The sequence below is a fragment of the Zingiber officinale genome, chromosome 6B (assembly GCF_018446385.1).
Source record: "Zingiber officinale cultivar Zhangliang chromosome 6B, Zo_v1.1, whole genome shotgun sequence".
Lineage (NCBI taxonomy): Eukaryota > Viridiplantae > Streptophyta > Magnoliopsida > Zingiberales > Zingiberaceae > Zingiber > Zingiber officinale.
The window spans coordinates 57,171,407-57,243,495 of NC_055996.1; the positions used below are offsets into that span (position 1 = coordinate 57,171,407).

The 72,089-nt window shown below is 36.4% G+C and overlaps 3 protein-coding genes and 1 long non-coding RNA gene across 13 annotated transcripts; all 4 read right to left on the bottom strand.

The window, feature by feature from the left end:
* Positions 1 to 12,070: 12,070 nt before the first annotated feature.
* LOC121990207 lies at positions 12,071 to 12,892 on the bottom strand. The gene is made up of 4 exons (XR_006114502.1): positions 12,808 to 12,892; positions 12,519 to 12,610; positions 12,281 to 12,389; positions 12,071 to 12,102 (listed from the first exon to the last, which is right to left on the bottom strand). It is a non-coding gene; the product is annotated as an uncharacterized LOC121990207 (long non-coding RNA).
* A 5,656-nt stretch (positions 12,893 to 18,548) lies between these two features.
* On the bottom strand, positions 18,549 to 20,959 carry LOC121990995. Its single transcript, XM_042545030.1, has 3 exons — positions 19,680 to 20,959; positions 18,935 to 19,324; positions 18,549 to 18,834 (listed from the first exon to the last, which is right to left on the bottom strand). The coding sequence occupies exons 1-3, from the start codon at positions 20,957 to 20,959 to the stop codon at positions 18,549 to 18,551; spliced, it is 1,956 nt and encodes a 651-aa protein (XP_042400964.1).
* Positions 20,960 to 36,337: 15,378 nt separating this feature from the next.
* On the bottom strand, positions 36,338 to 39,455 carry LOC121992474 (alpha-humulene synthase-like). Its single transcript, XM_042546885.1, has 7 exons — positions 39,286 to 39,455; positions 38,856 to 39,099; positions 38,299 to 38,671; positions 37,882 to 38,100; positions 37,282 to 37,417; positions 36,944 to 37,192; positions 36,338 to 36,860 (listed from the first exon to the last, which is right to left on the bottom strand). The coding sequence occupies exons 1-7, from the start codon at positions 39,412 to 39,414 to the stop codon at positions 36,564 to 36,566; spliced, it is 1,647 nt and encodes a 548-aa protein (XP_042402819.1). The 5' UTR covers positions 39,415 to 39,455; the 3' UTR covers positions 36,338 to 36,563.
* A 9,204-nt stretch (positions 39,456 to 48,659) lies between these two features.
* Positions 48,660 to 52,159, bottom strand: LOC121992475 (probable LRR receptor-like serine/threonine-protein kinase At1g05700). 10 transcript variants are annotated; one of them, XM_042546894.1, is made up of 6 exons: positions 51,850 to 52,159; positions 50,810 to 50,948; positions 50,644 to 50,715; positions 50,401 to 50,452; positions 50,223 to 50,303; positions 48,660 to 48,911 (listed from the first exon to the last, which is right to left on the bottom strand). In XM_042546894.1, exons 1-5 carry the CDS (start codon positions 51,926 to 51,928, stop codon positions 50,301 to 50,303), a joined length of 345 nt encoding a protein of 114 aa, XP_042402828.1. In that variant the 5' UTR covers positions 51,929 to 52,159; the 3' UTR covers positions 48,660 to 48,911; positions 50,223 to 50,300. The 10 variants fall into 10 exon arrangements, 9 of the variants coding, with proteins under 9 accessions (XP_042402828.1, XP_042402824.1, XP_042402821.1 ...); XM_042546890.1 differs by adding an exon at positions 49,423 to 49,471 and having other exon boundaries at positions 50,223 to 50,452; XM_042546887.1 differs by adding an exon at positions 49,423 to 50,055 and having other exon boundaries at positions 50,223 to 50,452.
* Positions 52,160 to 72,089: the final 19,930 nt, after the last annotated feature.

A 72,089-nucleotide genomic window follows, 5' to 3' on the forward strand; every position in this document is an offset into this window, starting at 1 on the left:
AAGAGAGGAGGGGTCGACGTCTAGTGGCTTAAGGCACGGGCGAGAGGAGAAGAAGGAAAGGCCGTGAGAAGATTAGGGCATGGCACGGTTTCGGCGGAGAAACGGCAGGGAATGAAGAAAAATAAAGAAAGGAAATAGAAAAGAAAAAAATAAAAGAAAAGGAAAAAGGAAAATGCAACTTTTCCTCATTTAAATGGGATAGCCTAAACAGGCTTTTCCGAACCCCATTTTTGTCTCGGTTAACTCGTCCATACGAGATCCGAAAAAATTCCCGAAAAATTTCTAAAAATTCCGAAAAATTCCCTTATCATTATTCGCCATTTCCCGGTATTTTACATTCTCCCCCACTAATAAAAATTTGGTCCCCAAATTTCGTTATCTACCATCAGCAAATACTAACAACAGGCAAAGAGAATAAATGCTGAACGGTAAATTAAATCATATACCCCAAGTGAAAAGATGGGAATATCGAGCTCGGATAGTATCCTCGAGCTCCCAAGTAGCCTCCTCGCCCGAATGATGCTGCCATCCAACTTTAACCAGCCGGATAGTCTTGTTCCGCAACTGACGCTCCTTCCGGTCCAAAATCCGTACCGGAATCTCCTCATAAGTGACTTCAGGCTGAACGGGAACTGAGATATCTGTCAGCATTTGTGTCATGTCAAGTACGTATCTCCTCAGCATAGATACGTGGAATACGTCATGAACTCCTGCCTGGGACGGTGGTAGTGCCAACCGGTAAGCTACCGCCCCAATCCTTTCCAAGATCTAGAAATGTCCAATGTATCGCGGAGCTAGCTTACCTCTGAAGCCAAATCTCTTCACTCCTTTCGTGGGTGAAACTCACAGAAATACATGTCGCCAATAGAGAACTCCAAAGGTCTGAGTCTCCGATCAACATAACTCCTCTGGCGGTCCTGCGCCTCTGACATCCTCTATCGATAGTACGGACAAACCCTGCCTCCTGCTGAGCTCTATGAGGTCCCAACAGCTGGGCCTCCCCAATCTCATCCCAGAGGGTGGGTGTCCGACAGGGCCTACCATACAATGCTTCAAAACAGTGTCATCTGGATAATCGAATGAAAGTTGTTGTTGTAAGCGAACTCTACAAATGGCAAATAGTCCTCCCAACTGTTTTCAAAATCCAATACACAAGACCTCAATAAATCCTCTAGAGTCTGAATGGTCCGCTCTGACTGTCCATCTGTCCGCGGATGGAAAACTGTACTGAAACGGAGCTAAGTACCCAAGACCTGCTGCAGACTCTGCCAGAAACGTGACGAAAACCGTGGATCTCTATCCGAAATGATACTCAACGGAACACCATGTAATCTGATAATCTCCTGGCAATACACATCTATCAATCGATCCAGGGAATTAGTCTTCCAGATCGCTATGAAATGAACGGATTTGATTAATCGATCAACGATTACCCAAATCGCGTCATAGCCTCGTCGTGTCATAGGCAAACCCACCACAAAGTCCATGGTAATGTGTTCCCATTTCCACTCAGGAATAGGAATCCGCTAAAATAATCCGACAGTTATCTGGTGCTCTACCATCACCTGCTGACAGACAAGACATCTAGCTACAAATTCCACGATGTCTTTCTTCATACCGTTCCACCATAGGAACGCCTCAAATCTCGATACATGCAGGTCCTGCTGGATGAATCGCAAATCGAGAACGATGAGCCTCTTGAAGTAGCTCTGACAAAACCGGGTGAGACTAAGGTACGCACAATCTGCCTTGGAAGTATATAATACCCGCTTCATCTCGAGGATACTTAGTCTGCTGCCCGGAATCTATCTGACTGCAAACAAACTACAAATACTGCTCAACAGCCTAGGGCTCTCGGATCCTCGTCCTGATCGACGATTGAGCAACCATGGTAACCAGAATACCCTGCTTTGTCTGTCCTTACCCCTCAAGGCCCAACTCGGAAAAACCTTGAATCAAGTCTGTGACCACAACTCGGTGGCAAGTTAAAGTCCCTCTGGACTTCCCGCTAAGTGCATCTGCAACCACATTAGCTCTCTCCGGGTGATAACTAATGGTACAATCATAATCCTTCAGGAACTCCATCCATCTCGTCTGTCAGAGATTAAGTTCCTTCTAAATAAACCGATATTTGAGCTAAATAAACAGATATTTGAGACTCTTATGGTCATTAAGAATCTCAAATGTAATACCATATAAATAATGTCGCCTAATCTTCATGGCAAAAATAATGGCGACTAGCTCCAGATCATGTACAGGGTAGTTCTTCTCATGCTCCTTCAACCGACGAGAAACATAAGAGACTACTCTATCGTGCTGCATCAGAACAGCGCTCAACCCCTGAATAGATGCGTCGGTGTAGAGGACATATCCGTCCTCTCCAGAAGGTAAAACCAAAATCGGAGCCGACACTAGTCTCCGCTTCAGCTCCTAGAAGCTGGTCTTGCAATCCTCAGTCCAAGTGAACTTTACGCCTTTCCTGGTCAGGCGGTAAGTAGCATAGCAATCCGTGAGAAACCCTCAACGTATCTCCGGAAATATCGAGCCAAACAAAGGAAGTTGCGAGCCTCTTCTATAGACTCCGTCTACTCCCAACGGTAACAACCTCGATCTCCTGTGGAACCACGGTATACTCCTACTGGTCACCATGTGTCCCACAAAATCTCACAGAAGACAATCCCAAAACGCACTACTGAACTTCGCATATAGATGTTCCCATCAAAACATCTCTAGAACTATGCAAAATGGTGTGCGTGACTCACCGCGGATCCAAAATAGATCACAACATCGTCAACAAGATAATAGAAACCGATCCAAACATCCTGGAAATACTAAAATCATCAAATCTCTGAAAACATCTAAGGCTCCGCAATCTCTAATGGTAACACCAAGACACATAATGTCTGTATGACAGGCATTCCTAACCATAAGATCTCCGACAACAAATCAGGAATCTGATCACCAACGATATAAATCATCTAAGAATAGATCCTCCAGTGTGAGAGCAACACTCCATCACAAGAAATACCACATATGTGGGAGCAACGCTCTACCATAAGAAATCCTCAATATGTAGGAGTAACACTCCACTATAAATAATCCGTAACATGTATCTACAATAAATATGAGAGCAATGCTCTACTACAAGCAATCCGCAATATGTGGGAGCAACGCTCCACCACAGAACAATCCCTAAAATATGTGGGAGCTACGCTCTACCACAACAATCCAGAATATGTGGGAGCTACGCTCTACCACAAACGATCCATAACATGTGGGAGCTACGCTCTACCACAACAATACATAAGTGCCCAAAGCACCTAACTATCTAGCTAAAGACCGCACGAGATCTCTCTACCACAGATCACTGTGGGTAGCCTAGGGTATAACCACCCAGTAAGCAAATCAAACCCATAGTCAACTCTATCATCCTCCTAGTGGGTCGGTCACCCACTAATGGAAGAATTAGTTGACAGGGTAAAACAACCAATATCATAATGTAGACATTTAATACCATACATCTGACACACGTGCACACACAACATATGTATGATCGCCAAAATCCTCCAATTAGTACACACCAAAAATACTCACATCATAGGTATAAATCACTGTGATACCTCCAACAATGTATACCGAACCCGTGTGCACATATCATCGTAGGTAAAATCAACAATACCCTCAAACAACACTCACATGACAAATATACACATATGCCAAGAGTATAATCAACATATACTTCCAATAAGGCATACTAAACCCAAGCGCACTCACAAATCACACATAATCAACAAGATACCTCAGATACCACACCAAACACATATGTACATATCACAACACTGATGTAGTCGACAAGATACTTCCAACATGACACTCACACCCATGTGCACATACCACGACACAGATTTAAATCGATAAGATACCTCCAATATGTCAATCAGGCACGTACAGCTAACTATAAATAGCTATAATCCACAAGGAACCTACAATAACCATATCTAGATGGGAATACCCACACTATTTACAAATGAACTATCCATCATAGAACTCCTTCAACTCATAACAATCATATGTACACTTCATATATATGCATAATCAACATATTTAATCCAATCTACCACACAAACCCTATGCCACCTTCTAAGTTATCCAATTAGGTACATACAGTCCAAAATTAAAGTACTCATGGAATAGGATACATCGATCCTCTATCGACTGACCAAGTCGTCATTAGTATATGACTAATTCAATCCTTTCCCACGTCAGTATAAGCTAGGTACTCGATGTGCTCAAGATATCCAACTAAGCACAAATAACCCAAGATTCAAACATCTAAAAGTAAAGTAGGTCAATCCCCTACTGATCGGATCAACAAAACTAATCGGTCATCTACTAACTAATCAAGAATAAATAAAGCCTCTACAAGCATCTAAGGTAAATCGATCACGACTACCCAAGTCAACAAACATCAATCTATCTTCTACTGACCGATCTAACAAGAGTAAATCAATTATCTACGGATGAAATTAACTAAGATAACCTGGTATACTACTGGCTAGGTCAACATAAAGATATAGATATTATCCACTACCCAGCTAATAAAAGCAGAGGCTGGTATGTGCCTCAATCTTCTTACCAACTAATCGTAACAGAAGCTAAAGCTACTAAGGGTATGATATGTAAAATCACCAAAGCCTATAATCCTTAATCTCTATTAAGGTCAATCAAGATCAGTGGTTTACCTAACACACAAAATATATGCTATATCAACTAAACAGGTACTAATAAAGAATACTAATACATGTCATAAACGGTAATAGTGAACAGGGCATATACTAACCAAAAAGGTAGGATAATATATACCAACATACCTCCTACAGCTTGGAGATGTCCTGCCGCTGTCAGGTCCCAAAATCTGAAAAGTCACATCGAGAAGACCAAAACACGAAATCCGAAACACAAAGAGAATAAAACTCGTAAGTCGATCTCTGATATCAAATAAATTGGTATCAGATAAATCTCAAAATCCAGAACACATAGCAAATTTCGTATACCTGCTCTGATACCACTAAATTGTTACGCCCCAGAGGAGTCTCTGTCCGAAGAAATTTCGGCAGCACCTCTCCTGTACCGGTGACAATCTGAATCATTTCTACAGACATAATATACATCAGCCACAGGCGGCTGGAATATACACACAACCACGCAGTTATATATATATCATCAGTCCACACGGCTGGAACAAAACCAACACAACGAAAATGACAGAAACCCAATACTAACCAAAGCACAAAAACTGCTAGCCGGCTAGGCTTACACAACCAACAACAAATACAAAATTCCACATAACAACATCAACACTCCAAAAATAAAACCGGAGTACAGAGCTAAACAAACTGAAACATAAAACAAACAAAACATACGTGAAACTGATAAGTCTTCTGATGTGACGTGGGGACCAGCAGACAGGATGCTCCAAGCGACACCATAAACAACCTGGTACCTGAAAAAGATAGTGTCAACGGGGGTGAGTTCAACAACTCAGCGAATACCAATGGACATGAGTAGTAAGATATATCTAACAGCAACAAACATGGAATACAGCTTCCTAATCATATATATAGGGAATATGCAAAACTGAAAGGTAACTGAGGAAGCTGTACTCACCAGGAACTCCTATCCAGACAAAAGGGTCGTCAAACCGAAAGTGTCAATAATCCTGTATGCAGGTCAAAGGTATGCGTCAAAGGTATGCATCCAACCAAAATGCAGCAACCAAATGCAGCAAACACAATCACAATAATATAAATACATCAATGCATATGATGCTAATGATGCGTCCTGGTCACCCCTGACGCCAGTCAGTCCTCTCACACACAAATGGCGAGACCGAGTGGGTAGGGCTATGACAACCGTGCACTCTGTCGTCACTGCTCCTGATGAGTGACCGAGTGGACGGGATGTTGTCTCCTCTCCTGTGACCCCAAATCATAAATGGGGAGCTCAATGCTCTCCTCCGGTACACGATGACGGGAGGTATCTCTGCCGGCTACCACACTGCACCCACGGAGCCAAACAGAGTCCATCGTCTGCCACCTCACTGCTACACTAAATGCCAGCGGAGCCAAACTGAGCCACATGACCAACGGAGCTAAACAGTAGAACCGCCACACACCTTCCCGATATACCACTAAACCATGAGTGGGGTGTGTGCAGTACAATGGCGATGGGCTCAACCATAGTGGAGCCGACAATCCCAGCATGCAATCATGATACATGTCACTATGCATAACAAAAACTGATCAACATAACCATATCCATATATACAAAATGGGTACTGTAAAAGCGATGGTCACATACCAAAAATCTAGAGTACACAGGTCAGATAAAATATCAAAAAAAACCTATGTCCTGAACATAATAAGTATGGAATATCCTGATCAGTATAGAAAAATCCATATATACATAATATGGGTACCACAGTATCAGTAGGTCAATCCACGGATCTAGGACATACAGGTCCTCTATGGTATAGCAACCTAGATCCTAAACATATCTCCTTCCATAACATATGTACCAACAATATGCACATATCAAGAATCAAGGTCTAGGTACACGAATCATATATGATATACAAATAGAGGTACACAAGCCAGTCATGGCATAAAACCTAAGTATCAGATAATCTCGATACACATGACTGAAACCAAAAGTCCAGAACCTAGTCCTAACCTCAGTAAAACATGATATGTCACTTATTCTAGAAACTAAGATACTCATGGTAATATAGTACTCATGGCAATAAATCACATGATATAAGCACGGATACGTCACAGGCGATAAACCTAACATGCTATGGATATCAAACAGTGACATACCAAAGACAAACATGTTCATTGCTTGTAGTTATAAAATACTATGCATATCCAAAGACAATATCATAAAAGATAAGTCAAGAGGTACCCGCCTTTAACTGTAGATCCAATCCAGTCAAATCCAACGTCGAGATGCTCGTCTCGCGTCAACGTCCTAAAACCAGATGAATTGTTATTGACCCACAATTGAAGAAATGAAACTGTATGCTGCTGGAAACTCAGCCAAAACCATAGTAAACCCGCTGCACCTCCTTTGAATCCTCAGCTGATGATACGCTGCTGGAGAAGGTTGCTGCCGGAAAAGATGACTTGTACGAACTCTAGCAGCAATCCTCGACCCCATAAGAATTGCCACAACTAACCATCTGCAACCCAACACCCCTAGATCAAAATCAACGCTTCCATAACTGAACATAGAATCAAATCCTCAACCCTTACCTTCAAGAATCGCTGCTAGGGCACGGAAGGAAAGGTGGCAGTTGTGCTGCCAAATCACAGCAGAGGGCTAGGGCATGACCTCCGCGATAGAGGGTCTCTGCAGCTCTGGCGATAGCCGACAATGTCGTCAATCGGAGAAGAACCGGAGATCGGTAGAGGGGAGAGGCTCGGTTGTGCCAGGTGGTGTCGGCGGTACTCGGCGACTACGGAACAGGCGCTATGGCAAAAGAAAAATGTCGCGAAGAGGAGATCGGAGGTGCCTACAGTCGGGAGTCAGTGTCGGCGCAAGAAGAGAAGAAAAGAGACTCGGTCGGCAATCACTCGAGCGTTGCCGGCGCTAGGGCACAAAGATGGGGCGCCGGCAAGGCACAGTGGCGTCGTTGGCGGCAGTGGGCGTCGCTGGCGCAAATAGGAAGAAAGGTTCGGCTCGGGGAGGAAGTATGAGAAGAGAGGAGGGGTCGACGTCTAGTGGCTTAAGGCACGGGCGAGAGGAGAAGAAGGAAAGGCCGTGAGAAGATTAGGGCATGGCACGATTTCGGCGGAGAAACGGCAGGGAATGAAGAAAAATAAAGAAAGGAAATAGAAAAGAAAAAAATAAAAGAAAAGGAAAAAGGAAAAAGGAAAATGCAACTTTTCCTCATTTAAATGGGATAGCCTAAACAGGCTTTTCCGAACCCCATTTTTGTCCCGGTTAACTCGTCCATACGAGCTCCGAAAAAATTCCCAAAAAATTTCTAAAAATTCCAGAAAATTCCCTTATCATTATTCGCCATTTCCCGGTATTTTACATCAACAAGCCTTGCTTTGAAGGTTTCCACCTTCCCGTCTGTCCCTCTTTTTCTTTTGTAGACGTATTTACACCCAATGACTTTTACACTATTTGGTGATTCTACAAGCTCCCAGACTTACATAGATTCTATTTCTATATTCATTACTCTTTGCCAAGATGTTGCATATTTATCTTGGAGTGCTTCGTCATATGTCCGGGGATCAGATTCATGTTCACCAGGGATCAAGTCTAAAGACTCTCTCAAAACATGATTCTTTCAGGTTGCCTAACAACCCTCCCACTACGATGAGGCATCGTCTATAATTATGCATCATTTGTGACATGTGTTGCAGTTTCTTGTGGTATCTCATCTTGTACTGCTGGTACTAGATTATACGTGTCCTTTATTATTTTCTTTGCGAACAATTTTACTCATGAGCTTGTGGTTTATAACATAGTCCTTTTCTAAAAATCAGACATTGGTTCCAACAATGACCTTCTGATCTTTAGGACCACCTTTCGTTTATCTAGGATAACCCACAACCATGTGAACTTCTTTACGTGATCAGTGTCTCCCTTCAGCACATGTGTTGGACTACCCCAAATCCGAATATGCTTCAGACTAGGCTTACGCCCATTCCATAATTCTATTGGAGTAGAGGGTACTGACTTAGAAGGTACTATGTTCATTGTCATTTCTAGAGTATATCCCTTCAACGAATTTGGAAATTCTTAATAACTCATTATTGATCTAACCATTTCCATAAGAGTCCTATACCTTCGTTTTACCACACCATTCTATTGGGGTGTACCAAGTGCAGTCAGTTGGGATTGAATCCCGACTTCTGATAAGTGACTCCTAAATTCTCCTAAGAGGTACTCGCCACTACGATCAGACCGTAGTGTCTTGATATTTTTACCATGACATTTCTCCACATCAGCCAAGTACTCTTTGAACTTATCAAAGCACTCAGACTTGCGGCGTGTCAAGTAAATGTACCTGTATGTCGAATAGTCAGAATATTCAAAACCACCTCTTGCCTGGATAGTCATAGGTCCACACAAATAAGAATGAACCAATTTCAACACATTTTTGGCTCTATACCCCTTAGTCTTAAAAAGCCTCTTGGTCATTTTCCCTTCCAAGCAAGACTCGTAGGTTGGAAAGTTTTCCACTACCAATGAACCCAAACGTTCATCGGTTATTATCATTTGAATCCTACTTAAGTTAATATGACTTAGCCTTAAATGCCAAAGATATGATTGGTTCATTTCCGAAAGTTGCTTTCTCTTATAGTTAGAAGATGTGTTATTAATTTCTATTTGTTGCATCGTGGGAGTTATATAAATTGTCAACCAATGTACCAAAATAGATAACTTTCCTATTTTTCTTGATAACAACTTTGTTATCAAAATAGATAGAATATCAAGTTCTTTGAATAGTTTAGAAATTGAAATCAAGTTCTTTCTAAAACTAGGTACGTAAAGACAATTTCAAAATCCATGTTTTATTCCTATCAGAGGATAAACATCTCTCATTGCAACATCTGCTACTTTTTCAGCAGTGCCCATGTAGACGGTGATTTCTCCATCATATAGTTGTTGGGTTTCCTGGAACCCCTGCAATGAATTACAGACATGATCAATGGCTCCCGTATCTACATACCAGGTACCGATAGATAACACCACTAAACATGTTTCAATAACTAATGAATAAAGTACACCTTTATTGTTCTCAGTTCTGAGAGGACAGTCCACCTTAGTGTCTAAGTTTTGTTTCTAATAATTATAATTGTGACTACTAAGTCTATTCTATAGTATAATAGCTAGGGGATTGACAAACGTTTGAAATCCTAAGAATCATAAAAATATTTGGTCAAGACCAGCACCTCAAAATCCCTGTGAATTTTGTATGCCACGTGAGTGTGGACGTATACAAATTCAAACTTTAAGAGGAGATTTTATCCATTAATTTTATTATCTCGTCAACCTAACTTTATGACAAATAAAATTAACAATTGGTCTATTTTTGATCAAATATTTGGTCAAAACTTTGAATTTAAAATAATATTGATTCCTCAAAACAATATCATTTAAATTCACCAACACCTCAAACACCGTGAATTTTGTATGCCACGTTAGTGTGGACATATACAAATTCAGACATTTGTAAGAGGAGGGTCTTACCCATTAATTATCTTGTCAACCTAACTTTATGACAAATAAAATTACCTCAAACACCGTGAATTTTATATGCCACGTTAGTGTGGACGTATACAAATTCAAACATTTGTAAGAGGGATTTTACCCATTAATTTTATTATCTTATCAACCTAGTTTTATGACAAATTAATAGTTGGTTTTCCTTCGGTCACACATATAATAGCAATGACTCCGTTGGGGAGGATACTATTAAATGTGTCTAAGTGTATACCATTACTTGATACTAAGTCCATTAAATAGAATTGTGCACCTTCAGTTGGAGAAGATCACACACATCCTAAATAATTTCCTATATTCATCCAATAAGGAAGTTTGATCTAGTGATCTGCAAACAAACTCATCCGTTGTGGAGGGAGACACTCAGAGCCAACACGTAAGTTTGTTGCATCACTTACAAACCAGTAATGGAGACCATGAAATTTATTTACTAATTCCTCTCCCACTTAGTTATTTAAGGTGAGGAATTTTAACCATGCAAGCACACATCACATACATACATCATAGTAAATAAAAGCAATAAATATGGAAATTAATTTTCCAACTATTATGGCTTCTTCCATCACTATACTTCGTGTGCCGCCAACCCTAGCAGTCGTCAACTCTGGCCGCCAGTCCTAGGGCTCATTTCGTCGTGTCCATCGAGCTTCCTTTTCCGCTGCGCCTCTGGTCCTCCAATAGTACCACGCCTTGTAAGGATACGATCCGCGACAAAAATAGAATTTTACATATATCGATCCTATATTCCACAAGGGAATGTACATAAAATCTAGATCGAAACAAAAATGTAAAATCCTAAAACTAATATAGCTCCTGCTGTATTTAATAAATACAATCATGCACACACATAAAATGCCCTTGACATGTCCAAGGGTCCAATCACACACAATCACATTAAGCCATAATAGTTGGAGCCTGCAACTACAGAGTTAGCATATCCTACTATTATCCTGCCTAAAATATGTATGACATGTGCATAATTACACTGAAAACCAAACACAGAGGCAAACCCTAGCTCTGATACCAATTGTTGGTTACTACTCGGAATATCGTACTGGTTCCCCTATACAAAAATTTTGTACAAGTCCTGAACCATTCCTAACAACCTATTGTGTTCTTTAGAAATTAAATTTGGAATCACAAACAGAACTTAACATTATTGATTCCAAATTTAACTTATCTGTTCTTAGAGGTTTAGACTTGGATCGCAAACGATGCTTAACATTATTGATCCAAATCCACCCATCACTACAACAAAAATGACTTTTCGCAGCACGCAAATTCACTTTTCGCAGCGCGCATTGCGCGCTGCACAATTAAAAGCTGTTGAAAGTCATAAATTATCCACGGCGTGCTTTTGCGCACTACGAAAAGTATTTTCTACAGCGCACAAAGCACCCCGCGGATACTATTATCCGCGGCGTGCTTTGTGCACTGCAGAAAATACTATCCGCACTGTGCAAACGTATGCTGTTGATGGTCTTAACTATATTAAAAAAAATAATTTGACAAAAATAATAAATTAAAATTTTACAACAAATTTAGTGCAAATCAAATCCATTCAAAATTAATAAAAGTCATAGCTTTTCATTATACCACAAAAACTCAAAACATCTAAAACAATATATGAAATCTCTAACAAACTAGCAATTACATAACAACAATTCAACTTACAATCCAAACAAATTAGTATAATATGTATCAATCACGCAATACTATAAATTTAGACAACCATGCGACCATGCTTCCTATTGCATCATCGAGAAATTGCATTTCATCATTTGGTCGAATTAGGTCCACCTGAAATTGAACACATGTACCAACTCACAAGTAAAAAACAGCTTGAACACATGTACAAGGAGGTATAGAAAAAACATTTTAGGCTGTATAAATAGAGATCTTAAGTATAAATTCTTATGAAAAACAAGATCAGTGGAATAAAATACTAAAGAAATCTAAAATGAGGGGACATGCTTACTATTTTCTCTCCAACAGCTTGAGTACTAGGCTCCCCATTTTTTTTTCTTGTGACCTTCAATCCAAACTTGCGATCTTGTAATTTTTGTATCTACCAGACTTGTCTTTTCCTTAAATATAGAAATATATACAAAATCATTACAGCATAATTCAAAAGATACATATATCATTACTTATTATTTAAATTATAAAAAATGAAAAATAATTACCATAATGCGAGTCAAACGAGCATAACCTACCTGAATGGAGAAGCCTCAAATCTTGTTAAGGCACTACCACAACAAATCTACTGATATTTTAAGCTGGAAAATCTAAATTGGATACGCTTCAGCTGTTACTGATAAGAATTAAATCCACGTAATTATTTAACAAAGAACATACAAGAAACTAAGACGGGAAAGTGAAACTATTCGACCAGAAGGAACAACAACTACATAATATCTTTCCGATCTTGTAGCAGCAAATCAAACTCGGAAAAGCAAGTAGCATGGAAGTTCCATCTTAGATATGCTCGTTGAGAAGAACTACCTTAGCACAAATCATGGAGCTTTCTAGATATGTAGCAAGCCAACAGAGACCAAGCCAACACTCAGACGCCATCACAATGCAAGACCAAACATTACTGTGCGGAAAAGAATTAGTGTTATCAATTCAACAGTACATTAAAGACATGAATCTAGTGGCAGGCTTATATATAACATGCTTGTGAATATAAGTAAATACCTCTTCGTTCAAAACACCATTTGAAGATTATCTAGGTCTGTGTATGCCATCTTAGGGTCCTCTGCCATTTTAGTATCAAATAGAGGAGTAGCCAGCTTGGGAGGGTTCTAAACAAAGGTGAATCACTCATTAAGACGAAAAATCTCCAAAACAATCAAACATGAAAGTTAACTTTTTGATTACCAAGAAAGAAAATCACATATAAAAAATTGATTCCTACATCATTATATTTTAAACAAATAAATATCATGTATTATTCAAAACTTGTAATTACAAAACTTGAAAAAACCTACCATTATATTTAATAGGTAGAGGTAATTGACAAAGTTTTTCCTTGGTATTATGCCCTTCCATCATGTAATTGCCACAAAGTTAATTTTTTTTATGGATAACATCATATAAATATGATCATTCTTTGGTATGTGCCCAATAGATTTGCTATTGTTATAAGAGAGATAGTTCAATAAACTAGATTGCAAATGAATCATAGAGATTGCAGGAACCTAAGTTGAAAGAAAACGTTTAATATGTCATCAAGATAATATACATACTAAACCTAGAACTCTATCATAGAACAAAACAAAAAAGAAATTAAAAAAAAAAGAAGAAGAAGAACTCTTATCCTAATTGTTAGAAAAAGAGGTAGAAACATGGGAGAATTAGGATATACACTAACCTAAGAGGAGATGAACAACGGCTTCGGTGTGTTGCAGGACAGGGTAAAAAATATGATCAAGCAGTGGTGGGCGGCGTGAGAAAGAATGCGACGGTGTGCAGTGTGAGAAAGAAATGGGACGGCCTGCAGTGTGAGAAAGAAATGCGATGGCATGCTGGCTTGAGAAAGAACTTCAGCAATGTGCGAAAACTAGATGTGCAGCGTGAGAAGTTTTTCGGCACCGTAGGGAAAAGTGCGGAGGGTGTGACAAGTGCGGACGAGGGTTTGGATTTTTGCTAAGACTAATTATTAATAGATTAAACTAATTATTAATGGATTAATAATGCCATTTATTAGAAATGTCAAGATAAAGGATCTAACATGATATTTTATTTTATTTTTTGTTATTTTTAGATAAATGTCATTATAATATTATGACACTTAGAAATAAGTGTCATTAAGATAATGTCACAATAGATCAATTTGCCTGTAGTGGGAGAGGAAGCGGTGATGGCTTCTGCGGCCACTACAACAAATATAGCTTTTTGCGGCGCGCAAATATGCTATCCACGGCGTGCATTGCGTCCTATACAATGATAAGCTGTTGAAAGTCTAAAGATATCCACGGCGTGCAATACACGCTGCAATTGACGTAATCGCGGCGTGCAATGTATGTCGTTGTTAGTGTCATCAATGGCGTACAATAAACGCTGCAATTGAAGAATTCGCGGCGGACAATGCATGCTGTTGTTAGGGTAATCAATGGCGTGCAATAAACGCTGCAATTTAATTATTCGCGGCGTGCAATTCATGCTGTCATTAGTGTTATCAATTTGCAATTGAAGTATTCACGGCATGCAATGCAAGCTGTTGTTAGGATTATCAACGACATGCAATGCACGCCGCAATAGATAGTATTCACGGCATGCAATGCATGCTGCCGTTAGAGTTATCAACAACATGCAATAATATACACAAAACGCAGAAACATAATGTGCAAAAAACATAAAATGTCGACACACAAAATGCAAAAACAAACACAACTTGCAGAAACATAAAATGCACCACACTTAACATAACATGGCAAGAGTTCACTTAGTAACATGATTTAGATCCAACAAAAATGTATGACTTTCAAATAAGTAGAATCTATCTCACTCACACAAAACTACAAGTTTAGACAGCCATGCTACTGTGCTTCCTAATGCATCGTCGAGATAAAACATTTCATCATTTGGTCGTATCAAGTCTACCTTCTCCACCAGAACTTTATCAACCCAAACCTTCCAACAAGATCCTCCAAGAGGAATGTGATGCACTTTTGCTTTTGGATCTGTGGTTGCAACTCAACCTTCTGCAACAACTCCCTCACCACACCAATGAAGTAACCTACATTTATGATTATCATGGACAACTTCACTGTTCACATTCTTCAGCTTTGCCTGCATATAGTTAAACAATATAAAATTATTAATATGACATGATGCTTAAACAATGAACTTTTGGATTATAAGGCATACAATTTGAATATAATTACCTGAAATTGTTTTGCACCATTGATATCAATATCATTCCCAATACCGCTACTAATGCCACCACTAGCAACCTAATTTGACACACAAATTATGTCAAGTAATGTCATCATGTAATTAAATTCAATAATTTAACTATACATACTTAACTTATTTTATCTAATGATGGTTAATTTACTAACCTGTTCTTCATCATTTCGTTGCCTCATACTTTGGAGAAACATGGACCTCATTTCTTGCATTTCTTGTTGAAAGTTATTCATCATACTTTGAAGTTGCTTAATAGTTTCATTTTGTTGAATGCAAGCTCAAGTTTTTGATGGTGTAATTCCAAAGCCCAACCCACGCACTCTACCTCGAGCTTCCTTGCCAAATACAATGCTAATTGTGTCATCGGCAATGCTAGTTGTATTTAAAGATTCAGGTGGACATTCTTCTATTTTTCTCTATCAAATAGAACAAACAGATAATTTTTTAGTAAATAACAAATTTTTCTAACGTTTTACAAAATTCAAAGAGATAGTTTTATTACCATTTTCTCTCCAACAGCTTCACTACTAGGTTGCCCATTTTTTTTCTTGTGAGCCTCAATCCAAACTTTTGATCTTGTAATTGGTGTATCTGCAGGACTTTTTTTCCCTTAAGTATGGAACATATAGAATATATAAAAACTCATTAGAAAAGAAATTGAAAAGATGTATCATTGCTTAAATAAGAAAACTTTAAAACAAACTATCCATAAAGTTGTATAGAGAAAATATTTACCATCATGTTGGCCAAACGGGCATAACCTCTCCGGCTCATTGTATGATTATGGTCTTGTTTTACCCTCATTTCTCTAAATTTGGCGCTCTTCTCCTGAGAATTAAAAGATAAGCAACAAGGAAAAATACAACCATGAGCAGTAACAATCTAAAAAAAAATTCATAGTAAGGATAACAATTCAAGATAAAATTGTGTAGGGTTGTAAGCTTGTTGAGTTGGTAGTTTTATATTGTTCAAGTTTATTTGCTAATACACCCGGACAAATATGCAAACTATAAACCATGCTTGCAGTATATGAATGGTGATTTGGTGGAAAACAACGTAGAGATTAGATTGTCACACATATCATTCACATGTCTTATATATTCAAGTAAATGCACTGTGCACTAAAGATGGCCCTGCTCCCACTCACACCTTCCATGACAACTATGGTAAATTCCACTATGCTCACATTAATCTACTCAAGTTAACAAGGTGGAAATGCAGTAATGAGACAGCATCCTTATATAGGCTTTAGATAAAAAGTGAATGGAAATGCACTCCAAAATTTGAGTCCTCACTAACAGATCAAAGAAACAATAATTTTTTAAAAACAAAAACTTACTGATGTGGTATGAGATAGCTTCTAAATGGGACAAAATCAACATTACTACAAATGGGACAAAATCAAAATGGGGCTAATTTGGATTACAATACAGTAGTCAGGTATGAGATAGCTTCTAAATGAGACAAAATCAAATTCGTAACATAATTACTACAAATGGAAGAGAGGTTAGAATATATAGTTAATCAACATTACTACAAATGATTAAAGTGAGTGAGCATATGATACTACTTACTGATTTTGGTCCATAACAGTGAATTAATACTTACTTGAAAGGAAAGTGGCAGTGTCTTATTTACAAAAATATCCCACTGATTTTGGTCCATAAATTCGGGCTTCAAAAGGCTAAGATCTCGTGAAGCTGCTTGGCCAGTATTAACTTCTCGTATAGTATCTGCAGCCTGGACTTTCTATCACGCCACAACTTACCTAACTTTTGAAAAATTGTTTTCTTTTCCCACTCCTCAACATTAAAATGTAGCTGTAAAATATAAAGCATGAATATATGACTAAATTTTGTTATAGAATTGAAAAATAATAATTCAGTGATACATGACATTACCTGCAGACAACTCCACATTTTACTTTTCAAATCTTCATCTACGTCATTCCATCCATCCAATGTATATGGAACAAATTCTTTTACCATACAACTAAGAAATGATGCATACTTCACCGAATTATCTCCAATTGGTTGTCCGAACTCATTACGCTCTAGCACTTTGGGATTTTGTTGGCCACTAACCAACATCAACTTTGATGGACCTCGTCCCTTTTTCCCATCAATTTTACTGTCATCAACCGATTCTTTACCATGCAAAGGTTGTGAAGAATCAGAGGCAGTGTTAGAGTCCATTCTCGATAGTTGATTAACAATTTTTTCCTACAAAATAGCATAAAGAGATGTTGAAATGCATAAGTGTACTTATTAAAATAAACCAAGAATTAAAAAAGGATTACAATATATCACCTGAGCTTCAACTATAGATTCTCTACTGCATTTTTTGCCCATTTTTTTCATCATTTGAATGCTAAATAATGACCTGATAAAATATGTAATATGACATGATGCACCACTGAAATATTGTAAACTAGAACAAAAATATATTGCAAAAGTAAATAAAGAGTAGTGGAGTTTGAAAAAAACATTTATTTGTTGAAATAAATAACTATAAATCTACATCTGAAAAGTTCAGTCATGGGATATCAATAACATCAATTCCCTCACACTCATTTCTGGAATATGGTTCTTTCTCAGTAATGTTAATCTCAAGTCTGGACACATCAAGAGGTTTTGATGATGTATATGCATCCTCTTCAAGCAAATCCATGTTATCAATACCTCGAGGTGGCGCTTTTAGCAACACATACCAATTTGATTCATCATTTTCCCTATAATAGAAAACTTGCTTTGCTTGTGAGGCTAAAATGAAAGGATCATTTTCAAAAGTCCTTAGTCCTTGGTGTAAGTTGACAAGTGTAAAACCATCATCCATTTTGATACCAGTTCCAGGATTAGCCCAATCACACCTAAAAACAGGTACTTTGAAAAAATAATAGTCTAGTAACACAATATCTCGTATAACCCCATAGCACGATAGTCTTACTACTGTATGTGAATCAGTAGAACTAGATTGCCAAATAGTATCAGCTTCAACTGAAACACCACTATCTTGTGTCGACCTTCCAACATCAATTGTGTGGAACCGATGTCCATTTATAATATAACCTGTATACGATATAACATGCTTTCTTGGACCATGTGCTAGCCATTGAATCCGATCTGAAGAGTTATCAAGAACATGTTTTGATAACCATTGAGCAAATGTTTCCATATGTCGTTTTTGTAGCAGTGTTTCATTACTTGAGAAACGACGATCTGTTTGTTTAAGCTCCTCAATGTGCATCTTATTTAAAATCATTGAAAAATGATTGTTAAAATATATGAATCATGCAATACACCAAGAATATTAGGGTTGCAATTTAATACTCACTGTATGTAAGGATCAATTTCTGCAGTATTGAACAACACATATCGATGTGCTGCTTGTAACAAATGTTCTTCTAAAATAGTTTCTTTTCCTTGAGAAATGGGGCGACCTTCCACTACTCCATTTTCCAAATCATCATTCCGATTAGATCGGAGACCAATACAAGCAACTTTTTTTATATAAGCACTACAAAATCGCATTCGTTCTTCTGCAAGGTAACACTCAGCTATGCAACCCTCTGGCCTTGCTCGGTTCTTCACATAGCCTTTAAGCATTTTCATAAATCTAAATAATGAAAAATCACATGAAATAAATGTTGATAGAAAAATCTAAGTTGTTGTATGATATTATTAAAGTAGTAAAAAGATAGATTATTATTTATTACCTTTCAAATGGATACATCCAGCGGAATTGAACTGGCCCACACAGGCGAGCCTCTCTTGCTAAATGAATTTTCAAATGAACAGAGATGGTAAAGAAAGCTGGTGGAAAGTACCTCTCCAACATGCATAAAGTTTCAGCAATATTCTCTTCGAGTTGTTCTAGACGGTTCCTATCTAACACTCTTTGACATAACTCATTGTAAAATGCACAAAGCAAAAATATAGCATTACGTGGACCTTTTGGTAAAAGACTTCTCAATGCTACTGAAAGCAATTGTTGCATAAGAACATGACAATCATGAGATTTCAACCCAATAAGCTTTCGTTCTTCTAAAGAAACACAGTTACCAATATTTGAGCTATAACCATCAGGTAACTTTATTTTCTTCAACCTAGAACAAAATACGTCCATTTCTTTTTTAGACAATGTGTAAGGTGCAGCCGGCAAGTGATACATGTTTTCTCCTTTTTCTTGAGGATGTAATTCTTTTCTAATATTTAAGTGCCTCAAATCTTTGCGAGCGTTAACACCATCTTTTGATTTTTTCTTTAAGTTTAACATTGTACCTATGATATTCTCGCAAACATTCTTTTCAACATGCATAACATCTAAGTTATGACGTAGCAGGAGCCCCTACAAGTTTAACCATCAACACATTTCATATATTAGTTCAAGATTCAAAATAAATTGTGCATAAAATATAAAAAATTTATAAAATACAATTAATAGAGTGCAAAATAACTTACACTCCAGTATGGCAAATTGAAAAATATTGACTTCTTCTTCCACATTTGAACTGGTTTTTGAACTTTTTTGAACCATCACGCTCCTTCCTCTTTTTCTTTGTATTATTGATATCTTTACCCAATTTTTTTTTACCCCAGTCATTTTCAATGTCTTTCAATACATTAAGAATTTCTAATCCATTCAGAGGCCTAGGTTTTCCTTTTGTCTCTTTATTCCCATCAAACCACTTCTTCTTCTGACGGAATGGATGATTAGGAGCAAGAAATCTCCTATGCCCTAAATATGCAAACTTTCTACTATACTTAAGCCACATAGAAGATATGCCTTCACCACATATTGGGCAACCAAATTTCCCTTTTGTGGCACATCCAGCTAAGTTTCCATAAGCTGGAAAATCATTGATTGCCCACTTCAAAATAGCCTTCATATTGAACACTGACTTGCTAAATGCATCATACGTCTCCACACCAATGTCCCATAACTCCTTCAAATCCTCCACTAGGGGTTCCAAGTATACATCTATATCATTTCCTGGTTGCTTCGGGCCTGGAATCAATAATGTCAACATAAGATTTTCCTTCGCCATGCACATCAACGGAGGAAGGTTGTAATTTACCAAAATAACTGGCCAACAACTATATCTAGAACTAAGATCACCAAAAGGGTTGAATCCATCTGTTGCAAGACCAAGCCGGAGATTTCTAGGATCTGATGCAAAAGCTGGCCACTTATGATTTATCGTATCCCAAGCTATTGAATCAACTAGATGACGCATCATATGATCATGACTTTTATGGTTGGAATGCCAAATCAAGTCTTCGGCCTTTTGTTCTGATTTAAACATCCTTTTCAATCTTGGTATCACAGGAAAATACCGTAGCACCTTTTCAGGAACTCCTTTACAAACTTTGGTGGTGACTTTGTCTACCTTCCATCTTGAAGAACCACACTTTGGACATGAGTCCAAATCTTTAAGCTCCTTTCTAAATAGACAACAGTCATTTGGGCATGCATGAATCTTCTCATATCCTAAATCAAATGGTTTTAACAACTTTCTCATTGAGTAAACATCCTTTGGAAGTGTGTTTTTTTCTGGAAGCATGTCACCTAAGATCTTAAGGAGCTCATTGAAACTATTGTCTGTGTGACCATTTGTAGACTTATAATTGTATAATGTAACGATTGCTGACAACTTCGTGTAAGTTGTACAACTAGGTAAAAGAGGAGTTTCTGCATCTACTAATAAATCAGCAAATTCATAATCTCTTGCCTCAGACATAGTGTGGTCAACCCTTTCATCAGAGGCAAAGACATCTTTATATAAGTTATATTCCTCTCTAGTTTCATCCTCCTCTTCCTGAATTCCTCTTGAACTACTTTGACCTTGAAAATTTGGAGTATAAGTTTCACCATGGAAGACCCAAATTGTGTAAGAAGGATTGAACCCGTTAATAATTAAGTGATCATACACTTGGTCAAATTTCATATACTTCTTATTTTTGCAATGTTTGCAAGGACATAAGATTACTTCACGTGTTTTGGCATAGTTCCTAGCTTGTGTAAGAAATTTTTGAACCCCTTCTTCATACTCGGGTACAAGCCTTGAAGGAAGATGGATCCATTCCTTATCCATTTTGAAAACAATGGTCCTTGATACTAATAAAATAATCTAAAAAAAAAAATAAAAGAAAATTATCCTATTTTTATAAATAATTTTAGTGTTACAATATTTAATCCATCAAATTTTAGGAAACGATGGACTTATAAAAAACAATGATATACAACAGAACAAAAAAATTATATCTGAGTATTATCAGCTTACATATTTTGCTCAACTCAAAAACATAAATAAAAATATCAGCAACCTAGTAAATTCTACTGATGTCTTCGTTCTACATGTATGAAGTAAGGCGAACTAGAATTGACAATTCATGTTTAATAATCACAACCAAGCCTTATGAATATTAACTACTAGGCAATATGAGGGTATTACAATATCAATTCACGAATAGTAAGTAATATGCAACAAGTAGTATTTTTTTGTTGAATTATAGGTAGTCAGTAAATAGAAGTGAGGTAAAAAATTATAGTTTCCATGACTCCCTAGCACAAACCATCAACTAACCAGAACCAAAACATCTCTAGAAGCAAAGAAACCTCAAACGCAGAGTTTCCGGAGGCGTATTGAAATTTATTACCAACTTAGAAAGCAATTAATTTCCTAAGAAAGCTTGAAAATATTACATGCTTATCTAAAGAAAAAAATCACCAGGTTCCCAAATTTATTATACAATCACACACAAAGAACTAAAATGATAACATGCACGAGGAAAAACATGTTTTCAGACCACAGATGAAAAACCAAGGAGGGACTAGAATTTTGTTTGGATCAAAGAGATTCATTACTTACCTACTTTGCAAGGCTGCAGGCACGATCTTAATTCGCTGCTTGGAACATGCTCACAAGAGAATATGCATATTGAATTGTGAAGAAACAATTCCAAAAGCAATAGGCTTTAACTGCATATAGAGATCAAAGGATTAGACTAAGATAACTAAATCAAAAAATGATGGTGAATATTAAAAATCCTAACAACATATCACTTCTCTGCATTCCTTTATCCTCCTCTGTAGGAGATTCCAAAAATGAATAAGAAACACAAACAAAAAATCAGAAATAGAACAATTTCAAAAAGCGTAGTGAATGAAAGAAGATTCATTGAATGAGTTGACGGGGGCTGGAGGTTACGCGCTAACTCCCACACTACCATTACGCCCTTACTCTCTTAAAGGCTTCAGACGGCTCGGCTGGTCTACTTCCTGCTTGAAGTCAAGTGAAGATGTGGCATCAGAGTCCTTCCTACCTATAGTGTGCGTGTGTGGGTCTATCTTCTACTAGTAGAAGCTTATTCAAGCTTGCTTGTAAGCCCTTCTAGAATAAGATTCATGTCCACATCTCTTCCTCCAAGATCCCCTAATGGAACACTGCCCTACTCTCGATGTACTACTTATTCACCTTCCTGGGATCACAGCTTTTTTGACTTCTAAAAAAAACAAATATGATCTTTGGGTGGACACAGTGCCATTGGAAAAGTTGGTATCTTCATGGATTGAGGGGAGAAAACAGTAGCGATAGATCGAATAGTGGCAGAAACACAATTTGATAGATGAAGGTTCTGTGAGTTGCGTACCTGGAAGGAAGCAGAGGCTTGTCAACGACGGGGAGGAAGTAGGTGTTCGCTGAAGAGGGCTTCGACTGGACGAGCGAGTGGCTTAGCGAATAGGTTTGCGTGAGAGAGGTTCGCGTGATTTAGTGGAGGGCTTCGGCGGAGAGGGCTTTGCTGAAGAGGGCTCCGGCTAAGAGAGGATCGGAAGAGGGAGTTGTCGTGAGAAGCTTAGGGTTCGGCGGAGAAGCTTCGGTGGAGGGAGTTGTCGTGAGGAGAGGGCGCGAGTTAGGTTTTTGCGTGACAGAGGTTCGCGCGAGGGGTTTTTGGTGGAACTATGTTTGGCAGTTCGGGAGATTCGGGAGTGACCAAATTTTGGCAAAAAAATATTTGTGGAAGTATTATTTTTGTATTAAAAGTTTGCAAAAAATTAGGAAGGGGAGTTGTTAATTTCAATGGAAAGTGTTACAAAAGTTTGAAGATTATTAACGGTGTATATTATATGCTGTTAGAATTTTATAATATTTATTAACAGTATGCAGTTTTACACGCCGTGATTTATATATGTATAATAATTATTAACAGTGCGCTACGCGCGCCGTTAATATTTGGTTTTAATAGCGCACTTTGCACGCCGTAGAAAAGTTTATTGACAGCATTCTATTTCTGCACGCCATCATTTATATAAATATTATATTATTGGCAGCGCACATAATTAGGTGCACCGTAAAAACTATTATTAACGGCGTGCTTTAACTGCACGCCGTTGATGAAGCGCCGCGGAAAGTCACTTTTGTTGTAGTGGGCTTTGATCCGGTTTATGTTTTTAACCTAGCGTTTTTTTATTTTAATTGTGTTTTTTTTTACTTATTGCATTTTTATTTAATTACTTACTTTAAGTTTTTCTTTACTTATTTTTTTTTAACCACGTTTATTATTGATCGACTTTTGGGGTTGGATGCATTTTTTTTATTATTTACATATTTTTGTTTAATTTAATTTTTTAAAGATAACTTTATTTTAAACTATAATTTTAAAAAAAATTGAAGTTGGTCAAAACATGCTTGGTCAAAACACATTCTTTTTAATCATGGTCGTAAATAATAATTTTTTTTTATTATTTTTTTTAAACTAATCGCAGCATGCTGCATGCCGTTAATAATTTTAAAAAGTATTTGCAGCGTGCCTATTTTTGCATGACGTTATTGTTATTAAATATTTATAGTATTAACAACATACTTTTAATGTGCGCCGTTAATATCTAGACGTAATTTTTTTCCTTCTTTAAGTTTATACTATTAACAGCGCGCATCAATATGCACGCCGTTAATAATACTATTAACGACGTGCTTTTAATGTGCGCTGTTAATAGCAAGCTGCGAAAAACTATTTTTGTTGTAGTGCATGTTACAAATTCAATTAAATATTAATTTCAAAGATCGGCTTCCAGGTTAAACATGGCGAGACACTAGGCCTTCTTGGGTATGGGAGTATCCACCACTTCCTAGACAAAGTCTTTTAACGAAATTTAATATTTAATTTCCTTATAGTAACCCTAGGTTTAACCAAAAGGAACAATCGAATCACAAGTTCAAAAAACAAATGAAACACAAAATCAAAAATATAAATTTGATTACCTAGATTCATTAGCCTCTTATGTTTGGTATTTCAAGATCTAAATAAAAAGATGAATTAGTTATGATGTAGAAACTAATAACTAGTAATACCTTTTATAGCTTATAGACCTCACGATCTTCTTTTGTATTCTTCTTCTTATTTCGGACATCGTGTGGGCGACGATTTACCGAGACGAGAATCCACCCAAGCTTCCTTCTTCTCCAAGCAAGTTTCGGCCACCACAAGAACTCCAAGAGAAGATGAGGTTCGGCCACCACCACCAAGCTCCAAGGGATGCTAGAAACAAAGGCTTCCTGTTGGATCGTGAAAGTCGATAGAGGGGGGGGTGAATATCGATTTTAAACTTTATCGAGAGATTACGCAGCGGAAAATGTATAAGCAAAAAGTAAAGAGCAATGCTAACACAGTTCGATTTACTTGGTTCGGAGCCTGTGTCGACTCCTATTCCAAGGCCCGCACACAAGGGTGCTTTCGATGGGGAATTCACTAGCAATTCGGAAATTATTACAAACTAAGTACTGGAATTCCAATGAAAAAATAAAACAATACTGACAAAGGAAGAAACTAAAAGAGCAGCACGTTGTCAGAGTTTTGTAGCGTTGCAGGAGTACAGGAGAGTGGATTCTGAGTTGTTGTTCTGATTCCAGCCTTGACCCTCCTTATAATAGGAGGTTCGGGGTGCCTGGAACCTTCAGGGTGCCCTGGTTGTGACGTAGCCGAGCCAACCAGCGAACTCCACATTGCACAGTGATGTTGGGGATAAAACTTTGCCTTCGGACACCCGGGTACCTTCCGGGCGCCCGGACCTTGATTTCCAGCAGCTTCCTTCCTGTAAGAAAACGTTAGTCCAAGGCACTTATATCTCCTACAAAACAGATTATTAGCACAGTTCATAGTTTAAGAGAAAGAGTATTAATTATATTCCGTCTCTCCGAGACAGGAATCTAGTCAAGATCTCGACTTAGAGTTTCAAAATAGTTCTAAGTCGTATCGGTGCCTAAGTTCCTTTCCTGGGAACGCATCCTCACACTCACTCCCCTCTAGTGACTTACCTTTATTTACCTGCCAGACGTCCGGTCAGCCCTTCGACCCGTCTGGGCTTAGTGCCAGCTATCCGGTCAGCCCGTCGACCTAGTTGGACTTCGTGCCAGCTATCCGGTCGACCCGTTGACCAAGCCGGGCTTCGTGCCAGACATCAGGTCAGCCCGTCGACCTGTCTAGACTTCTCCTGTACACTCAATCAGAGTGTTAGATAACAACAAAACTAACTTAACATATTTTGTCATTCATTAAAACTCGAGTTAGACCATTAGTGCTAACCGCACCAACACTTCCTATCTCTCCTTCTTCCACTAACAAGATTCGGCCACCACCTAGTTCCTTGAGATGAAGATGTCGCCGGCCACACAAGAAAAAAGAATAGGAGAGGAAGAGGAAGAGAGGCCGGCCACCACAAGGACAAGAAGAGAGGAATACTAGATGATATGTTGTATTGAGGTGAGGCACCTCTACCCTCTCTTTTATATTCCTTGGTCTTGGCAAATAAGAAAAGTTTTAATAAAAACTTCCTTATTTTCTTTGCCATAGAAAGGAAAATTTAATTGATAAAAAAAATTTCCTTTTGTTTTATTAATATGGTTGGCCACCTTAATTCCTCCAAACAAGGAAAGTTTTAAACACAAAATTAAAATTTCCTAATTTGTTTCCTGAAATATTTAAAATAAAAATTTCTCTTTTAAAATTCCCTTCATGGTTGGTTATAAAAGGAAACATTTATAAATTAAAATCTCTTAAAATATGCGGATGATTTCAATAAGGAAAGTTTTCTCCAAAATTAAAATCTTCCTTTCAATCTACAAATAAGGAAAGATATCAAACCTTTCTCTTAATTTTTTGTAGAAACTATAAAAGGAAAGATTTAATTTTAAAACTCTCTATTAAATCATGAGGATGGTTACAAAAAAGGAAAGTTTTATCAAAAATTAAAATCTTCCTTTTAACTACAAATAAGGAAAGATATCAAATCTTTCTCTTAATCCTTTGTAGAAAGCTATAAAAGGAGAGATTTAAATTTTAAACTCTCTTTTAAAACCATGTCTTCCACATAAGAAAAGATTTTAAAAAATAAAATCCTTTTAATTTATTGTGGTCGGCCACACCAAGCTTGGGTTCAAGCTAGGGTCGGCCACCTCTTAAACCATCTCACCTTGGTTTGGCCGGCCCTGGCTTGGGCTCCAAGCTAGGCTTGGCCGGACACCTTAAGGTGGGTAAGAAGGTGGGTATGGGTGGGTATAACACTTTATAAATAAGAGGCTACGATAGGAACCGAGAGGAGGAATTGGTTTTGGTCTCCCCATGAACTTGAGCTTCCCGTGTTCGCCCCGAACACCCAACTCGAGTTCATCAATAATAACTCATACCACTAAAGAGTTATTATTGAACTACCGAACCAATCCCATATTACTATATGGGCTCCTTCTTATCATGAGTGTGTTAATCTCCTTATGTTTAAGATATAAAATGTCCACTAATTAAATGAGTTATTGACGACTCACTTAATTAATATCTAGCTCCAAGAGTAGTATCACTCAACCTTATTGTCATGTCAGACTAAGTCCACCTGTAGGGTTTATATGATAATCCTTATGAGCTCCTCAAGGGGACATCATCAACCTAGATTACTAGGACACAGTTTCATTCTATAATCAACAATACACCATATAAATAATATCATTTCCCAACTTATCGAGCATATTGATTTAACGAGCTAAATCACACCCTTTGATAAATTAAAGAAATAAATATTAAGTATATATGCTTGTTATTATATCATGATTAAGAGTACACACTTCCATAATAACAGAGGTATTGTTCTTTTATATAGTCAGTATAAAAAGAAACTTCCTCAAATGGTTCTGCTCAATACACTCATAGTGTACTAGTGTAATTTATTAGTCAAGATAAACTAATACCTAATTACACTACAACCACTTCAATGGTTTGTCCCATTCCATCTTGGTCGGAAGCAACTGTTTATAATTTATAAGGAACTGATAACATGAACTTCTGTGTATCTCCTCACACTATGTTATCTGCAATATAAATTAAATGGACAACTATACTTAGCTTAAATGTAGACATTTGATCAATGTAATTCTTATTTCTAAATAAATGTTTATACAAACAGCTAGTCTTTTAGTATACACTCTAACAGATGGGCCATTCAAAATCTCTCACACAAAGAAACAAGGAAAATTTATTCCAAGACTTGGTCTTAGATTAGTAGTATTGTATGAAAAGTAATGAACTAGAGTGTTGTTGCACCAACTTCTAGAAATGTAAAGCTCGATTAAAAAAAGTTTTGATCGGAAAGGGTGATAGCATCAATTCTGATCGACTCCAAAAAAACTCAAAAATACCACAAAAAACTTACTCAAATGATGGTTGCACCGATCGGTCCTGCTCTGATGCTAATTGTAGAATCGAAAAGGGCTAGAGGGGGTGAATAATGCTCGTGGATTTTTTACATTTTTTGAAAAGTAATCAAGAAAATGTAGTAGAAATAAAGAAGTAAAAGAAGAATAACAAAACCAAGCTAACACTTTGTTTTTACTTGGTTCAGAACCTGTGACAACTCCTACTCCAAGGTCCACATTTGTTGAATGTTTACTTTGGGCAATCCACTAAAATTTTGACAAAGGTTATAGAATTGAAGTACAAGAACTATAAAGTAAAGTTACCAACAATAAATAAAATTAGAAGAACATGATTATAGGTTGTCGAAGTAGCATTTGAGCATCGTTGAGAACTTTTCAGAGCAATGCACAAGCACGAAAGTTGTAGAAAATTATGTAGATGTTGCTGGTCGAGGCCCTTTATATAGCACTATTCTGAGTGCCTGGACCTCCCCCGGGTGCTTGGAGGGCTGACGTGGGTGCTCCTCGAAGAAAGCTTATCTCTAAAAATTTATCCAACTCTGGGTGCCTAGAGTGTGACGTATGCTAGCCAATGAGCGCACGCCACCTCAGCTCCGCTAGTCACTAGTTCGGTCCCTTCCCGAGAACTTGGACCAACTCCAGGTGCTCAAACCTTTAGGCGGCTAGACTATGTCCGGGCGCTTGGAGCCCCTTTTCAGCCACATGATTTCCTACATTACAAAGTTAGCACAACAAGTAATAATATAGAAAGAAGAGTAATAAAATATTTGACAGTCTCCAAACTATCTAGTCCTGACTTTGAATTTCACGTGAAATCCTATGTTGAACCGATGTCTATTATTCTCTCTAGAGGGAATGTGTCCTCACTTACTTCTCTCAAGAGAGTTTACCTTATGTCAAGCTGGTCCTCAAGACCGTTTGGACTTTTGCTTAGTGTTCTTGAGTTGCAACTTCCGCTAGACGTCTGATCCCTGACCCATCTAGACTTCTGCTTAGTGTCTGCGACTTCAGGGCTTTCACCTACTATCCTCGACCCGTAGGAATTTCCGCCCAACATCCTCATTTGCTAAGACTTCTACCCAATCTCTCAGACTAGGACTCCTTTGCCTAGTCGCAATTAGGGTTTTCCACATGCTTGCCTAAACTCACATAGGGCTTTCTTGCACACTTAGTCAGACTTAGTAGAACCATAATAACCCTTAAATTTGGACCCTTTACAACTATCAAAACTTGGGTTTGATCATCTAATGCTTCCATCACCAACAATAAGTCATGAAATCAAAACCAAATGATTTTACTATTTTTACCCTCTTACTGTGTCTTGATTCCTTCATTATTTCCAAAATTATCCATATTTGTAGTTTCATAAGTTATTTTATTTGAACTTTCTTCTTCATCTCTTTGGAAGGAAAGATATCCTCCAAAAATACAACATTCCATGATTATATTGTTGTTCCAACACGTACATCAAGAATTATTGACTTCGGTACGAAAAATTGATATGCACTACTATTATTGGCATGTCTAATAAAAATGCAATTGATTGTCTTTGGTCCTATCTTGGTTTGCTTGGCTTAGGCACTTCCACCTTAACCAAACACCATCACACTTTTAGATATTTATAGGTAGGCTTATGACCCTTCCATAACTCATAATAATGAGTTTTATCTTTCTTTTTGTGAAGTATTTTGTTGAGAATATGATTTGCCAATAAAATAACTTCCCCCCATAAATTCTAGGATAAGCCTGAACTTATTAACATAGAATTCATCATTTCTTTTAAAGTTTGATTCTTACACTCGATAATACCATTTGATTAAGGAGTGTAAGGAGTTCTAGTTTGATGAATAACCAGATCATGCACAAAATTTATCAAAAGGACCATCATATTCTCCTCAGTCATTTTAAATTCTTTTAATTTATTAACCAATTTGATTCACAACTTCATTCTTATAATTTTTGAATGCTTCTAAGGCTTTATCTTTTCCTTTCAATAGATACACATAATAGTATCTAGTACAATCATCAATAAAAGTAACAAAGTACTTTCGACCTTCTTTAGTTTGTATAAATTTAAATCAAATATGTCACTATAAATTAACTCAAGAGGGGTTGTGCTTCTTTCCATTAAATGGAAAAATAACTTTGTCATTTTAGCTTCAACACATATTTCACATTTATGTATTGGATCAACATTAAATGTTAGCACTAAATTTAAATTTACAATTCATCGTAAAGTATTATAATTTATATGTCCAAGTCTGACATGCCATAAATTAGAACACTTGACTAAATAAGAAGAATTTATAATTTTATTGTTATTGCAATCAAGATGTACAACCATTGCATTCATTTTGAATAGACCATTCTTCATGTACCCTCTACCTATGATTGACCATTTTTTGTCAATACATATTTATTGGACTCAAACGCTGCTTGAAACCAGCATTAACAAGAGTAGACCCTAACATTAGATTCTTTCAAATGTCAAGAACATGAAGCACATCAATTAGTGTCACTTTTTAACTGATGCCATCTTCAGTACCACTTTGCCAATACCAATAATGTTGAAAATTACATAATTGCCCGTGATTAACTCTCTCCTTCTAATAGGGGTATAAGTTGAAAATTAGATTTTGTCAGAGAAAATGTGTCGTGTAGCACAATATCAAGCTTCCAATGTCTTGGATTGTCCACCAAGTTAGCTTTAAATACAACGATAGTTAGGTATAATTCTGACATATCTATTGGTACTTAATTATCTTGGGTCATGTGCACTTGAGTGATTTTCTTTGGACGTCGATAGTTTTTGGCCTTGTGATTCAATTTTTCATATTTGTGGCATGTTTCTTGGAACTTCTTGGCCTTCCCTTGGCTCTACCCTTTACCGGGATACTTTCTCTTCTTGCCAATTAGATTTTCCTTAGCATCAATATAGGTATTTTTATTGATTCTAATTGCTTGTGATTATCTTCTTCAATTCCCAGTCTTTCAGATGTTCAAGTCCCATCTCCTTTCTCTTGTGCTTTAGATAATTATTGAATTCCCTCCATGAAGGTGAGAGTTTTTTTATTAGTGTGGCAACTTGAAATGACTCATTCATTATCATGCCCTCGGCATATAGATTATGTATGATCAACTTCAACTCTTGGACTTGAGTCATCAAGGTTTTGGAATCAATCATTTTGAAGTATAAGAATTTGATGACAATGAATTTCTTTAGTCCGACATCTTCTATTTTATATTTCCTTTTGAGAGATTCCTATAATTTCTTTTGCAGTTGTCATTGATATATACACGTTACATAACATGCTGTCCAATCTATTGAGGATATAGTTTTAACATAAGAAGTCAATATGTCCCCAAACATCATATGTCTCTCCTTGAGATATGGAAAGGGCATCTTCACATAAGAACCTCGCAAGGTTGAACATGGTTAGGTAAAACATCTTTTGTTTCCACCTATTGATATTGATACCTATATACTTCTCCAGTTTCTATCCATGCGTCGATGGAACACGAGCCATCGATGCTGATGAATCCATCAAGATTGCATTAAAAATTTATCTTAAATTGTGGATCTGGTGGTGGTGCAATCTAAGCATGAGTAGAATGATAGTATAATGCTGTTTTGGCAAAGTTGAGGCTAGAGTTGGAGTCTATCTCTTTAAGATAATTTGACCAGCACATAGTGTCCACAGAACACGATAATTATCTCCTAAGATACAATGACTTTTTCTTGTGAGAGTAGCACTGTAAATTGCAAGACCTCCGAACTGAAGAAACTTCTCAAACTCTCCAAATGTAAGTAAGAAATGCAATGCTTGCTTTGCTTTGAATTAGAATTAGAAAAATGAAATGGCAAAGTAGGGGCTTGTTTATACTTTGTGAAGGGTTAGAAGAACCTCATGGTTCAATCAAATCTCATCCATTGAGTTGAATTGGATGATGTAGATCGTATCCCTTCCCAAGGAACACAATGTCTCTTCATTTGGATGCCTTCCATTTTGGTACAATATGAACATGGGTAGAATGATGGTATAACACTTCTTTGATGAAGTCTGGGCTAGAGTTGGAGTCTATCTATTTAAGTCAATTTAACCCGCACATGGTGCTTATGAAACACAATAATTATCTCCCAAGATACAATGATTTTATCTTGCGATAGCAACACTAGAAATCGCAAGATCCCCGAATTGAAGAAGCTTCTCAAACTCTCCAAATGCAAGTATGGAATGCAATGCTTGCTTTGCTTTGAATTGGAATTAGAAAAATGAAATGACAAAGTGGGGGTTTATTTATACTTTGTGAAGGGTTAGAAGAACCTCATGGTTCAATCAAATCTCATCAATTAAGTTGAATTGGATGATAAAGATTGTATTCCTTCCCAAGGAAAACAATATCTCTTCATTTGGATGCCTTCCATTTTGGTGCAATCTGAACGCGGGCAGAATAATGGTATAACACTACTTTGGCAAAGTCGAGACTAGAGTTGGAATTTATATCTTTAAGACAATTTGACCTGCACATGATGCTCATAGAACATGAGAATCATCTTCCATAATACAATGACTTTATCTTGTGATAGTAACACTACAAATCACAAGACCTCCGAACGGAAGAAACTTCTCAAACTCTCCAAATGCAAGTATGAAATGCAATACTTTCTTTACTTTGAATTGGAATTAAAAATAATGAAATGACAAAGTGGGGGCTTATTTATACTTTATGAAGGGTTAGAAGAACCTCTTGGTTCAATCAAATCTCATCCGTTAAGTTGAATTGGATGATCCAAATCACATCCCTTCCCAAGGAACACAATGTCTCTTCATTAGATACGTTCCATTTTGAATTCAACAGTTGAGATTAAGTAATCCAAAGAGACACTTATGCCCTCTCATTTGGATGAACTCGATTTGTCCATTTTAATTTGACGATCCAAATTAAGGCATGCCACATATTAAGTGGACTTTAATTTCTCATTCACACCCTTATTGATTCAAAACCAATTTTCCAATAGGAACTATATGTATCAGTGATCAACAGTGATGTTGGCATGGATGTGAGTTTGGTGATAGTCTTTAGGAGTCTCACTATGATCCCGGTGAGGAAGAACTTTGATGAAGGACTTGAGTATCACTAAAGAAGCTCATTGGTGGGTAGATGAACCAATGATTAATATTCACTTTGTATACGGATGTTTGTATATGAGGTCGAGTGACATAGACAGTTATCTATTGGTGGGTGGATGAACCAATGATGAACTATTCACTTTGTATGCGGATGTTTGTATATGAGGCCGAGTGACATAGACAGTTATCTATTTCTTGAATTATTGATCGTAGATAGTTTTATTATAGGGAATTCCAATTAACTATATGTTAATCATAGATTGTTATCTATTTCTTAGAGTTTCAAAGGCATTTCGAGGACTTGTGACCAACTCGGTCATAGTTGTAGTATTTTCCTGAGAAATTCTTCTTGATGCCTCCTCTGGGTCTCACTTTAGCAACTCTATACCTTTTTGTCTTATGCATTCTTCATCTTGTATTTTTAGTTCAGGGGCTTCCATAGTTTTTTAGTCATTCTCTTTGTACTATATACAATGTATAGTGATTCAGCAAAGCAGTTGAGAATGTAGTTTTGGCATAGAAATACTAAATGATTTCTTGCTTTTATCGTACTAATAGTTTAGACATCAATAGCATAATCAACAGATTTGGGAGATTCCTTTGTTAAAAATCTGGTCAATTCAGTGTGATTAAGTAGAAGAGAATTTTTTGCTATCACTACTTGGAGGTCAAGTCCGTGGACTTCTCTAACATCTCCAATGATTGACTAAAACAGTGTCGAGGCCCTTTTAAGGGTTGAGCATTTGCTTCTCAACACTTTCAATGACCATCTCAAAATCCTGAAACATATTTGTCTCCGCTAATAGTTCTTCAAAGCTATGTTATCACGTTTGAGTTTCGGAGGATGGACCTGAACGCAATCACGTTAGAGTTGCGGGAGAACGAAAAAACGAAGAGGATGAAGTTTCTTCTAACTACTTCTCTACATCTATTCTTTTCTATCCGAGATCACAACCTCCTTATATAAGAGAGCTCCGATCCTTAGTAACATTAAATGACCAAATAAAAGTAGGTTGATGTGCTTGGACAAATTTTACCTCTAATCGATCTTACATTTGACACACGTAGGTCGTGCTCGCATATGGTTCACCTAAGTTCAGTGCAATTCAGACCTTGAATTTGCATTCTTTTATGGGCATCCAAATGAGAGAGAGTCTTTCCTTATACAGGTTCACAACTCCAATTGTTATGATTCATTGTGAACCAACCTTCAAACCACTCAACTCTCAATGTGTACATAATTAATTTCCTCCACAACCTAGGAATGATGGCTACGGAGCGATGAGCCATTCACATTTGTAGATTTATTCTGGTGGTTGGTGGAACACTTTCGTGGGGCCGAGCTAGTCACCTCCATTATTAGCCGGTTCGAAGAGTTAGATATGTAGATTATTAAAAGAAAATCCCAATGTGAAACTAATATATCATTCACAATGTAGTCTCTTTCTATTTTTTTCCCCCTTCATATTTCAATAGTCCTTTGCGTCTCATTTTTGTAAGCATGGTCCAAACTTTGAAATAGTCTCTCTAAGTTGGCTACAAATGATATGATAGATCTGGCCCATTTGCATAGTCAAGCATGAGATGTTAAAGACACTTAACGTACATATTAGTGATGTTGATTTACCTCTTTTCACATAACGTGAGGGTGGACTATGAGAGGCAACTAGAGTGAGCGTAATCACCGTTTACTATAAGAAAAGAAGAAAAGAGATGAGTGATCCAATCATCCCAAAGGAAGCGTTGTGACTATAAGCAATTCTGTACAATTGCTCTGCTGCTTTTGCATGAATAGAGATGTTATCAAGTTTAGTATAACAGGTATTGTTAAATAGATGCTATTTAAAATTAAAGTTTTTTTTAACAAGCTAATTCAATATAGGTTCTCATTATTCACCTCCGTCATATCCGACCTCAGGCCATCACGAGGGAGGTAAATCATGGCAGCCGAGAGGACAAGTGGTGGTAGGGTGAGTTACACAGGGTCCAGAGATTTACGCTCCAATAACTTTACGGTTCGACCCCACGATCTCATATGATAAGTATACCATCATTTACCATCTCGGATGACCCGTGGGATCGTTAAATAAATTCTTCAACTTGCATAATAATTGTTCCAACAACTTTATTTTGTCCACCTCTAGTAATTAATTGCTAAGCAAATGTAGCCATTGAACAACCAACAACTATCTGACCAATATAATAATGATCCTCAAGTGGATTACTCATACTTTCGATCAATTAAACAAGCCTCTAGTTTTGAACAGAAATTATATTCATGAAACCTTTGTGTTGATCAATCTGACTCCATAATTGATTGAACCCTCCAATCAACTCAACTTCTAATCAATTGAATATGCTTAGTGAACCCTCATTGACATGGCTTACACGCTTATAAACCTACACAAAGTCTCAAAAATCAAATTGAGCTGCCAACTACAATTTGGGACATATTTTCCCATGTTTTAGTTGTGTCGAGAATGACACATGGTGGTGCCTAGCATGACACACATGATAATAAGTACAGGCCAAACAAATCAACCCACTTCCAAATGATTAAACGTTTATAATTTGACTAAAATACCTTTTAAAACTTTTAAAATAATAGCTAATTTAAACGTATTTTGGTCAAATTAATCATATAATTAATCAAACATTTTAAAAAATATAAAATTCATAAAATTTTAAATTTTTTTATAAAGGTATTAAATCTTAAATTATATCTACATTTAATTTATTAATTAATGGACTATGAGCACAAATTGGCTTGTGCTCATGCTGAATAGGACAAAGCCCTTCTCAAGAATTGTAGATTAATCAGTGTCTAATTATGCAAGATCAATTTTGAAAATTAACCTTGAGTATTTGAATTATGAATTAAGATAGAAAGATTTTATGAATGATGAATGACTTTGAAAGTCATGATGATAGGGCCCAAATATCTTTAAAAATTGATGTATCTTAAGTTGTGTGAATTTTAAAAATTAGCCTAGAGCATGATGATTGAGCTCTTTATTGATTTCTAAGGGTATTAAGAAGGGCATTTTAGAAATCCAAATATCTTATTGTCATTCAATAAAATTAGATTTAATTCCTATCATTGTTTTAAAGTTGTTTGGTCACAAATAAGTTATCTATCTTTATTTTTACTCTCGATTCTTCCATTTCCAAACAAAAATATACAAATTATATCTTCTTAACCATATATAAATACTATATAAATTTAAGTCTCTCTAAACAATTCTTGAATTTTCGATTGACAATAAAATAAAATGATTATAGACTATGATAATCAAGCACATAATTATTTTATTTACTATAATTTTATGTGCATGTTCCAATATAGCATACACCTTACACTTAGGGCATTCTAGTACTTCAATAACATATTACAAATCATCCAAAGTTGAGTGTCACTTTATTCAAAAGATGATCAAATGGCCTCAAATTGTGACAGATCATGGTGGCCTCTGATTGCATTCACTAGTTAGGATTTGTAGGTTGTGACACTCTTAAATAAGAACAGATTCAACCAACAACATATAGATATTATCTTTCATTGTAGTGTTGGAATTGGTGTATATGTCGGTGTACTTGTATACTTCTTCTAATACTCTTGAAAAATTTACTATTTTTTCAATTATAAGTCGAGGTACTTGTGTTGGATTGAGGCATTCTTTGTTATGGTCTTTCCATGCATCCTCCACCATCTCCATAAGATTCTTATAAGCCTCTTTTTCATCTGTGGCAAACTCTTTCATATAACATTCTATTGTTGAAGCTGCATGCTGATCTCTTTGTCGCTCACGCTGCAAAATTTCAAAAGAAATTTTAAGAAAAAGAAAATATCTTTGACCATCTACCAAATAAATTAATTGTCTGAAACAATCACCTTATGTGAAGTTAAATCATTCATGAGTCTACCAATCATAGAGCTGGCTTTAAGGATTTTGGGGAAGCTGGCAACCCACTCAAATACCTCCTTCGATGCCACTTGATCCATGCCTACATAAGAGGCACAGATGAGCACAGGATATACAGTGGAGACTATTGAATTACTTAGATGTTCCTCTAGTGTGGGCACATATTTTTCAATGCCCCATTTGGCTTCTATGAAGTAAGACCTTGATAAAGCTTTTATCTACATAAAAGGAAATGATAAACTTAATTAGTTTATAGTTGACAAGTTAATAAGAGACATTAATCATTTTACAATGTACTTAAATATACCTCATCTTGAAGAAATGGTATGCGGTATGTCTCATCACTTTCTAGTTCATTTTCGAATTCCTTGAAAGTCCTTAGTAACTTGAGATAGAAATCCTTTAAGTATTCTGGTACTTCATCAATGGCTTGAGGTTCCCACCTGAAATGAGTAAACTTAAAATGACTAACTATATGGTCATGATATCTTAAAGCTTTATAAAGAATACCAAAATTAGTTTGAAATAAATTAGAAATAATAACTATGTATTTGATGTTATATTGTTACAATTTGTTGTTCATATCTGATCTTTAGAAAATGATCAAAATATTAGTTGACTTATAGGTAATTTTAAGTTGTTTTGACAAGTTAGAAGTTGTGTTCATATCTCCTTTAATTGAGAAATAAAGTAGGTGCTAATGTGTTGTTTTTTCCCATTTTATTATGTTTTAATTATTCTTTTATAATTAGATCAGTAATTTATCATTTTACAACTTTTTTTTTTTATTGATTTTGAGTTGAATTTATTTTAGGTATGATGTTTTATCAGCTATGTAGATTACTCAACTAATTGCATTATTATTAAGCAAACAAAAATGTAGCAAAATAATGGATACAATAAATACCTCTGAATTGCCTCAGTTAATAGTTGGCTCTCTTGTAATGTGCTATAATTATCATATATGTCATCCATAAGTGACATCAATGAAACAACCTTGGTACAAATTAATCTTGCACGAGAATATTGAGGCTCAAAGTGCACAATAAGTATCCAATAATAACACTCCACAATTCGATCACGAGCAAAGTTTAGTGATTTAGCAAGTGCTAGATCATTCCACCATCTTCAAATATGTAAAAAAAAATAAGGCAATTAGTTTAAACTAAAATAAATATTGATTTAGACAAATAAATCATGTGAATTACTATAATATGTGAGTTTGAAATCATTTATTTAACTTCTTTGTCACTCACACTTAATTCATGTAAAAATATTTATGTACTCTAATATTTCTTCATAAAAGAAACTTCAATGTACTTACATTGATATTTTCTTTAGTTCCCCTTGATGAAGAGATTGTAGTAGATTAAAATCCAACTTTGCAAACTCTAATATTGCATCATTTCGCCTTTCCTCCTCTTGATAAATAGGGATATATTTTCTTGCCAAGAGCCGCTTATTTCTTTGGCATAGTGGTGTTTCAAGGAAAAGAGACACCAATATCACTAAAGGTTGTTTAAGTTTATCCAACAATAATGTAAGTCTATTCTTTGTAAATAATATGGCCTCATCAAGTATATACTCCTCGTGTATCCTAAGGTAAGCTGCATTGTATAAGCTTAATAATCCCTTCACATCTTCATTCAAGGTTGACATGAAGTTTCCTTCTTCATTCTTGAACTTGTTAAAAACATCTACAATAGTGGGAAAATACTAATAATTATCTCACAACAAATCAAATAGTACATTGTAATATAGACCAAACTATTTGATTAGTTTTTTTTCATGACCTTGTATTAGGATAACATATATATATATATATATTATCTGGCAGAATATATAGTGTAATAATTTTTGTTTATTTATATTGTTAACTACCTGGAGGCACATAGAAACCATGTTGCCTAAGTAATCGAAACCAGAGAGAAGTTTCATAAAGTTCATAGTTCTTAGCATCATGCTTAGAAATTAAACTTAGCGCCGCATCTATTTCTTTCTCAAAGTGATAATCCAATCCGAGCAACTGAATTGCATCGATCAAATTCATAATTTGCAATATGTCACTGGTTTCTCGAAACAAGTTCTTTATTTGCTCCTTTAGCTCTTCCGCTCTAATCAACACCTACATCATCAAACATGAAATTCAACAACTATATATATTACCTTTAAATAATTAAAACAAATAATTCAATGCTTTTCAATTTCCTTTTAAGATGATTATATATTTTATGAATAGGTGTTTATTAATGAAAAAAATTGAGTGAGAAATAATGAATAAATTAAATGTGGAGAGAAGTTAACAACATACCTCTGTGAGAGGAGGAGAAGTAGTGTGGTGGATGAAATAATCGCCCCAAATACTGGGATGATACTTTGATGTTTTACGAATTACTATATCTTCATTGCTACTAACCGGGGTGGTTGATTGCTTCTCCATCTTAATTAGAAACTTAGGAAGAACTGATCAAGAGGTTTGTGGCTGATGCATAGCTTTCTCTTGCTATTTATAAGCATACTTAATGCACGTGGAAAATTTTTTAAAGCTGGTGCAAGAGCTATTTAATTAATTAATTGCTTTATAAGTTAAATTCTTTGACGATTTATACATATAAAAAATATAATATTTCATAGATGGATTGGACACAGCAAATGACATAGTAAACTGGCCGGATTGAATTAATGATGCATTTATAATGAAAACGATTGTTTGTACGACACATGCTAAACGACAAACATCATTAATAAATTTGACACAAATTGTCAAATGGACAATTTTTTTTTTCTTTTACGTCAAATGGATGCCCTATTAAAACAAAACTATCCAAAATACCCTTCTAAATTCTACCTTTTTAAATAGGATTTTAGATTTTAGGATGTGAATCACAGAAGACCAACTTCATGTTATCACCCAAGAGACAACTTCATGTTATCACCCAAGAGAGCTAGAGGGGAGAGTAACTCCGATCACTTCGATGAAGTTGTACGATAGAAATCTCAAAGCAAGACAAGTAAAACAGGAACACATACTAATAAGTTTGGTTTTATTTGGTTCATCGCCTCTCAAGACCTAGTCCTAATGACTATCATCACTATTCTTTTTAGAGCCGTCAATTTGGGTTGGGTCCGTCGGGTTGGCCCGCCCCGTCAAACAATTTAAACGGGTTAGGTTGAAATTTTATCAACCCAAGCCCGCCACAGGCCAACCCGCCTAGGCCCGCGACCCGCGCGGGTCGGCCCGCGATGGGCTTGGGTTGGCTCGCGGGTTGAGAAACACATGTAAGCTAAGTTTTTTGTCAATTTATTATCTTTCTTTATTATAATTTTGAAATAAAAATAATACTTGTTATCCCACATAACTACTCGTTTTATTCATTTATATGTAAAATACATGTTTATTGATACATTTAGTTGATGAAACATTTCTGAAGTAAAATATTGAAAATATAAATTATTTTTTTAATTTTTTTTTTTAAAAAATTGATAGGCCCGCAGGTTGGCCCGCCAAACCCGCAACCCGCCTTAAATTGGGTTGAGTTGGAAATTTCCCAACCCGCCAAGTTTACGGGTCGGCCCGCCCCGCCCCGCCAAATGGTTGGCCCGCCACGGGCCGACCCGCCCCGCTATGGGTTGACCCGTTTGACAGCTCTAATCCTTTTCCTTTTTGGATACCTTTAGTGGCGAAGAAGCCTCTTAGAACTTATTGCTGTAACAAATATAATCAAATACAAAGATACAAATGAAATCGAAAGAAATTGAAACAAACACGTTTACACAAGTAATCTTTGATCTGGATGCTTCTTATTTCTTTGAATTCCCTCTTGTTGGTTTGAAAATGCAACAATACTTCATCGTCAAACCCCCAAGAACCAACTACTTTAAATCATCTCGAAACCCTCTTTTAAAAGTTGTTGCACCGGCTGATTTCTACCTAGCAATCAACTATAATCTCCCACCAATCGACTGTAAGTAATTAGGGCGCTAAATACTCTTAAGCGCAGCGGAAAACTTCTACTTCCTCCAGAAGATTCATGTGAAGGGAAAGACATGTTACAATCTATACTAAGTTGATATCATAATAGTATACCTTTGATGCGTGCACAACAACTCCAGACAGCTTGGATCTCAGCATTATCACACGTTCGTACCTCTATGGTATCCACACGAATAAATGTTCGTTTGTCTCACAAACTTGCAAAGTGGAGAAGGCAATCACCTAAGGTTGTGCTAGCAACCTTGATAGGAGGTCTCAGACTAGAGGAGAAGAGAAGAGGAATGAGAATGAAGTACACCAAAATGAGAGAAAAAAATACTTAAGTATTTTCATCCAATGAAAATACTTAATGAGCATTAATTCAATTAATGAGCATTAATCAATATTTACACTCTATTAAGGACCACATTTGAACCTCTTCATTTTGAATTCAATTTCAAAAATTGAATGATTCATTGAATTTTGAAAGTCAATAAATTAATCTCCATTAATCCTCTTAGTGAATGAATTCACTTGAGTCTAACTCAAGTGTAATCCACTTGAGTCTAACTCAAGTCCAATTCAATCGAGTCTTACTCAATTGATCTCATGCAATTTCAAATATAATGAATCACTATTTCATTAATTTGTATTGACTCCTTGAGTCTAGTTTGAATTAGACTCAATCCAATAATAAGATCCAATTGAGTCTAACTCAATAAGTTCAATTCGGATTAGATTTAATCCAATGATTCATCATATGAACCCATCTCCAAATCTAATTGTTCTTTGTGTGTGACCCAATAGGTTCTCATAACATTAGCAATGTATCCAAATCAACATTTAGATACATAAGCAATGAGTGACATCTAGCAAGGCATCATTGCTACCCAAGTGACGAGAAAGTCAAGATCCGACCTAACCTGCCTGTGGCTATTATATTGTATGACTTGGTCCCTCTATCCTTGATATCTAGATTGATCAATGAGGCATAGACCGTGTCATCCTCTTATCAACCGTTTGTGTTTCTTGATCTCTAAGCAGACACACTCAATCAAATAAGCTCAATATCTCATATTGACTCATTTGCGCATGGTCATACTTTCTTGTGTCCTACTAATCAAGGGGCCCACAGATATCGCTTTCGTCATATGGAAGGGATAGATCCCATCTACATTACTCACATCCCTCTGCATAATTCATTGCATACCTAATAATCGACTTTATTGTCCACCTTGTTACATGTGACGTTTACCGATACCAAAGTACACAACTCCTTATGTAGGGAACTGTAGTGACTTCAGGTCTAAGAACTATTCATACTAATAGTCACATAAGAATATTTATGACACTCATATAACAATCCATGAAACGTTCTTATGATGGGTCATTTAGTATATATTCTCTAATATATACTCATGTGTCAATCTGATATCTCATACCCTTGACTTGTGAGATCAAGTCATCCGTTGACCTACATGCTAGTCTCAATGCATTTATATTGTCCTTATATATTAATGCTTGACTAGGAATAGTTAAGAGTAGTGTTCCATGTATATTTACAATATCTCACTATCAATTCAATCAATTGATATGTTGTAGATAAGAACCTACTACCCAAGGACATTATTATATTTATTCAATCGGCACTGAACTGAAATAAATATAATAACCAACTTTACATTTTATTAATAATGAAATATGATACAAAATGAGCTCTTTACAATCATCTCATAATTGGTACTATGGCTAATACTGACAATCTCCCACTAGCACTAGTGCCAATCACTGAAATATCTAATACCCAGTGACCTAGTATGACTATCATGTTTCCTCTATGCCAAAGTCTTGGTTAAGGGATCAGCAATATTAGCATCAGTCGGTACTCTGCATATCCTCACATCTCATCTATTGACGATCTCTCGAATGAGATGGAACCGCTGTAGTATCTAATACCCAACACCAACATTTAAACAAAATACATACCCTAACTGCGATTTGTAATCATCCTTATCTATTTGGAAGCTAGCATCGGTGTAACCCTTTACAACAAGCTATTCATCGCCTCCAAAAATCAAGAAATAATCTTGAATTCTTCTCAAATACTTAAGAATATTCTTGACTGCTGTCCAGTGACCTTCACTTGGATCTGACTGGTATCTGCTCGTTATGCTCAATGCATATGAGACATCTGGGCAATTAAGTACAAAGCATGGCATACAAATAGACCCTCGAGCAGATGCATAAGGAATCTGATCCATGCAATCCCTTTCTTCCTTAGAAGAGGGACATTGAGTCTTCGAAAGGCTCACACCATGTGACATTGGCAAGAGTCCCTTCTTGGAATTTTGCATGGCAAAACGTTTAAACACCTTGTCAATATATGTACTCAAACTTAGACCAAGCAATCGCTTAGATCTATCTCTATAGAGCTTGATGCCTAAAATATAGGCTGCTTCATCTAAGTCCTTCATTGAAAAATAATTCCCAAGCCAAGTCTTTACTGATTGAAGAGTAGGGATATCATTTCCAATGAGAAGTATGTCATCTACATACAATATGAGAAATATGACTGTGCTCCCACTAACCTTCTTGTAGACACAAGGTTCATCTTCATTTTTAATTAAACAAAACGTTTTGATCGCATCATCGAATCGAAGATTCCAGCTTCTAGATGCTTGTTTTAATCCATAAATAGATCTTTGTAGCTTATAAACCTTTCTAGCATTCTTTGGATCTACAAAACCCTCAGGTTGTGTCATGTACACATCCTTAAGTAGATTTCCGTTAAGAAATGCAATTTTAACATCCATCTGCCAGATCTCATAATCATAGTAAGCTGCAATAGCAAGTAAAATCCGAATAGACTTGAGCATCACAACTGGTGAAAAAGTTTCTGTTGGTGCGGGAAGCATCCGACGATCAAACCTAAGTTTTTATAATGACAAAGGGTTCAAAGTTAAGGTTATGTGTGATCTAATGGGTTTGAATGAGCTTGCAGAAAAGTCCTAAGTGTTCTTAGGCAAAAGTTCTAGCTGCGGTTAGGCAGGTGGAAAACCCTAGGGGGAGGTAATCCTAGGTCCTAGGGGGTGGTAACCCTAGGCGGAAAGTCTTGGCGGGTCGAGGGCTTCGGGCAAAAGTCCTAGAGTCGAGGACTCTGGGTGGAAAGTCCTGGTGTCCCGAACCAGGTGAAAGACTAGGCGGGTCGTGAAGCGGACGTCCAGCGGAAAGTCCTAGAGCCTCGGGCGCTGAGCAAAAGTCCAATTGCTCTGCAGGATCAACTACCAATAGGTAAACTCTCTTGAGTGGAGTAGGTGAGGATGCATTCCCCGGTGAGGGAACAGTAGACATCAATTCGACCTAGGGTTTCCGGTCGAAAATCTGAAGTAAGAATCGGACAGTCCAGTGACTGTCAAATTCTTATGTTTAGTTTATTTTGTTGTGCTAAACTCTATCTTGCAGGATGCATTTTGTATTTTGGACTAACCCATCTTGCAGGAGGTGAAAAAGAAGCAAAAGGCTCGGATGAATAGTCCTGAGGCACCCTCTATGGAGCTTGGAGGCCCCTCAGGTCACTGGTTGAATACCTCTGCATAGCAGGGCAGAGGGCGCCCTCATGGAACTTGAGGGAGCCCTGGATGTAGGTGGAGGGCGCGCTCATGTAGTTGGAGGCCCCCTCAGGAGGATAAGTCGTGAAGAAGTAAGGCTTACCGACGCTGCATTTTTGGCAGGATTGAGGGCGCCCTCCATGGTGTTGGAGGCACCCTCCACAGGCTATAAAAGGTAGTCTCGAGCAGCAGTAAGGAACAATAACGAAAACACGATCCATCTTCCGTGCACTGCTCAAAAAACCACCCGATAAAGCTGTAGCAAGACACCGACAACCTGAAGCCTCGAATTTTCTATTCTTAAAGTTGTTGGTATATTTTTTTACTGTACTTAATTGTTGTACTCTAAAATTGTACTCTTGCGAACTTATAGTGATTGCCTAAAGTAAATGCTAAACGAGCGTGAGCCTTGGAGTAAAAGTCGCCCTAGGCTCCGAACCAAGTAAACAATCCTTGGTGTTTGCGTTTGTATTGTTCACTTTTCCGCTACGTCTACTCGAAAGTCTTCCGAAATGAAAGTGAAAGCCACGACGCTATTCACCCCCCCTCCAGCGCTTTCGATCCAACAGTTTCATCATAGTCTATACCATAAATTTGTTTTAAATCTTTACCTACCAATCTACCTTTGTATGTATGCATATGCCCATCCATGTCAGTCTTCACTTTGAAGACCCACTTACACCCAATGGGTTTGATCCCTTCAGGTGGATCAATCAAAGTCTATACTTGATTGGTGTACATGGATTCTATTTCGGATCTCATGGCCTCTAGCCATTTCTCAGAATCTGAGCCTTGTACATCTTTCTGATAAGATGTAGGCTCATCAAGACCAACAAGCACTACATCACCATGGTCAGACAAGAGAAATGAATATCTCTGAGGTTGACACGGGTCCTATCAGATCTGCGTAGAGTGTGTGCTACTTGAACAGGTTGTTGCTTCACAACTTCTTACGGCGTAACAAAATCTTGATCCACAACATCTTGTGGTACCTGTTCAATGTCCATCAAGGTGTCAGTGATAATTTGTGAATATTGAATTTCTTCAAGATCGACTTTACTCCCACTAGTTTTTCTATAAACAAATTCTCTTTCTAGAAAGACACCAGTTCTGGCAACAAACACCTTACCTTGTGTGGGATTATAAAAGTAGTATCCCTTTGTTTCCTTTGGATATCTTATAAAATAACACTTGTCTGATTTGGGTCCTAGTTTATCTGAGACTTGTCGTCGAACATAAGTCTCACAACCCCAAATCTTATGAAAGACAACTTGGGACTCTTCCCAATCCATATCGTATATGGTGTCTTTATGACAGCCTTAGATGGAATGCAGTTGTGTGAAAGTGGTCATCTCTTGAGCATGCCCCCAGAAGGAAGTAGGATGATCTGTATGACTCATCATCGATTGTACCATATCTAATAATGTATGATTTCTCTTTTCTGATATACCATTCCATTATGGTGTTCCAGGTAGAGTGAGTTGAGATATGATCCTACACTCAACAAGATGGTCATGAAACTCTTGGCTAAGGTATTCCCCACCTCGATATGATCAAAACATCTTAATACTCTTACCAAGTTGGTTATGTACTTCATTCTTGAATTATTTGAACTTTTTAAAGGATTATGACTTGTGTCCCATCAAATACACATAGTCGTATCTACTGAAATCATCAGTGAAAGTAATGAAGTAACGATAGCCTCCTCTAGTTGCTATTCTTAAAGGGTCACATACATCAATATGTATGAGTCCTAACATATCATTAGCCCTTTTGCTGTGCCCACTAAATGAAGTCTTTGTCATCTTGCCTTGAAGATAAGATTCGCATGCCTTATATGATTTAAAATCAAATGATTCCAAAAGTCTATCCTTATGGAGTTGGGATATGCGACTCTCATTTATGTGACTCAAACGACAATGCCAGAGATATGTTTGGTTCAAATCGTTAGACTTGAACCGTTTGGTATTGATGTTATAGCTTGGGTTTTTAAAGTCTAGAACATAGAGGTCATTCATAAGAGGTGCACTACAATAGAACATATCATTGAAATAAATGAAACAACATTTATCCTTTATTACAAATGAAAAATCTTTCTTGTCTAAATAAGAAATAGAGATAATGTTTTTTGTCAAAGCGAGCACATAACAACACTCTTCTAGTTCTAAAACAAGCTCAGTGGGCAAATATAAGGAATATGTTCTTACAACGATAGCAGCAACTCTTGCACCATTGCCTACTCGTAGGTCCACTTCGCCCTTTATCAATGTTCTACTATTTCTCAGCCCCTGCACATTAGTACAAATGTGAGATGCACATCCGGTATCTAATATCCATGAAGAAGAAATAGATAGATTGACATCTATAACATATATACCTGAGGCAGAAGTTTCACTTCTCTTCCGTTTTAGATCCTCTAGGTACACTTTGTAGTTTTTCTTCCAATGTCCGATCTCACCACAGTGAAAACATGTTCCTTCCTTAGCAATCCCACCTTTGGGTTTCAGTGCATGAGTCTTGCCCTTGCCTTTAGCTTGGGTCTTATCCTTACCTTTAGGCTTCCACTTGCCTTTGCCTTTAGACACCATCAAAATGGTACTAGGCTTTGCCTTCTTAAGGTTGAGTTCAACAATTCTCAACATGCTTAACATCTCAGACAGCGGCTTGTCAATTTCATTCATATTGTAGTTCATGACGAATTAACTATAGCTATCAAGCAATGACTGCAAGATAAGATTTGTAGATTTGTGGCCAATTCTTGGCCTAATGGAAATCCCAATCGCTGTAGGTTTTCTACATACCCAATCATTTTGAGTACATTTAGCCCTACGGGACTTCCTTCTTGCATTCTGCATTAAAACAGTGCTTTAGAGATCTCAAATCTCTCATGCCTTGCTTGTCCTTGATATAGTTATCTAAGATGTTCAACCATATCATAAACATCTATGTTCTCATGTTGTTTCTGAAGCTCAGAGTTCATGGTGGTGAGCATAATACATGACACATCTAATGCATTATCTTGATTCTTCTTGTAAGCATCCCTATCAACTCTAGTGGCAGTAACAGGGGGTGCTTCAGGAATAGGCTGCTCTAGGACATACAATTTTCGTTCTTGCTTGAGAACTATTCTCAAGTTTCTGTACTAGTCTAGGAACTTAGCTCCATCGAGCTTGTCCTCTTATCAAGGATAGATCACACAGAGAGAGAGAGTGTGGTTGACGTATTTAACGATATGGTAATCTACAACATAATGCAGAAATAAGTATCATATATCAATCATTTAATTAAGTCTTTAATTAAATGATTCTCCCACTGAATTGTAAAGCTTGGTAGGAGCAAGTCATGATTGTGGTTTTACCCACGCTACTAGCTCCAAATCCAATCGCAATGACATTCATGTGGGACAAGATCCATATTATACCTCATCTTGAGTTAGCTTTGGTTAATCACCCAAGACTCATATAATGTCGGTAGGCATCATATACCAATTGCATTAAATGCAACTCTTCACTACAAGAAAAAAGTTAATAGACAACGCTTTTAAAGCGTTATCTTTGTGCCTGAAAAAGCGTTGTTAAAGGCACTGTTGTTAAAAGTCTGCTCAACGACAACGCTTTTAAAGCGTTGTCGTTTGTAGCGAAGACAACGCTTTTGCAACGCTTTAAAAGCGTTGTCGATTTATGCAAAGACAACGTTTTACAACACTTTTAAAGCGTTGTTTTTGGTAGAAAAGACAACGTTTTTACAACGCTTTAAAAGCGTAGTCATGTTTTCCAAAGACAACACTATTACAACGCTTTAAAAGCGTTGTTGTTTTTTTACAATAACAGCACTTTTGGCAACGCTTTAAAAGCGTTGTCGTTTTAAAGAGAAAAAAAATAAAAATAAATTATTTAAAAATCATTATTTTTATATTTACGAAACTGTTATTTTTCTTTTACCATGTCTAGATTCGAATTTTACATATAATCAACTCAGCTAATGATTTCAAACTCATACCAAAATAATAGAAATCTGACGTTGAAGTAATTAATTATATGAGAAGCTAGTAAATATCAAAATTAACACTAATTCTATTTCAAAGTAGATAGTGATATTCACATATAAAACAAAAGAGCACAAAAAATCTGTTTTGAACAGCTAAAATCTGTTTAGCCAACAATTTGTTTAATTACTTCTACTGAATACTGAAGAAGTAACTACTGAATACTGAAGAAGTAGCCAACAATCTGTTTACTCAAAACAGTACAGTAATTACTACCACAATACTGAAGAAGTAGCTTGTCTTTCTCAATCTATTACAGGAATAAGCATGTCTAGGATCTTTGTGAGCTTTGAACAAATTGAACAGTTGACCTGAAATATAAACAAAAAATTACAGTCAATAGTTTGAACCAAAAAATTACTTCTACTAGTTATTTTCTATAAATGGACCAAAACTCATTACTCAGAAATGAAATGCTTGCAGAAAGAAAGAAAGAAAGCTTGCAGAAATAATGCAACGTTTCTTCAAACTACATAAAGAAAGCTTGCAGAAATTAAACGCTTTCTTCTCTGCAAACGCTTTCTTGCAAAAAGCACTGTTGTTGCAGAAATGCAACGTTTTTCAAACTGCAGAAATAAAGCTTGCAGAAAGAAAGCTTGGCTTGTAGAAAGGCAATGTTTCTTCAAACTACATTCTAAAATGCATGCAGTTTCTAATATGCATTTTAAAATGCATGCAGTTTCTAAACTGCATTCTTCAAACTGTGTAGTTTCCAATATGCAGAGAAAGCTTGCAATTTCTCCATTCTAAAATGCATACAGTATTTGCAGAAAGAAAGCTAAAATGAAACATTTAGAATATGAGCAATTTCTCATCAATTACTGAATCCAAACGCTCCTTAGTGTACTGATCTCGACTGTCCTGTATCCACCTACAAAACCAAATACATAATTCCCAAAATGATGATACTACTGTCAACATGATTCAAACAAGATTTGAAGATAATTAACATGTCCAGATTCGAAGATAGTTCCTAAAATGATAGATACATTGATTAACACAAACGTTAACCCAACATTATCTAGATTTGAAGATAATTGACATGTGAAACCAATCCATCTTCAGTTGAAACATCCACCTATCCATCTTCAGTTGGATACCTCCATTCAATACCAACCTTCCAATTCTAACAAAAAATAATTATAGCAATAAGATATAACCAATTTGGCATAATCAAACATGCAATATCATAGAGAAAAGTATCACCTAACAATTAAGAACTACTGAACACTGTACCATTGGTTATGTGATAACCAGTTCTGTGAATCAACTAGTGCTAATCAGAAGTTAAAAATCAACTCTTGCTAAACAGAAATCAGAAATGCATCAATTATAGTAATCAGAAATGCATCACAATTTACTAATTACTACAAATAGAGGGTTACATGTGGGTGAGGCAATTCCTGGCGAAGGACAAGCTTCGCAAGCTACTTGAGCCAGTTGATCTTGGTGAGCCTAGGCACGCAGATCAACCAGTACAAAGTGAGATGGGCAATCCAATCAATTAAGCCTAATATTTCTCGACTCCATGCCTAGATCTCTTCTAATGATAAAGCGAGATCTTTCATATTATGAATCATTAAAGAAAATTGGAAAGACCTAAACTTAAATGTAACACAAACCTTAAGGTAAGCAATCCATTTTGTGCCATTTCAAGGAGGTTTGAAGGAATTGATCCATTTAACCGGTTGCCTGTCAAATCACTGCAAACAATCATGAAATGTTAAGACATTTTCTACCTTTTCCATATAGTGAAAGAGGTTTTAAGAATTATGCTTATAGTAGTTTGAGAGAACTTAAGTTTGCTAGATCATCAGGTATTGGCCTTGTTAAATTGTTATAAGACAAGTCCCTGAAAAAAAAATTATTAAAGAACAATTGTTAGATAATAATTCCTCCTAAAATGTTTCATGGTTTCACAACAAATGCTTGCATGGCCTGACATTGGCCTCAGCTATCCAAGACTGTTAACGATTGTTTGCCATATTCAATGAATACGGAAAGGAAAAGGGAAAACAAATAGCAAGCAATGAGTAGGCTTACAAGTTTTGAAGTGCACTAAGACTAGCAAAAGATTTGGTTATTTCCCCCATCAGCCCACTTGATGACAGACTCCTACAGAACAATACTGACTAATAAGAATATTACAGAATTTCCAAACGATTGTCCCAGTATTTCATGATTAATAGTTTGAGTTAAATGAACTCACAAAGCAGTGACTCTTGGAGAATTTGACAAGCTATAATCACAAGTTAGTCCATCCCAAACAAAAACAATAGGGGAGCATGGATCTCCCATCCAATTCCTCTGGATCCGATACTGCTCCTTGATTGCTGTCATGGCATCAACTGTAAAAAAAAATAATAATAATAATCAGCAATATAAGCTAATGACATTGCTCAGAAGAAATTTTAGGAATAGCACACCCCAAAGCAAATACTAAACAAATAATCAGCACTAAAATTCCCAACAATACCATATCAGTAGAGTCCATTGAAATAAAGATCAATCTGCTTAATATCATATGTACCTTCCAATCCCAACACCTGTTTCCATCTATGGTTTTCGAGCTAATGTTTTTTCTCTTTATGCTGATTTGTTTTGGTTCTTTTCCAATACCAATTATCATAATTAATTTTTTTTTCTGATAGAAATATCAAATTTAGGAAAATTTGAACAACTTAAAATAAAGGTTTGAGCTTTTCGTGAGCATCTAAAGCTACATTCTTCACGCTAATGTGCACTGTTGTGAAGGTGAGAATTTGAGTTGGAACTTCGTTTTCCATGCCCACTCTGCCTTAGCCCTTTCAGGAGCATTCCATCAAGCAATTGATGGGCATGATATTCCTCCCTGTTACACTGCAACAGAGAGAAAGGGGGGGAAAGGCGCAAAGGAACAAAAGTGGATACATACCATCTCCAGTATCCGAGGGCACGGAGGTGTTGCTCATGGTCGTGTAGAGCTCGAAGGCATTGAGGATCAGCAGGAGAGTGGAGTTGCTGAGAGCCTCGAGGGAGATGACACAAGGTTAAGATTAAAGTTGAAGTGTCCATATTATAGCAGTTATAAACTATAACTGTTACAATAAGCTACATTGAAGTCTGGTTGATCCCAACGTTCCTTTTTCTAGGGGGAAAAAACATATCTCGATCCCCCTTCCCCATCTTGTTCATTTCACCATCGACAAAGATCTCTAGAACATGAAACCAAGTGGAAAACTCTAAGGTTTCAGCAGATCAGAGACGTACCTATGGAGAAGACTCTAGGGAAGGTGGAGATCTTGAGGTAGGAGGCGGCCCTCGAAGCCCAGAACAACCTAGATGCCATTGTTATGATCTTGAGGTAGGACGGTGCACACTGCTAGAAGGCCCAACTGCAATGCCAACGCCGTGCCCATCGTTGAAGATGGGTCCAAGGTGGTCGTCGCCTCGATGATCGCATCCCACCTGCTTGTCGAATCTTGGAGGAGGGAGGACGGAGATCGGCCAAGGGAGAATGCTGGCGGAGGAGGGAGGAGAAGGGAGAAGAGAAGAGCCGGTTGGAGGCAATAAAAAGGAAAGGATAGGAGGAGGTGATGAAGAGAGAGGGATTTGGAAAGACATATAGGGTGTGTTTGGTTCAAGTCATTATGTATAATCTTGTTTATGTGATTACCAAGTAATCATATAATCAAGGTTATAGAGAATAAAACATAACTAAATATTGTTTGGTTCAACTTAGGTAATGTAACAAAAACTTGTTTGTTTGAAGGTTTTAATGAATACCCTAGTTTAATATTTTACCGTATTACCCTCAATTATAAAACCAACTATACATAATATTATTATTATTATTATTATTTATTTATTTTTTAATGTTTTTTTACTTTTCTTTTTCCTGTATAATTTTTATATTTTTATGTGTTTTTTTATTTTTTAATGTTTTTATATTTTTATATTATTTATATTTATATTTTTTTTATTTTTTTACATTTTTTAAATTTTAATTTTTATTTATTTATTTTATTTTTATTTTTTTTAAATTTTTAATTTTTAAAATTTTTAAATTTTTATAAAATTTTTTTATTTTTAAATTTTTTAAAAATTTTTAACATTTTTAAAATTTTTATTTTTTTATTTTTTATTTTTAAAATTTTTATTTTTTAATTTTTAAAAAATATTTATTTTAAAAAAAATAAATTTTTCAAAACATTTTTTTATTTTTTTACATTTTTTAATATTTTTTTACATTTTTTTCTCTTTTTTTCATGTTTTTCTTATCAGAGGGTATTTTTCGTAAAAAAAAATTTTTAACCCTGGAATCAACAAAAACCTTAGTTTTCTAAGGTTTTCCGATTCCGGGCTGCATGACCATTTTGCTGACGTGTCGGGCATGGAACATTACTTGGGAATCATCGAATACCTAAACCAAACAAGGTTTTTGTTGATAACCTTAGATGGATAACCAAGGTTATCAAGAATAATCCCGAACCAAACGCACCCAGGGTTTAGGATGGTTTAGGCATAAAAATAAGAGGGAAAAGAAAAATGCGGTGGGAAAAATTAAGACGGAAGAGAAAAACGACAAAAGAAAAAATACGACAACATAATAGACAATACATAATAAACAACGTTTTTTAATAAGTGTTGTCTTTGATCTCAAAAAAAATACTAATAGACAACGCTTATTAATAAGCGTTGTCTTTGATAAGAAAAAAAAAATTTAGACAACGCTTTTAGTGAAAAGTGTTGTAGAAAAAAAAAAGACAACGTTTTTTGTAAAAAGCATTGTCTTTTAAGTGTTGTCTATTAGCTTTTTTCTTGTAGTGCTTGTATTGCTAGATAAACAATAATATTTGCCCATTTGCCCATCTTATGAAATTCATATTATAGCTCATCTTGAGTTAGCTTTGGCTAATCACCCAAGATTAGTATAATTTGAATTCCATCTTATGGGATATGCCTCTAAGCTCTCAATCCAAGTGAAACAACTTAGTTAAGTCGCACCCAAAGTTTAATAGTCGAACATCACAATTGTCCTATTACACTCTAGCAAGATAAATCGAGTCACTTTGCTTTGGCAAAACCTGACTTCAATTGATCGAGCTAGAAGTGAGTACTAAACTTTGGTAGACATATATTTAAAAAGACCTAATTATGTTTAAACTAAACATGTATCATATACAATAAAGCACACACCACATATATGCATAAATAAAATGTGACATGGTTACGATCCCCATAAACTACAATCTTCTCAAGCCAATGAGAAGACCGATAAGTCAACCTAGGTTAAAGCAGCTTCTCCAAGCGCTTCCTTGGTTATCGTGTGTTGTTGTCCTTCCTTCCTTCCTTTTCACCCGTCGTCCAGAAGACTAACTCCTTTCTAATTTGTACATTACAAAATCTAAAGAAACTCGAGTTACATTCGAGTGTAGTCTAAAATTACAACAAGAATGAAAAAGATAAAGGCACAACACGCAGGCCGTATTATGAATTACAACATCACACACAATCACATTGGGGTTAAAGGACCATAACCATGCACCATGTCATATATATATTCACAATATCCTTATGACATAAATCTACTATGATGTGAACAACAAAATTATGAGCCGCAATGCCATGGCGGTCCCACTAGCTGGTTAGCGGGCGGGGTCAAGGGGCAACACCCCTTGCTGGGTTTAAGGGGAAGCACCCCCGAAGCAAAAACTATTTTGCATACTCATTTATGAGCATTAATGAATATTTTCACTCCATTAATGAATATTTACACTCCATTAAGGACCACATTTGAACCTCTTCATTTTGAATTCAATTTCGAAAATTGAATGATTCATTGAATTTTGAAATTCAATAAATTAATCTCTATTAATCCTTTTAGTGAATGAATTCACTTGAGTCTAACTCAAGTGTAATCCACTTGAGTCTAACTCAAGTCCAATTCAATCGAGTCTTACTCAATTGATCTCATGTAATTTCAAATATAATGAATTACTATTTCATTAATTCGTATTGACTCCTTGAATCTAGTTTGAATTAGACTCAATCCAATAATCAGATCCAATTGAGTCTAACTCAATAAGTCCAATTCAGATTTGACTTAATCTAATGATTCATCATATAAACCCATCTCCAAATCTACTTGTTCTTTGTGTGTGACCCAATAGTTTCTCGTAACGTTGGCAATGTATTCAAATCAACATTTAGATACATAAGCAATGAGTGTCATCTAGCAATGCATCATTACTATCCAAGTGACGAGAAAGTCAAGATCCAACCTAACCTGTCCGTGGCTATTATCTTATATGACTTGGCCCCTCTATTCTTGATATCTAGATTGATCAATGAGGCATAGACCATGTCATCCTCTTATCAACCTTTTGTGTTTCTTGATCTCTAAGTAGACACACTCAATCAAATAAGCTCAATATCTCATATTGACTCATTTGCACATGATTATGCTTTCTTGTGTCCTACTAATCAAGGGGCACACAGATATCATTTCCGTCATATGGAAGGGATATATCCCATCTACATTACTCACATCCCTCTGCATAATTTATTGTATACCCAGTGATCAATTTTATTGCCCACCTTGTTACAGGTGACGTTTGCCGATACCAAACTACAAAACTCCTTATGTAGGGAATTGTAGTGATTCAGGTCTAAGAACTATTCATACTAATAGTCACATAAGAATATTTATAACACTCATATAACGATCCATGAAGCATTCTCATGGCAGGTCATTCAGTATATATTCTCTAATATATACCCATGTGTCAACCTGATATCTCATATAATTGACTTGTGAGATCAGGTCATTCTTTGACCTACATGCTAGTTTCAACGCATTAATATTGTCCTTGTATATTAATACTTGACTAGGAATAGTTAAGATTAGTGTTCCATGTATATCTATAATATCTCACTATCAATTCAACCAATTGATATCCTGTAGATAAGAACTTAATACCCAAGGACATTATTATACTTATTCAATCGGCACTGAACTGAAATAAATATAATAACCTGTTGGAACCTCAAGGTATTTTGATGTGATCAAACAAGTTAAGTTAGGTCCTGTTTATTTTAACTCTTGTGTTTAAGTGTGCAGGAGCTTAGGAGCACACGAAGTCGAGCGGAAGATGCGGCTAGCGAGAAGGATAACACGGGGAGAGAGCTGATGGGCTCGGTGCGTTCGAGGGACGCAGTGCCGCAGAAGAGTACACCGGTGGACGAGAAGAACGTGTGCGACGTTCGAGGGATGAGAAACCGGGGAGGAAGGCTGCTCGAGGAGAAGGCCGAAACTTGGGTTCGGGTGAGCCTTATTCCGGATGGCCGAGATCACCCAAGCTAGCGGAGCCGGAGCGAAAGACCCAGACCGAGACGAGCTGAACCGAAGCAGAGGTCCCGAACCGAGAAAAGTCAACCCTATTGACTTCCTGGTCCAGGCGCTCGGAACCATTCCGGGCGCCCGGACCCGACGTTTTGACCAGATCGAGTTTTGACTCGATATGAATATTAGGGGATAAAGTTTATCCCCCCAAGGGCACCCGGACCCTTCGGGGCGCCCCGAACAGTGCTATAAATAGAGCACTGATTTCCACAGTTTAGAACAACAACTTGTAATCTAGTTCTTTCATTTCTACTTTTTCTTTTGTGCTGTCAACACTGTAAGAGGCTACTCCGCCCAAAGGAGATCATCAGATAGTGCGTCATATTTTCCTTGGATTAGCAATCCTCTGATTGCAAACCAAGTAAATCCTCTGTGTCTGATTTTATTTAATTAGTCTCTTTTTGTTTTGATTACAAGTTTTATTATTAGTTGAAAATCCGAGAAATGTTGGTTTATTTTTTCAAGGTAATTCACCCCTCCCCTCTTGCCGACCTCCAAAGGGACCAACAAGTGGTATCAGAGCGAGGATGCTTCTGGAGGACTAACCGCCGATCGAAGCAACGAGATGGCCGGACCAAGCATCGTTCCACCAAAATTCGAGGGGGACTTCGCACACTGGAAGCGTCGTATGGAGGTATTTCTGAAAATCGATTTCGAAATTCATTTAATAATAAAATACGGTTTTGTAGCTCCTACGAATCAGAATGCAGAAGAAAAAGAATAAAGTCTTTGGACGAAAAAGGAGCAGAATGATTCCGTAGGAAACAACCGAGCGGAGTATCACTTACTTAGCGTGCTGCCGCCTCAAGAAGTCAATCACATCGAAAGCTACTCGTCAGCCAAAGAACTCTGGGAGAAGTTCCTAGAACTCCATGAAGGCACATCCGAAGCCAAGCTCGCCAGAAGAGACATCCTTCAGAACAAATTGACAAGCATCCGTCTGGAAAAAGGTGAGAAGGTAGCCGATCTACATGTGAAGGTAAAGGAATTAATTACCGGTCTCGAGAACCTCGGTGAAACGGTAACCAACCGGGACACCATACGCTACGCACTCAATGCATTTCCCAGAACTCCAGAATGGACCTCAGTCATCGACGCCTACTATATTTCAAAGGATCTCGAGATAAGTACCTTAGAGGAATTATTTTCTACTCTTGAATTACATGAAACTAGATGTGCAGGGACAACAAAAGGCTCAAGCCAGATTATGGCGCTGAACGCAACCAAGAAAGATGAACAAGAGTCAGACTCAGAAGAAGACCAAGAAGCATATATGGTAAGGAATTTTAAAAAATTCTTTCGATCTAATAAATTTAAAGAAATGTAGAATAAGAAAAATCCAAGAAATAGAAGAAGGATTCGTTGCTACCAGTGTCAAAAGGAAGGATACTTAAAAGAAGATTGTCCAGAATTAAAGAAGGACAAAGTCAAGATACCCAAGAAGCACAAGATTCTAAAAGCCACTTGGGACGACACTTCATCATCTGAATCTGAAGTACAAGAATATGCCGGACTAGTACTGATGGTGAGCTATGAAGGGCAAAGTACATCGGAACCCAACATCAATGAAGGGGGAGTGACTTCAGACGAATGTAGCGAAACAGGGGGAGAGTCAGACTTCAAGTCTGATATGGTAAGTGAGGTATGCCTCTTACCTCCTGATCAGCTTTATTTTGGTATTAAGGCTATGGCAAAATCCATGTACAAATTAGAAAATAAAAATACCAAATTAAAAAATAAAATTTTAGAAATAAAAAGAATTTTGGCAAAATCTTGTCTAATAGAAGACTTTGATAAAATAAAATTTGAAAATGATAAATTAAAAGAAGAAATAGAAAATTTGAAAAAGCCTACTTGGTACTATAGGTTTCATCAAAATCAAATCAGAAAAATATCAAAAGCCTATGTGCCTAGAAAATACTTGATTAACCCTGTAGGAAGGAACCTCTATTGGGTTCCAAAAACTTATTTAATTTAAAAATTAAAATTAGACTGAGCATTTTCAGTAAAAAAATTAAACATTTAATTTCTTTATGCGGCTTTGTCTAAGAAAGTGGTTGTTGCGCCAATAACCAAGAAGGCCTAGTGCCTCGCCACTGCCTGGAAGCCAAGTATCGAAATAAGAGTTTAATTGACTAATTAAAAAAGTATTAAATTATTTTTTAAAAAAAATAAAAAAAAATACTTTAAAGGGTTACTTAATCTGTTTTGAAAAATATTTATTTTTTTATTGTTAATTTAAAAGTATTTCTTTTAACTCTTCCAAATGCTTAACAATTTCATTTTAAAAAATATTTTTCTTGAAGAAAATGTTGGAACAGTTCACTTTGGGATCCAGATTTGAAGAAAATGTTGGAACGGTTCACTTTGGGATCCAGGAATCTTGACCTAATTCTTGGGACACAAAGAGCCGTTTACAACAAATCTGGATTAGGTTTTAAGACAAAAAAGAAATATCAATCCTATCTAACCTTAGTTAATAGATCAAATAGTAAGACAGTCCAAGCATGAGTACCCAAATCCAACTTAGTTAATCAAGTTGGACTTGGTCAATATTGGGTTCCCAAGGATCAAGTACATTACCTTAATAGACCATATCGAGTCTATAATTCTGGGGGGTCCAAAAGAAAACCGTATTAATAAATAGATAAATAATTAAAATAATATTAAATTAAAAGTAAAAACTTAAATCTAATCTATAAAAATATTAAATTAATCAATAAAGTAGGGGGAGACTTCGGAATAGTAGCACCTCCAAAGCTAACCTACCCGGCAGAGTAATCCAAACCAAGCTACCCGGCAGAGTCATTAGAATTAATTAGAAAGGGAACAAGTTTAACTTGACCTATGGTTCTGGTGAAATTTTGGATGATAGTACGTTAGGGAAGCTTAGTCTATGCATGTCTAGGAAGATATGGCTTCGACCTGGTGCATTTGGCTAAGTGGAACTAACCGAAGCTACCCTTTATGGATCCTAACTAGTTAGACCAAGGTTTTGTATTAAGTTCAGTAGATAGGACTATTTGGAAAATCTCGAAGGCATGATTACTTTAATGATGTCCAAGTGACTCACCATAGCCCAGAAGTTTATCCGAATAATGCCTATTTGTTGAGCCCAAAGCTAAACCTGAATCTAACATAAAGTTAAATCAAACCTTATAACCGAACCAAATTCATCTCACAAAATTATAGGATTCCCTATTTGAAATTTAGATCGGGTGAGATGACTAAGGATTAAATAAAATAAAATAAAATTAATAAAATCTAATTAAATTAATAAAATCAAATTAAATTAATCAAATCAAATTAATAAAATCAAATTAAATTAATCAAACTTATTTAAACTTATTTAAAAATTGTTTTAAAAACTTATTTAAAAAAATCTTTTAAAAGCTTATTCAAAATCTTTTAAAAACATATTTCAAAAACCTTTCTTTTTAAAAAAACTTATTTAAAAAATCTTTTAAAAACTTATTTCAAAATCTTTTAAAAACTTATTTCAAAATCCTTTAAAAACTTATTTCAAAATCTTTTAAAAACTTATTTAAAAATCTTTTTTAAAAAAATTTATTTAAAAAATCTTTTTAAAAAAAACTTATTTAAAAAATCTTTTAAAACTTATTTAAAAATCTTTTAAAAACTTATTTCAAAATCTTTTAAAAACTTATTTAAAAATATTTTAAAAACTTATTTAAAAATCTTTTAAAAAACTGATTTAAAATTCTTTTAAAAAAACTTATTTCAAACTCTTTTAAAAACTTATTTAAAAATCTTTTAAAAACTTATTTAAAAATCTTTTAAAAACTTATTTTGAAATCTTTTAAAAAACTTATTTAAAAATCTTTTAAAAAACTTATTTCAAAAATCTTTTAAAAACTTATTTCAAAATCTTTTAAAAACTTATTTAAAAAATCTTTTAAACTTATTTAAAAATTCTTTTAAAAACTTATTTAAAAGTCTTTTAAAAACTTATTTCAAAATCTTTAAAAAACTTATTGAAAAATCTTTTTTAAATCTTAAAAAAAAATCCAATGACGCCTCTACGTGGAAGCGGCACCCTCGTGCTTCGGCGGGAAAATTGCCGTCAAAATCGACTGAGGCGCCTCGAACCAAGTCCGAGGCGCCCTAAACGCTTCATTGGAGGCGCCTTCAACACAGAAATAGGCAGCAAACAAAGAGTTCGTTGTAGATTTTTTTGTCGCCGAAACCATCGATCCAAGGAGCCTTAACCATAGATTTTCACCCTTCAACTCCTTCAAATACCCTACAATGCCTCCTAGGTATACTCTAAACTATCCTAAATCTTCTTTTACATAGTTCTAGTACTTGTTTTGTAAATTTTTTTGTATATTGTTAACATTAGGAAACGGCGCAATGTTGCTCCACCTCGGGTATGGCCCCGTCCACTTACGCTAGATTTCCCACTGAGCAGCATAGGCTTAGTTTTTCCCTGCATTCATACTCTGTCATTAAATGTAGATATATGAATAGACTTTGTTTTACGACTTATTATCCGTCCATCATACAGATGATTGCCCACTATCAGTTGGATAAACTGGTTTACTGCAGTCATGCAGTAAATAAAGATCGATATGCCCAGTTTTTCAACAACCTTGAAAAGGTTGATGATTTGGTCTATTCCACCAGAGTTGGTGGAAAGGATATTCAGTTTACACCATCGCTATTACGCACCAGCTTAGAACTTAGACAGTCAGGATCCCCTCTCCTGTGCTATACCCTAGTAGGTATCTGCCATTTGGCGACCCCTACTCCCACATTACTCTAGATGCACTCTATGAGTACTTCTTTGGTGGGGAGAGACCACTTGGAGTCTCTAATTTCAGGTCGATGTCTCTTAGGGTGCAGGATTACATCATGTATAGAGTTCTCACTGCATGCATTCTACCCATCACATCTCGGGATGTCCCGAAGATGCGTCCGTCCCACTCCTTCTTTTTGTATGCATTATGTCATCAGCTAGATATAGACATTGCATTACATATGTTCTCTAACATAGTTCATGTAGCTAGCCTTGTCACTTCCCGAGTTGTTCACATGCCCTACTGTCATGTGCTGACATATATCTTTTCGACGATAGAGGGCATAGATATGACTCAGGGAACGGTCCTTCCCCTTACCTGTTATGATGAGTATGGGCTAGGTTCTCTTAGGTTAGCACATATAGATGTCACTGCTCAGGGGGTCCTAGCATGGCTGGGCAGGCCTCCACCAATCGACCCAGCCGAGGATGAGCCAGTTGCTCCTGCCGTGGGACGTGGTCTTGGCCCAGATGAGTTCTTTCTGCCGCTTGAGGGACGAGAGGAGCTCTTTGAGTTCTCTCATGATCAGATATTCGGAGAGCCCCTCGATCCATCTCTGCCCTCGACCTCATCACAACCGTCCACCTCCTTATCGATCGAGGATTGACTTACGCGCCTCAAGGTCCACTCCGCTCAGACACGACGGCTCATGATGGATGAGTTTCGCATGCTTCGCACAGAGATAGCTTCCGGCTTTGCCTCTCTTCATCAGGGCCAACCTGCTCCCGAGCAGCCTCATGCACCACCTCTGGCTGATGACCCTCCAGCTGACGATCCTACCTATTGATACTGTCTTTTCATGCGTTGTACTTTGGAGCTTGGAAACAGACACTTTCATCTGCTATTGTAACCTCATTAAACTTTTGCCAACCAAAGTTTAGCTACTCAAACCTAACCTTCTGCTTACTAGTTTTTGTTGCTTAGTTCTACACATATTAAACTCATCTTGCTTTTACTTGTTTTTCAAACTTCTAGGAAAAGTATCTTCAAAATCCCAATTTTATTAGACTTTCAAAATTTGGAGTTAGCCTAGGCACTAACCCTAGATATCATGTTCCCCTAGATTTCAGCCAGAGCATCTCACAAGCACACTAGGCTTAACTTGCTTGTGTTTGAAAGAAAAACTTAGAACGGCGTGAGATGCATAGGGTACAGCCTAGACTTCAGAATGCTTATCTTTGTGCATCGCAGTAAGTCTGGGCGTTAAATACCAAATATACAGCAATCAAGTTAAGTGATCCTGCCTTAGTCAAATCTAACTGGATTCTTAACTTAACTTGACTAACCAAGTGAAAGTTGTTACCCTTTAGGTAAGCAGTTAGTAGCTAATGGTTAGACATATGACCCAGGGGACTAAATAATTACCTCTAATTACTCATGCTTGGACTTTAGGACTACTTGAATTTAAATGAATGACATTAACTTAAATTTTTATAAGTGAAGCTCCTCCCTCTTTGCAGCTAAATTTAACTAAGTATTTCTCAACAAGTAAAAGCCTTTTTGATTAGCTAAAGTTTCAAAGTTGAAATAACTTATAGTTTTACTTAGCTAAAATTTTTACAAGCTAAGTACTTTTCAAGCATGATTAAACATTTTTTCAAATCTAAGTACTTTGATTCATTTTACTCTACTTGTATTTTGATGTATGGCAAAGGGGGAGAGTAAAAAGTTCATAATTCATAAAGAAAAACTAATGAAAATTCATAAATTCACAAATAAAGGGGGAGCAAAAATTCAAAAATTAAGGGGGAGCCTTATATATTTTTTCTCTTATGCTTGTGCTATCAATTTATACGTGTGCTATCTCTACCTTTTCTTTACTATCTTTTACTTAACTTTGAATTTCAGTTGCCATAATAAAAAAGGGGGAAATTATTGGTGCGGGAAGTATCTGACGATCGAACCCAGGTTTTGATAATGACAAAGGATTCAAAGTTAAGTGGTTTTGTGATCTGACAGTTTGAATGAGCTTGCAGGAAAGTCCTAAGTGTACTTAGGTAAAAGTCCTAGCTGTTGTTAGGCAAGTGGAAAACCCTAGGGGGTGGTAACCCTAGGTCATAGGGGGTGGTAACCCTATGCGGAAAGTCTTGGCGGGTCGAGAGCTTCAGGCAAAAGTCTTAGGGGGTGTTAACCATAGGTGGAAAGTCCTGGTGTCGCGAACCAGGTGGAAGACTAGACGGGTCGGGGAGCGGGCGTCCAGTAGAAAGTCCGGAAGTATCGAGCGCCGAGCAAAAGTCCAGTCGATCTAGAGGATCGTGCTGGCAACAGGCAAATCTCCTGAGTGGAGTAGGTGAGGATGCGCTCCCCGCAAAGGGAACAGTAGGCATCGGGTCGACCTAGGATTTTCGGTCGAAAATCCGAAGTCAGACCCGGACAGTCCAAAGACTGTCAATATTTTATTCATGACTATTATGTGCTAACTTTATTTTGCAGGGTATGTGTTTGAGACTAACATATTTTGTAGGAACAAAGAAGCAACCTTAAGCCTTGGATGAATAGTGTCCGAGGCGCCTCAGACTGAGCTGGAGGCCCCTTGGACCAGAGGTTGGAGGTGCCTTGGAGTGGCTTGGAGGTGCCTTCGAGTGGATGAGGTGCGACCTGTTCTGTGCTGATCCACGCGGGCGACTCAGGAGGGTTGGAGGCGCCTTGGATGGTGTTGGAGGTGCCTCCAACAGTGCATAAAAGGAGGTCTCGAGGAAGCACTCAAAACAACAAGTTTACAAGTAATCTAACTATCATTTGCTACTCAAAAGACGCCCTGAAGTGCTGTTGCAAGTCCCCGACAACCCGGAGCTCCAGTTTCAAGATTTCTATTGTCGGTATAGCGTTTTAATTATTGGTCTGTAATACATATTTGTAACCTTGCACTTTTATAGTGAATTGCCCAAAGTAAACGCTCAACGAGCGTGGGCCTTGGAGGAGGAGTCACTCAAGGCTCCGAACCAAGTAAAACCACTTGGGTCCTTCTGTGTGATTTATTATTTCCGCTGCTAATTCTCGATTGTTTTACAAATCCGAAACGAGTGAAAGCCACGAGCGCTATTCACCCCCCCTCTAGCGCTTTCGATCCAACAATTTTGCCTTAGAATTTTTTTTCTCTTACTTAGAAATTTTTTTTCTATTGAAAATATGTTTCTAACTTAGAAATTTAACTTAGAATTTTTTTTAAGTTACTTATTCCATTGCAGACAATTTATTTTTTTTTGAAAATTAAATTTTCTTTTAACTTAGAATTTTTTTAAAATTTTTTAAGTTAACATTAGACTTGTTAAGGAACCCTAATTTTTTATGTGATCAAAGGGGGAGAAGAATGTTAAGTCTAGGGGGAGGTATAATTTCATTGAAAAATCATATTTTCACTTATTTGCAAACTTAATTATTTTTACTTTATGTTTGTTTTACCCTATCTTAACTTGGGTTGCTCACATCAAAAAAAGGGAGATTGTTGGAACCCCAAGGTGTTTTGATGTGATCAAACAAGTTAAGTTAGATCTTGTTTGTTTTAACCCTTGTGTCTAAGTGTGCAGGAGCTTAGGAGCACAGGAAGTCGAGCGAAAGACGCGACTAGCAAGAAGGACGACACCGGGAAAGAGCCGACAGGCTTGGTGCGTCTGAGGGACGCGGTGTCGCGGAAGAGTACACTGGTGGGCGAGAAGAACATATGCGACGTTCGAGGGATGAGAAACCGGGGAGGAAGGCTGCTCGAGGAGAAGGCCGAAACTTGGGTTCGAGTGAGTCTTATTCCGGATGGCCGAGATCACCCAAGCTAGCGGATCCGGAGCGCAAGACCCAGACCGAGACGAGCTGAACCGAAGTAGAGGTACCGAACCGAGAAAAGTCAACCCTATTGACTTTCTTGATCTGGACGCCTGGACCCGACTTTTTGACCAGATCGAGTTTTGACTCGATCTGAACGTTAGGGGATAAAGTTTATCCCCCCAGGGTGCCCGGACCCTTCGGTGCACCCCGAACACTGCTATAAATAGAGCACTGATTTTCACAGTTTAGAACAACAACTTGCAATCCAGTTCTTTCATTTATGCTTTTTCTTTTGTGCTGTCAACGCTGTAAGAGGCTACTGCGCCCAAATGAGATCATCAGATAGTGCACCATATTTTCCTTGGATTAGCAATCCTCTGATTGCAAACCAAGTAAATCCTCTATGTCTGATTTCATTTAATTAGTCTCTTTTTGTTTTGATTACAAGTTTTATTATTAGTTGAAAATCCGAGAAAGGTTGGTTTATTTTTTCAGGGCAATTCATCCCTCCCCTCTTGCCGGCCTCCAAAGGGACCAACATAACCAACTTTGCCTTTTATTAATAATGAAATATGATATAAAATGAGTCCTTTACAATCATCTCATAATTAGTACTAGGGCTAATACTAACATCGACTGCCCCATCGAATTGGATCATTTAAACCTATAGAACGACTCTTTTCATGTAGTTTGACCACCATCAATTAACTACTAAAGTATACTAGTTGACTGATCATGAACAGTTAAACCCTACAATTGAGCTCTGAACCTTTTATACAAGTGAACAGTGTCACTAGTCGATTTCTCCAACTCAGGAGTCGATCGGTAGCCTTCAGTCAAACTAACCGGTTGAGTTGAGAATGTTTTGTTTGCTCAAACAACTCTAGCAATCGATTGTTGGACTCTAATTGAACTAGGCAGTTGAGTTCCACGCTCTCTATTCACTATTATATTGCCAATAATTGATTGTTGGAATCCAACAGTCGATTGTTGGAATTAAGAAATCAATTGTTGTGTTCTTGCAATCAATTTCTGCATTCCAACAATCAATTATGGATTCTAATAACCCTTCTTTACTCCCTCAAACCATGAATTCAGAGTCTTGAGTCCATCGGTAATTGATACACTCTATCAATAGACTATTACTCATGTTTCAACATTACCAAGGCTAAATTCTTGTCTTGCTTGGTATTCGATTGTCCTCAACCTATTGAAACTTCTTTTGGCCAACATTTGATCAATCCATAACATGTCAGGACTTCACACGCTTAGCATTCAATCACCATTGACCTGCTAGGACTTCCATCCGGTCTTTCTTGACTTGTTTAGACTTCCATCCATATGCCAAATGTATGATCCTCTATGATCCACTTGGACTTCATCCATCTCAAATCAAGTGTCCAGTAAACCTTGATCGACTTGAACTTCGCTTCCTATGTCAAGTGTTTGATCCTTTATGACCCACTTTACCATGATCTACTTAGAATTTCCATCTCGTGCCAACTCCTTATAAGACTTTCGACCACCAAGTGTTGGGTCATCCATGACCCACTTGGACATTCCATTTGCCAATTCTCTATTGGACTTATGACTACTAAATCTCTGATCGATTGTGACCCACTTGGACTTTTTACTTCTTATCAAGTATTCAGTCAGCCTTGACCTATTTGATTCTTACTCAACCAACTAACATAATGATCGACTATCAAGTATCCAATCAACTTTGACCTGCTTGACATCCAACAAATATATTGACCAAACATTGAAACTCAACTCTAGTCAATTCGAGTTTAGTCAACTTAGTTTACCTTAATTAGAGGTAGAATGTACCAATAATCTCTCACTTTTGATGTTTGAGAATATATTTAAGTTAGGCTAACTTATTAGGCCACCATCCTTTATCTCATCCTTCTTCTTATGTTAAAGAATAAATGAAGGTTTTCTAACTTAAACCCTTCATTCTCACCCTTTAACATATATCAAAAAGAACTATTCTAAAAAACCATTCACTTCTTCCAATATCACAATGAAGATTCCTTACCTTCCATTTTCTCTAATGCTCTACCATGAGCATACAATCCTTCATCCATTCACTCATCTTCAAATTCTTGCATTCTCCTCTTTTCATACTTAAATCATGTCTTCTTGATAGATATTCCCCTTAGAGTATGCTCTAACTTCAATCATTGGACCAACAATATTTTAGAATTCCTAAACCTTTAGGAAATACCAAAAATTGAGTCATGAGGTTAAAAACTTCAATCTTGAATATAAACCTCCTCTCAATTCAATATTCTTCTTTTTTTTTAACATTTCTTTCTCTTTTTCACCAAGAAAACACCCTTTGAATACTTATCCAAGTATACCAGAGGTTAAGGATAGTCAAGATTGTTATATGTGAGTTATGTCCTAAGGCAATTGCCTTATGATATGTACTATTTATTGGATAAATAGAAATTCACTATTTGAGTGTACATTCTCTATGTGTATAATTGGATCATAAACTCATTTATAGAATGCCCGTAATATGATTTAAAGTATGAGAGAATTTGTGATTGAATTACAACTAGTGAGTATCTTTATATGTGTAATAATGAATGTATTGAAATTATCCCTAGTTGATGAATTGATGAGTCCAGACATCATTATTCTATGAGACTAGCATGTGTTTTACTCCTTGGTTTATCCAAGCACTGTTCATCACTGGCAGGAGATATTGGAATGTCAAAAATTAAATGTGAATACTAGTTAATGGTAACTAGTTTATTGGAGTGACCAACCATGAGACTTCATATGATTTTATATATGGATATGCCAATGAAGATCTTATTGCAGTTTAAGTACGAGTTTCCTTTGATTTAAGGTATTCAAGTTCTTTAAGTGATGGAGGCTAATACTTTGACATCTTAAGTAAGCATATCCTTGTAAGTGTAGACTCAGGTTGATTGGGTATAAGTCAATGTATCTGAAGGTGTTTGGATAGCCCACAGATGATTCATCGCTCCTTGCAAGAGGAGATGTATACCCTGCGACCGCTTGTCAGAATTGTTACTTGAAGACTTTGGCTAAAACATTACATGTTAAGAGTATGATACTCTTGGACATATATTAAGTAATTTGAATTCACAGGACAAGGAAGTAAGACTTGGGCTAGTTGTGACATAGTCAACTTAGTGTGGGCTGACACATAAATCATGCCCTAAACTAAGTGGGTATAAGATGGTTAAAGGAATGAAACACAATTCATTATAGCTTCTAAAGGATTCAAAAAGTAGTTCTGAGATCAACCATTGATTTTTCGATCAATTGAGGGTCATAATGTAATACTAGATATCGCTCATGATCTGTTCATAATTAATGGTTAATTATGAATGATCAACATAACTAGAATCTTATTGGGTCACATGCACTATAAGTTTATCTGAAAGACTTAAAATGAGCTTGAGAATTGGATTCTTAGATTGAGAGAGATTGAGTTTGGTTGGACTAGATGAAGGGTAAATATGAAAAATATTTTGTCGAATGGAAGCATAGATGAGCCATATCTTTTGAAGATGAAATGAACCAAATTAGTTCGGTTCTAATTGGAGGTGGTTTGGTTGTTGAACTAACTTGGTTTAGCCTTGAACTAAACTTAAGTTAATTGGTTTGGATTGTGGGCTAGTGGATGTGGTTTTGGATTGGATCCAAACCCATTAAGAGAGGAGAGAAATAAGGGGCTTGGATTAAATCTAAAAGCTAGGCTTTAATAATATTTGATTAAAAAGCCTAAAGTTTTCTTTAGGGTTTTATGGATCACTATTCCTCTCCCTCTCTTATGTTATCAGCCGCTAGCCAAAAATGCAAACCCTTCCACAATTGCTGTCACCAGAGCTACAACAACAATCGACCAACTTAGGTGGAAACCATCTTAGAAGGGAGCAAAGGACTGACCAGCCTTGGACACGGGTAGTTAGTGAATCCCATGCATTGGTGCACCTCAGCCATGTGCCATTGCACAATAGCTCTTTGGAAGAGCTGTCCGGCTATCCATCAGCCACCACCGGTCATTCAACAACCAGTGGACGTCCAACAGCTACAATAGTCGTCGAATAGCAAGGAGAAACTATCTCCTTGCTTGCTATTGTGAGATTCTAGCTACAGTAACCAATCGTGCATCACTAGATTTGCTACTACCAACTGCCCTTTCATAAGATAGTCAACAGTTGACCACCGGAGAATTTTCCGTCAATGAGACAGCTGACAATAATACCTTGGGCCCGAAACTGCAACAAGTGTTGTTGTCGTTCACCTCGCTATATGCCGTCAGGTTGTGAATGATGTCGGGTATCGAAGCAAATGTGTACACTCCATGTTAGGTATCGTCTAGTTGCGTACGCCACCAAATATCGAAATGTGAGAGGGATCCACTCTCAAATTGATCTGTTGCTGATCATCAGCTAGTACAAAGGACGGAGACGTGACTCATGGATTTGGAAGCCATCTGGACGAGAACTTAGCGTAGATACGGATAGAGGTGAGGTTTGACAGCATCACTCAATTGATGTCATTCCCACTCCATGTTATCTATCAGATATACCTAGAATAAATGTTATTCATAACATTTTAATTTCCTATATCTTGCACATGATGTATCCTATATCCATGTGTTGCATGTGTTATTATAATTAGTTGTAATTATTATTTATCTTCTGCTATGCACATTTGCGAAACGTGTTAATGTCTACAATGCATAGGGCTTCACCTAATAGTGGTATCATAGGTTGATCGTGATAAGATATATTCATAAAATTATTTTACAAGTTGTAGTTGGTTGTAAATCTAATTTTGGAAATATTATGATTTAATTGAGAAATTCTAATTATAGAAATTTCCTAATCAGTTAGGAGATTTCACATTAGGGAAATTGTTTCCTAATTAATTAGATTTTTTAATTAAAAATTTTATTTCCTAAATAAAATATGTAATTAGATTTGAAAATTATTTCCTAATGCTACAACAAATATGATAAAATACAACGGTGAAAAACTATTGTTAAAGATCCAAAAAATCTATTGTAATTGACCTGTTGAGAAAGATAGGGACACTCAAAGACAACGGTTAAAAATTATTATCTTTTTATCTGAAACACAACGGTCAAAAACTGTTGTCAAAGACCGGCCTATCTTTGTCAACGTATCAATTTACCATGGATTTTTTTGGGTCTTTCAGAATAGTTTTTAACCATTGTCTTTTCCTTAAAACAACAATAGTTTTCATTGTTATCTTTGTGCGCCAGATCTTTCTCAATGCATCAATTTACCATGATTTTTCGCTGTTGTCTTTGTGTGCCTGATCTTTCTCAATGTGTCAATTTACCATAATTATTTTGGATCTTTGACAACAGTTTTTAATCATTATCTTTTCCTTAAAACAACAATAATTTTTAACCTTTATCATTCTATCCTCGATCTTTCTTAGCACATCGATTTATCATAGTTTTTTAGATCTTTGACAACAATTTTTAACAGTTGTTGCATTGAAAAGAAAAATAAACCATTGTCATTTTAATTGTTGTGTTTTTAATTATTGTCATTTCTCAACACACACTAGAAAATAATAAACTATTTAAAATCTGAATACAATAGTATCAAAAACATATATACAACACTTTTAGCAAAAATAATTATATTATAAATCATACAACAACATATATACAATATATAGCAAAAGTGTTGTAGCAATATGAAGTACAAGCTCTTATATATACAAGTGTCGTAGCAAGTGTTGTAGCAATGTATATCATACAACAACATAAAAAAATATGTGTGTAATCCACTCCTAATATAGTGGATTACATATATTAAGGAATACATAAATGTATCTCAAATAGATGGCATTGCTTAGTTGATCCAAAATTGCATTATTTGTTGCGTGTTCTATTGCAGTTTGCCCCACTTGTTTGCATCTTTGTAATATTGCTTCCTGAAACTATGAGGCAAATAAACTCAAAAGAATGAAAAGCTAGATATTTTGCAATGTTAAAGTTGCATCATATACAAAGAGACAGTTATGCAACCAATAAATTCATATGAGCAAAACTACTCATATTATTCTTTAGATAGAAGTAAAGTAAATAGAGGAACCTAGTTTAGAGAATTGCATCCTGGAAGAAGATTTTAAGTAAGAGAGTCATCAAGTTTTGGCAGAATTCTATAGAAGAACTCTTTGCATTCAACCTAAAAATTAAATAGTTATAATTTATAAATATAATTATTACAATTGATGAAGAAGAATTTTGCAAAAGTTTGAATATATAGCTGAATATCAGTAGTATATACAAAAGTTTGAAGAGTGGCAGATAATTACACAAATATTTTTCATTTGTATCCCTTGATTTGTTTTTTTAATTGCATACACTGACATTATGAATAATATATACTAATATTCTTAGTAAAAAGGAAACAGCGACCCTTTTAGAACAAACAATAAGTTACTTAGTTTTAGATCCTAAAAATAGATGTATAATTGGATAACTTAAATCTAACTAAATGATTTTTTATTTTTTAAAAGAAAACCAAGGTATGAATAGTAAGTTAGGGAACTTTCATTTGAAATGGGGTTTCCTAAAATTGGTAAAATATTGACTAAATTAGGAAAGAGAGGAGACATAGTAATAGAACAGAGCATTTATTTCATTTGTCTATATGCTGCAAAATTTCTTTATGGACTGAGGCCAATTAGAAAGCAGATTAATTGATGTTTGAATTATGAAACTATGTTACTTTTTATGCTTTAAAATCATGAACTAATAGTAAATTGAGCATGGACACCTCTAGGATTGTCCTAATCCCATGTTTCTAGAAATTGACGTGGAAATGCCCACGTTTGGTCTTGTTGGAACCCTATTATTGAATGAAGAAACCCAGCAAGGAGATTATGACTTCCTTTTGTATCTAAATAGAATCCTTGAGAATAAATGATTAGTTGTGTTAGACAACAAAATAGAAAAGCTTAATTAAGCATAAGATGAGTATAATAAAAATTTGAAAATGTTAATAGCATATAACAAACCCTTTCTCTTAGTAGATGGATTTTTTTCACCTTCATACTCATTTTGTCCAACTATTTTTGCAAATATATCAAGGACTACAAGGTCTCCAATTAAAACCATATTTGATACTTCAAAGAAAGTTTAGATTTCCTTCATAAGTATAAATACATGACTAAATACTGAAGTAACAGAGATTTTAGAAGATGCATATAATTAAATTAGAGCTAATAACATAAGCATAAAATTTACTAAAAAGTTATTGTACCTTATTGTCTGCTAAGATAATTAGGTCCAAAAATATTAAAATAAAAATAATTACAGTGATAATAATTAATTTCTAGCATGCATTCAGACATTGTATAATATCTTTAATATGCATATAGGCAGGAAAATTGAGATTCCATTATAACTGATAAAAACCTACAGAGGTTAAAACTAGACTTAGATTTAATAGTCCAATTGAGATTCCATTCAGTATCCCGAAACCTATCAC

Bases quoted from the DNA above. Each gene is read 5' to 3' on its own strand.
- LOC121990995 (XM_042545030.1), bottom strand. From the start codon at position 20,959: ATGTCTGAGGCAAGAGATTATGAATTTGCTGATTTATTAGTAGATGCA. The intron at 19,325-19,679 runs GTAAGTTATTTT...ATTTTGTTCTAG, and splicing joins TCAATTTGCCATACTGGAGT to GTTGAAGAAAATAAAGTTAC. The intron at 18,835-18,934 runs GTAATAAATAAT...TTCATTATTTAG, and splicing joins TGGATGTATCCATTTGAAAG to ATTTATGAAAATGCTTAAAG.
- LOC121992474 (XM_042546885.1), bottom strand. From the start codon at position 39,414: ATGGAGAAGCAATCAACCACCCCGGTTAGTAGCAATGAAGATATAGTA. The intron at 38,672-38,855 runs GTAGTTAACAAT...CCACTATTGTAG, and splicing joins TGGTTTCTATGTGCCTCCAG to ATGTTTTTAACAAGTTCAAG. The intron at 38,101-38,298 runs GTAAGTACATTG...ACATATTTGAAG, and splicing joins GAACTAAAGAAAATATCAAT to ATGGTGGAATGATCTAGCAC.
- LOC121992475 (XM_042546889.1), bottom strand. From the start codon at position 51,928: ATGGCATCTAGGTTGTTCTGGGCTTCGAGGGCCGCCTCCTACCTCAAG. The intron at 50,949-51,849 runs GTACGTCTCTGA...TTTTTTTTACAG, and splicing joins CCCTAGAGTCTTCTCCATAG to TTGATGCCATGACAGCAATC. The intron at 50,716-50,809 runs GTGAGTTCATTT...ATTGTTCTGTAG, and splicing joins TCTCCAAGAGTCACTGCTTT to GAGTCTGTCATCAAGTGGGC.